The following is a 72089-nucleotide window of genomic DNA, read 5'->3' as shown; positions in this document are numbered from 1 at the left end:
GGCTCAGGAAGAAGCACATTAGGGTCATGGAGTGGCCTAGCCAGTCACCAGACCTTAATCCCATTGAAAACCTTATGGAGGGAGCTGAAGCTGCGAGTTGCCAAGCGACAGCCCAGAACTCTTAATGATTTAGAGATGATCTGCAAAGAGGAGTGGACCAAAATTCCTCCTGACATGTGTGCAAACCTCATCATCAACTACAGAAGACGTCTGACCGCTGTGCTTGCCAACAAGGGTTTTGCCACCAAGTATTAGGTCTTGTTTGCCAGAGGGATTAAATACTTATTTCCCTCTGCAGAATGCAAATAAATTCATATACTTTCCACAATGTGATTTTCCGGATTTAATTTGTGATGTGCTATCTCTCACTGTTACCAATAACCTACCCTTCAATTATGGGCTGCTCATGTCTTTGTCAGTGGGCAAACTTACAAAATCAGCAAGGGATCAAATACTTATTTCCCCCACTGTATATTCCTGGGAGCAATTTATGAAATCCACTGCAGTGCTCCCTAGGGTGCCCGGTTGGTGTCCTGGCATTTCAGGGGGACCAGTGACTACAAATGCTGGCTCCTCCCATGACCAAATGGCTTGCCTTTGATCATTTCTGAGATGGACGTCCTTGGTTTCGATTATCGCCGAAAATCAGAAACGATCAAGTCTAGGAACGACCAAATCTAGGGATGACCAGATTTAAGGATTTGGACATCCCTGACGGTATTTTCGAAACGAAAGATGGGACCCCATCTTGTTTCAAAAATACAGGTTTCCCCGCCCCTAGATCGGGACGTTTTGCGAGGACGTCCATATCGGACGTCCCTTTCGAAAATGCCCCTCTTTGTGTTATAGATGCAGTGCTTCACAGTATGAGTGGGACTGGAAAGGATCTATGTTTTTACTGAGATTACACCAAAATCAACATTTTTCTTTGGCAAGTTTCTTAGGAAATGCCCTTTTTCTGCTTTGCATCCATTCTTAGAGGAGGAGCTAAAGGGATTTCTGTGAATGCAAAAATATGTTTAAATAGTCCAGTGTGTAGTGTTAGGGGTTGATATTTTTTATATTAGATTTCTTAGGCTACATATTTAAAGTGCTATTTCAAAAGTATATGCCTGTTTTATTACTATAGGATATCACGGTGTTTATATTTATTATAAAGCAAAGTTGAAGGAAATGTACCATTGTATTAATTATTTTGCAGGATACTGTGATGTGTGTTGAGATGTTGACCAGACTCAACTCTACCATAATGCAAACTTTAAATTAAGGGATAATGCAAACTTATTCTAAAATCTCAGTCCCACGTGGCAAATGCAACAAAGCTCATACAAATTGAATGGTTGTTGTCGCATTTGCCACACCGGGAATCACCACTGTGGCTTTGTAAAAGGAGCTCAAAATTTCTATAAGTATATATGGGGTTTATGTTTGGTGCAGGATAGACTGCTTACTTAGAAATCTGTCATCAAGTGCACCTAAGGCATTATTTAGGAGTATACCAAGCACTACTCACACCTAGTGCCCCTCATGTTAAGTCTGGGCCTCCCCAAAATGTCAAAGTCTGGCTACGCCACTGGGTGGCACTGACTGCATAAAAGCTTTTTTTTTGAAAAAATAAATTCCTTACAGATGAATGCAAAAGTTTGTACGTATAAATAATTATACTGCACAAAGGCGTGAATTCTATAAATCGCGCCTAAAAAATCAGTGCCAAAAAACCCATTTAAGTGCTATTCTATAAGCTGTGCCTACAGTTAGGACAAGATTTTTGCCTCTCCTTACTCATACTGAACCTGCTACACTTTGCCTATAAGCATCTGGAAAGGCTTCAACACTATCTGCCAGGAATGGCTCTGTTGTTCTCTGGATAATTGAACTAAACAAGGCAATGGAGCTATGAACGTCAAGGAAATCAGTTTTCAATGGCGGGGCTATTGTGTAACTATAAATGAATAATTCCTTTAAAGTTATACATAGTTATAGCTACATAGGTATAAAGGGCCCTGTTTACTAAGTTGTGCTACAGGCGCGCAAACATTTTAGCATACTCTAAATTTAGCACGTGCTAACGATAAAGACACCCATAGGAATATAATGGGTGTCTCTATCGTTAGCACATACTAAAATGTTTGCGCGCCTACAGCACAGCTTAGTAAACAGGGCCCATAGTTTATTAATCTTGATATACTGCTGAAGTTTATATAAAATCACAGGGGTGTACAATTTAAAATAAACATAAAAGGAAAATGAACTCCAATATATGGCAGGAAAGTGCACTTACAAATAGTAGGCAGACAAGAAGAAACCAGTCATCAATAATTACCCAAATGTAGAAGTCACACTGGCAAAAAATGGCTAACTTATCTGTTCACATTTATATCTGCTATTACTTTATTGGCACTTGAACATATAAAGCGTATATTCTACAGCTGAATTTTGCCGCTGAATGTGTATGTTGTTTTACCTGCCTTGCCCTGCCCAAACCATACCCCTTTTCAACATGTAACTGACAATTTTGTGATTAAAAGAACCATAAGTCTACTGCTGTGAATGTATTTATTTATGACATTTATACTGCACATTTTCCCGTACAATTCGCGTTCAATGTGGCTAACAAGCTAAAAAGAAGTCATTACAAAATATGAAACAAAATACATAAACCCACATATCAATAAGGAATGAATCATAAATATATTTTAAAAATTCAATAATAAAGCATAATGGGGAGAACGAAAAGGGGAGATTAGGCACCAGGATCAATTGAGAGAAATTTTTTTTTTTTTTTTGAAAAGGAATGATTTCAAACACTTACAAAAAAAACCCCAAATAATTATGCTGGAATCTTACAAGGAATTCCACCATTTAGTACCTTGGTATGAAAAAGTAGCTGAATATATAGATTTATAAACTACTTTCTTACAGATAGGAAAATGAAGATACAGGTAGTCTCTTGCACAAAAGATTGAATTGTAAGAAGGCAAAGTAACAAAGGGCAACGTATAGTCAGGGGTCAATACCAAACAAAATCTGAAATATGAGAGCACAGAATTTGAATACAATCCTGGCCCTAATGGGAAAGAAAGGGCCTAATGCCCTTCAGCTTCCAAAGTAATTTAAAAGATTTAGTAACCACCAAGGACATCTTAGATTCAAAGGTTAAGTGCCAAACAACAACCCCTAAAATGTTTAGCGTGGACTCCAAAGGATAAGAAATACAGTCAATGCTAAAATTGCTGCAGGGATCATGGTCAAACAGACTAGTTATTACCAAAAATGTAGTCTTCTCCTGATTTAATTTTAGCCTGAATTCAGAGGCCCAGGATCTCATTAAATCAAAGCCAGTTTTAATCCTATATAGAATTCCCTAGATGTCACCTGGAAAAGGGATGTAAATAGTGACATCATCCATGTAGAAAAAAGGATGGAATCCCATTGACTCAAGCCCCCCCCCCCCCCCCCCCCAGCAGAGCCATCATGACATTAAATACTTTTAAATACATTAATTTAGTGTCCAATGTTCCCATCAATCTGTTCCCATATGGCTTATTACGGGAACATTGGACACTAAAGTGTTAAACACAACATAAATGCTTTTGAATACCAATCAAAATAAGTGCCATATTGGGTCAGACCACTGTGGTCCATCGAGCCCAACATCCCATTTCCAATATAGGCTAACGGGTCACTTGGAAGCAATGTTCCCTCTAAGCTGTGTGGGAGTTCTTCCTATATTCCCACCGTTGGGGGGGGGGGGGGGTGCTGTTTCAATACCACATTTTCCATACAGGAAAGTTCTACAGGACTCCAGAGGACCCGTGTATCCCTAGTGATTGAAACTACAATACTGAAGCACCACACCCCCACTGGAAGCAACATGGTTGGAAGACTCTTGCACAGCTCGGGAACACTGCTTGGAAGTATCTTGCAGATTCTAATGGGAAGATCCATTACAAATTGTTCATTTACTCAAATTAAAGGTGGCAATTTACAAGGCTACCTGGCTAATCATTTTTATTAGATGCGTTATTCAGAAACTTGTCTAAACATTTTATAAATCCTTGGAATAGCAATAACTTCCAGGACAATCCATCTGTTTAAGTCAGTATATGCAATTAGTTCACATATGCAGCACAGCGTTCTGAGGTTATTCATTTGTTACTGTAGTGTCATTTTACAGACAACCTCACAGTTCTCACATTTGCTACAGATAACCACCAGATTTCAGAGTAAAGGCGATTTAGATGTTTGTAACTGGAGCACTGACAAATGAAAAAGTCAAAATACATGTCATAGAAATAAAATAGAGCTACCACCCACTTGAACTTAAAGGTTATCAGACCACAACTTTGGTTATTATAACCAACTCTAAAGGTCAAGGTGATAGTTTGCAATCCTGTAGGCTTTGTCTACAGCTATGATATCTACACAGCAGTTCCATTATTATAGCTAAAAAAATAAGAACAGAAAAGACACAAGAAATATGAATGATTCTAATAGTTAACATGTTGTCTTAGAAAGGAGTAACATAAAGCTACAGTCCAAAATATGGTTATGACCCTTTAAACATCAGGGTTGATTTACTCCAGAACTTTTTAAAAATAGACTAACCCATCAGAATTTCAGTCGAAATGGTTGGCTAGTGGAATTATTCACATTTTTGCCACTAGGGGGTAGATTTAATTTTTTTTTTCAATCTCTCATTTGCTTTTTTTGTGTGGTTTGTTTTATTTTTAATTAGAGCTGCAGGAAGATTAAAAAAAAATAAATTGTACTTGTGTGCTTAAAAATTTTAATCATGATTAATCGCACGATTAAAGATACCTGCTAGCATCTTATTTCTGCTTGCCCTCTATCCCCTCTCCTCTCTGCCCCCTCTGGTCCAACATCTTTTCCTCTCTCCTCCCCCCTTCCCTCTGTGGGCACCATCTCCCTTCTTTGCTTCATCCCCTATAAAAAATATGTCACCTATACAAGAGGTATGCTACAGAATCTGCTCTCTCTCTCTTTCTCTGCCCTCTCTCCACCCTCCCACCCAACATCTGCCCTCCCCTTTTCTGCACTTTCTCCCCCCTTCCAATTCCATCCAATGTCTACTCCACCCTCTCCTTCTCTGCACTCTTCCCCATTGCATGTACGTCTGCCTTGTTTCTTCCCCTGAAGTAAAAAACAAATCAAAGGAGGGCTCACTTGTTTGCAGGAGTGGAGCAGGCAGACAGCTGCAGCAATATGGGCCTTCCCTTGGATGAGTTCTCCATGTCGAATGGCCCGGGGGTAGAGAAGGCAGCAGGAACTAGAACCGAGGCAGCCAGCCACAGCAGTGAGACTCTAGTAGCTGCATCAACGGCATCACACAGCCCGCCCAATGCGTGGGCCTTGGATATCTGCAGTGCACGTGCTCACAGCTGGCTGGCTCCCGCCAAGTAGGTTTAATAGACAGGAGTGAAAGTGATCCTATCTAGTCCACTGTAAGCAAGGAAGCCAATTAGGTTAATCTCTGTTTCCACTCCCCCGCGCAGCCGTCATCCAGTACACACAAAGAAAGCAAACCTATGAGCTGCTGCATCCACACTGTCGTTCTTCATTGTTCGTCTATCTGTAATAAATCTAAAGCTGTTTCAATTGGAAAAGCAGTGCCTTAAAAGGTGGAGGTCAAAAGATTTTTTTTTTTTTTTGCTTACTGGACAGCTTTTTAATTTAGTTGAAAGCTTCCTATATGTAGATATAAATATCATGAAATAACAATTGAATATCACTAAAACAGCTTAAAATTATTATAACTGGTAGAAACAGGAATTCTAAACTCTGTGTTTTCTGCTCATTTTTCTACACTAAAATCTAAATAAATAAATACACTGTATACAATACACATGGCCAAATTTCAGTGAGGATATCCTGTTTCCTGATGGGTTCATCATAACTTGTTGACAGGGCTTTTTTTGAAGGGGTACTTTGGGGGTACTGAGTACCGGCACCTTTTCCATTGTCTGCTAAAATTGACCCATGGTCCCCAAGTTTTAATGAAAGAGCTCAGGCTCTACACACCAATTCTGCCTTGCCATAGATTATGTGACTATGCAGGGGGCCTGGCTATTGTGGGGTGGGATCCTCAGTGATTACCCCACCTATGAAGGGTGGCCTGGCATTTGAGTACCAGCACCTTTTTTTGCTAGCAAAAACGCACTGGTTGTTGTAATCTACCTTGGGAAGCCTGGTGTTATAAAGATGATGGAATATATTGAAATTAAATAGAAGTAAAATTAAACTCTCTTTTGATTGGGGCATACGGAATCAGTTCATCTGTTTTGTAGAAGTTTACCTTTTAGATACACAAATAGGTTATTCTGTTTTGAACATGTTTGAGGGGCAAGTGGTTTTATAAGTCAAAATAAAAATAAATGTCATTTCATGCAGATCTCTTTTGTTTAAACATAACTAAATGGGCTATAAGCCCCTAATGCAGTCCATTGGTTTTCTTATATTTTGTTCTTGTAATGACTTATACTGTGTCAAAACTGAAAACTCTTATCTCTATCTGGTCGATAATAAAAGGAGCTTATTGTGAACACTACCTACCCTAAAAGGTTCTTTTGTGACTGTACATGAGGAATTGTGATATTGAATAAATAAATGAGTCCCTAATCATGCATCCAAAGTTTATATAATCCTTTCAAGATAGCCAGTTAATCATTTAACTTCTTAGTGGAACATGACCACAGAGGCATGGTATGGTCGCATTTTCTATATGGTAATACTAGGTCCTAGCTAAGGAACAGGTTATATTGAGTTAATCTTCACTGGACCAAACTTGCTTTTCTTGTGCCATCACTATTTAGTGAGTAGGCAGTGTTTTTTTGTTAACATTTAAATCGCACATTATCCCAAGCAAACTTGGGTTCAATGTGGCTTACATTTGAAAATAAGTGAGACAGAATAATAGAATTCAGTTATAACATAAGTACATAAGTACATAAGTAGTGCCATACTGGGAAAGACCAAAGGTCCATCTAGCCCAGCATCCTGTCACCAACAGTGGCCAATCCAGGTCAAGGGCACCTGGCACGCTCCCCAAACGTAAAAACATTCCAGACAAGTTATACCTAAAAATGAGGAATTTTTCCAGTCCATTTAATAGCGGTCTATGGACTTGTCCTTTAGGAATCTATCTAACCCCTTTTTAAACTCCGTCAAGCTAACCGCCCGTACCACGTTCTCCGGCAATGAATTCCAGAGTCTAATTACACGTTGGGTGAAGAAAAATTTTCTCCGATTCGTTTTAAATTTACCACACTGTAGCTTCAACTCATGCCCTCTAGTCCTAGTATTTTTGGATAGCGTGAACAGTCGCTTCACATCCACCCGATCCATTCCACTCATTATTTTATACACTTCTATCATATCTCCCCTCAGCCGTCTCTTCTCCAAGCTGAAAAGCCCTAGCCTTCTCAGCCTCTCTTCATAGGAAAGTCGTCCCATCCCCACTATCATTTTCGTCGCCCTTCGCTGTACCTTTTCCAATTCTACTATATCTTTTTTGAGATACGGAGACCAGTACTGAACACAATACTCCAGGTGCGGTCGCACCATGGAGCGATACAACGGCATTATAACATCCGCACACCTGGACTCCATACCCTTCTTAATAACACCCAACATTCTATTCGCTTTCCTAGCCGCAGCAGCACACTGAGCAGAAGGTTTCAGCGTATCATCGACGACGACACCCAGATCCCTTTCATGATCCGTAACTCCTAACGCGGAACCTTGCAAGACGTAGCTATAATTCGGGTTCCTCTTACCCACATGCATCACTTTGCACTTGTCAACATTGAACTTCATCTGCCACTTGCACGCCCATTCTCCCAGTCTCGCAAGGTCCTCCTGTAATCGTTCACATTCCTCCTGCGACTTGACGACCCTGAATAATTTTGTGTCATCGGCGAATTTAATTACCTCACTAGTTATTCCCATCTCTAGGTCATTTATAAATACATTAAAAAGCAACGGACCCAGCACAGACCCCTGCGGGACCCCACTAACTACCCTCCTCCACTGAGAATACTGGCCACGCAATCCTACTCTCTGCTTCCTATCTTTCAACCAGTTCTTAATCCATAATAATACCCTACCTCCGATTCCATGACTCTGCAATTTCTTCAGGAGTCTTTCGTGCGGCACTTTGTCAAACGCCTTCTGAAAATCCAGATATACAATATCAACCGGCTCCCCATTGTCCACATGTTTGCTTACCCCCTCAAAAAAATGCATTAGATTGGTGAGGCAAGACTTCCCTTCACTAAATCCGTGCTGACTTTGTCTCATCAGTCCATGTTTTTGTATATGCTCTGCAATTTTATTCTTAATAATAGCCTCCACCATCTTGCCCGGCACCGACGTCAGACTCACCGGTCTATAATTTCCCGGATCTCCTCTGGAACCTTTCTTAAAAATCGGAGTAACATTGGCTACCCTCCAGTCTTCCGGTATTACACTCGATTTTAGGGACAGATTGCATATTTCTAACAGTAGCTCCGCAAGTTCATTTTTTAGTTCTATTAATACTCTGGGATGAATACCATCAGGTCCCGGTGATTTACTACTCTTCAGCTTGCTGAACTGACCCATTACATCCTCCAAGGTTACAGAGAATTTGTTTAGTTTCTCCGACTCCCCCGCTTCAAATATTCTTTCCGGCACCGGTGTCCCCCCCAAATCCTCCTCGGTGAAGACCGAAGCAAAGAATTCATTTAATTTCTCCGCTACGGCTTTGTCCTCCTTGATCGCCCCTTTAACACCATTTTCGTCCAGCGGCCCAACCGACTCTTTGGCCGGTTTCCTGCTTTTAATGTATCTAAAAAAGTTTTTACTATGTATTTTTGCTTCCAACGCTAATTTCTTCTCAAAGTCCTTTTTTGCCCTCCTTATCTCCGCTTTGCATTTGGCTTGGCATTCCTTATGATCTATCCTGTTACTTTCAGTTGGTTCTCTTCTCCACTTTCTGAAGGATTGTTTTTTGGCTCTAATGATTTCCTTTATCTTACTGTTTAGCCACGCCGGCTGACGTTTAGTCTTTTTTCCCTTTTTCCTAATACGTGGAATATATTTGTCCTGAACCTCCAGGATGGTGTTTTTAAACAGCATCCACGCCTGATGCAAGTTTTTTACTCTGCGAGCTGCTCCTTTCAGTCTTTTTTTCACCATTTTTCTCATTTTGTCGTAATCACCTTTTCTATAGTTAAACGCTAGCGTACTTGATTTCCTAGTTTCACTTCCTTCAATGCCAATATCAAAACCGATCATATTATGATCACTGTTATCAAGCGGCCCTCGTATCGTTACCCCCTGCACTAGATCATGAGCACCACTAAGGACTAAGTCTAGTATTTTTCCTTCTCTTGTCGGCTCCTGAACTAGCTGTTCCATGAAGCTGTCCTTAGGAAAAATAGATGTATATGTCTGAAACATTTAACAAAGTTGAGATTAGTATATATATACACAACTGGGCATTTAAAAGTTTATCCTTTAATGATGCCACATGTTCAGAAATCATAGCCATAAGTATAGGTAGTTATTCAAAGATTATCACATGCAAACACAAGAACAAGCATCCATCAAATTGCAAAAGTAAACAACTTCTACAGAGTACATCCAAAATGTAATTTTTATTTCCTTATTTCCATCTTCCAAAATTCCAGACATCAGATGTACAGATCAGCAGGACCCAAAGCACTCTAACCAGCTTATTTTCGAAAGAGAAGGCCGGCCATCTTCCGACACAAATCAGGAGATGGCCGGCCATCTCTCAAGGCCGGTGAAATCGGCATAATCGAAAGCCACTTTTGGCTGGCCACAACTGCAGTCCGTCACGGAGCCGGCCAAACTTCAAGAGGGCGTGTCAGCAAAGTACAGAAGGTGGGATGGGGGCATGCTTAAGAGATGGCCGGCTTCACCCGATAATGGAAAAAAGAAAGCCGGCCCTGACGAGCATTTGGCCGACTTTACTTGGTCCCTTTTTTTTTCACAACCAAGCCTCGAAAAGGTACCCCAACTAACCAGATGACCACCAGAGGGAATCGGGGATCACCTCCCCTTACTCCCCCAGTGGTCACCAACCCCCTGCCACCCAAAAAATAAAAAACCTTTTTTTGCCAGCCTCTATGCCAGCCTCAAATGTCATACCCAGCTCCATCATAGCAGTATGCAGGTCCCTGGAGCAGTTTTAGTGGGTGCAGTGCACTTCAGCCAGGCGACCCCAGGTCCATCCCCCCCTACCTGTTACACTTGTGGTGGTAAGTATTGAGCCCTCCAAACCCCCCCAAAACCCACTGTACCCACATGTAGCCCTTCACCTCTAAGGGCTATGGCAGTGGTGTACGGTTATAGGTAGTGGGTTTGGGGGGATTTGGGGGGGCTCAGCACCCAAAGTAAGGGAGGTATGCACCTCGGAACAATTTTTGAAGTCCACTGCAGTGCCCCCTAGGGTGCCCGGTTGGTGTCCTGGCACATGAGGGAGACCAATGCACTACAAATGCTGGCCCCTCCCATGACCAAATGCCTTGGATTTGGCCGGGTTTGAGATGGCTGGCCTCGGTTTCCATTATTGGCGAAAACCGATGCCGGCCATCTCTGACATTTGGCCGGCCCCAACCGTATTATCGAAACGAAAGATGGCCTGCCCTCTTTTTCGATAATATGGTTTGGGACCACTGTTTGCGGCGCCGGCCATATAGATGGCCACCCACGTAGATGGCCAGCGCCATTCGATTATGCCCCTCCAAATCAAGTAAAGTCAGAAATAACACAGTTTATACCTAATTGTTCAACCACTATTAGGATTCACCTTTGGGTTTAGAAAGCAAAACAATGGCATGTAAGGTCTGGATAAATGAATTAAAACAAAGTTTAAAGCAAATACCCATAACATGCAATAGCAATAATGAAACAATGATGGAATATTCACATAGCAAGCAGCCCGAGGCAACAGATTTATTTTCCAGTGAACATAATTAACTTTGTATGAACTTGGCTGCTAATATTGTGCTGAACTGGACAATGTTGGCACAGACTGATTCTGAACTTCTGCATGAAGGTAGCTCTGCCCTCATTATTTAATGTCTTTATTTTAAATAATAATAAACAATATTAAATGCATTTTTATAATATACAACTGCAATCCACAAAATAAAAGGAGCAAGTTCCCACAATCTTTCTCTTTTGATATAGGCACACGAATAAAAAATTAAATGCTCCCAGGTTTCAACCTAATTCACGTTTAATGTTTGATATAAACGTCATAAGTAAATAAATAAATAGAAACTCTGCATGTTGAGCACCTCATACATGATGTTTGTTTTAGTGGCCCTTTACCAGGAGAAAAAAAATCTCTGCATGAATATAACACATGCTAGGGTGTACATATAATCAGCCCCTCCAAATGACATATTGATTACGACTTATAGCAAATTACTACTCTACCTATGAAAAGTTATTCTGTTATTATACTTCCTCTGTGTACAGCCATATGCTGTACAAGCCGGCATGTTTGAAAATATAAGTTGAGATTAAATTAAAATGCTACCAAAAATAAAGAACGACAACATGGATGAAGCAGCTCATAGGTTTCTTTGCTTTGTTTTGAGTGTATTGGCTGACGGCTGCGCTGGGGAGTGGAAACAGAGATTAACCTAATTGGTTTCAACGTATCGATGTCACTTAGGGGTCCTTTTACTAAGCCGCGTAAGCATCTACGTGCACCCAGCGGGCACCAAAATGGAGTTACCGCCCGTGTGCTGAAAAATGGCCTATGGTTGTGTAGGTGCAAGTTTTGGGCACGCGAAGATCCATTTTTCAGCACGCCTTCAAAAAATGGCTTTTTAAAAATTTTTGCCGAAAATGGGCGTGTGGCTAAATAAAAATTGTCACGCATCCATTTTGAGTCTGAGACCTTACTGAGGTTTCATAGTAGATGCAGTTCCTACTCTTTGCACTGTGATATGAAGGATTTGCAAAAGTTATGAGATCCTGTCTGCTGAGAGCAGAAAAGATGTGTTTTCTCTCAACAGACAATGGCTTACCCTTGTGGCTGGTTGAGTTTTTTTTTTTTTTTTTTGTGGTGCTAATGAAAGAAAGAAAGACAGAGAGAATTGAAGCAGGTGGTCAAAGGAGTCATCACCAGCCAAATTTATACAGAGGGCTCAAGGAAAAACCACTGTATAAAACCCTCTCTGATGCATACTAGTAGGAAGAAATAGTCACAATACTGTAAGGATAATATACCTGTCCAAATGAAAAAAGATACATGATCTGAGGCAAAAAGTTCAGATGTATGCTAAGAAGTTCTTTATCATTAAAAGATTTGATAATGCTTCCTAGTGAAGTAGCATCTGCAGCACACAAACACGTTGTTTGGACTCACTGCCTCTATAAATTGTTTCCTCTGAGCGAGATGTAACAAGACAGGTGATTGGATAGGCCTGGTGAAATGAATTCATACTAAAACCTGCGGCCTACGCTTATAGTTTATCGTGTTATTAATATGGGAGCAAAAGGATCATCCATAAAAGCAGGCAAGTCTAAAGTGAGTTCATAAGGTATGTCTGGAGGTCAGCTGGGGTCAGAAAAGAGAGAGCTTTTGTATAAACCAGATTGTAACGAATTGATGAGCTATAGGAATGTGAGCAAACACCTTGAGAAGTTAGAAAACAAATAATGCCCCACACACACACCAGAAGAAGAATCAGAGGCATTCAAAATTAGACAACAACTCTTGAAGTGTTACGTGAAGTTGAAAGAAAATGAGATACCGCTGGAGAAAATTCAGGAGCAAGTCATATAATTGATTGATGAGTCAAATTGATAATGAAATAGAAAAGACTCGAATGGAGAATAGCGTCTTGGGTTTATGGAATGAGATCCATTAGTTCTGTCAAGAAAAAAATGACTGACACAAAGCTGTTAAAAAGAACTAACACTGGGAACCACGCATTCGGAGCTCAAAACAAAGTACTGAGAAGTATGCATGCTAGGTCTCGAGCTGCATTATGAAAATATGCTTGCTATGAGAGGAGCTGGAGGGAAGAGATACAGAAGTTCCTCATCCTAGGATAATAGAAATGTATCTGACTGTAGTTCACTCTGCTTTGACAGTATATGTAAAATGAAATTATACACTGCTTAGGCTTAAGCAGTATATAAATATTAAAATGAATGAATGAATGAATGAGTGAACGTGACTTTATATTAAGAACATAGACTTACGGAGTGAAGGAGTAGAGTGGAGTGGAGGAGTTGCCTAGTGGTTAGAGCACCAGTCTTGACATCCAGATGTGGCCAGTTCAAATACTGCTGCTGCTCCTTCTGATCTTGGGCAAGTCCCTTAACTCTCCATTGCCTCAGGTACAAAATTAGATTGTGAGCCCTTCAGGGACAGAGAAATACCCAGTGTACCTAAATGTAACTCACCTTGAGCTACTACTGAAAAACATGTGAGCAAAACCTAAATAAATAAATTGTGTTTCTGAATGACCATTCATGCTATTTAATTTTTGCGCTCAAAGAATCCACTAGAGAGTTGAACGTCCAGGAAGTAGGAAGCCGTGACACTTCAATGGTTGTGGTACTCCCTGCTTGTTGAGATAATATTTGGCAAAAACTGATTGTCCATTTGGACATAAGAATATGTGAGTTACTAAATTATGGAAAATGCATATAGCCTATTGAATGGACCTAAGTATGAATATGCTGATGCCATATAGTTGCTTCATCATGTGCATACCTTGGGACATATGTTATGTCCAATATGCCATCCAGTCTTATTTAAAAGCATGTGGTATCATCATATAACTCAATAATAGAAGAAAGACTGGTAGTCATATTAAACATAGAAAGCGAGGGAGTAGCGAGATTTGGTCTATATTGAGAGTGGTAATTGCACACACTCAATGTGATACAATTTTGTTAGGGGCTTGTGTTCTTTTGGATGTAAACAAGTGAAACAGCATGAAAGGTATCACTGTTGTTTTCATGCCATTTGCAAATGTCAGCATATCCCTAAAGGTTTATAGCCCTTGGCTTCTTTCCAATTTAGCCCACTGTTTTTCTATTGCACTCTGATTTTCCTACAATGCCCGCTTGTTGTTTAGGTTATGCTCCCATTTTAGCTAAGTCTTTACTATGGTGCAGGGGTTCTCAACCCAGTCCTCAGAGCACACCTAGCCAGTCAGGTTTTCAGACTACAGACAATGAATATGCGTGAGATAAATTTGCATACATTGTAGGTAGTGCATGCAAAATCTTTTTCACACATATTCACTGTAGACATCCTAAAACTCTGACTGGCTAGGTGTGTCCTGAGGGCTGAGTTGAGAACCCCTGCTATGGAGGTAAGTTTAAAAGGCATTTCTTCAGGTAAAAAGTATACAAATAGATTGTTATAAAGCATCTCTTTATAACAATGTACATTCTAAGCACCCACAAACCTGTAAGTACCATGGGCAGTTTGATTACTGCTCCTAAATTGATTGGTCTGGAAATTGCCCTCTTCTGTTTGGTTAAAACTATGTACAGACTTTTATAACATGTGTAGTTCTAGTCAGATTGTGAGGAAATCTTCCTTGGGGTGAATTTAGGTCAAGAGAAAAACATTGCTGGTCTTTTCTATAACTGTTGCCCCAAGGGTGCATTATAGGAACCTATTCTCTAAGGGTACCTGGCACCTACATTCAGTTATAGAATACTAGTGTAACCTGGAATCAATGTGCTCAACATTTAGGTGACCACACTTATTCCAGCCATAGAGCAGTGGCCTAAGAACCTGGGGAACTAGGTTTGATTCCCACTGCAGCTCCTTGTGTCACTTAATCCCCCATTGTCCCAGATACACAATAAGTACGTGTTTATAATATGTAAACCGCTTTGATTGTAAACACAGAAAAGCAGTATATCAAATCCCTCCCCCTTTCCCTAGCAGATACCTTTGTAACTTACACTATTCTAAATATTTATTTATTTATTTATTTATTTATTTATTACATTTGTACCCCACGCTTTCCCACACATGGCAGGCTCAATGTGGCTTACATAGTAGCAATATGAAGAATTACAAAGTTGTAAAAAAGAATATACAATTTGTAGTAAATGCAATATTAATGGTGTTAGCGGATAAGTAAATTGAACATAGGAGGAATTGGGTGCAGAAGGAAATGAGCGTTAGAAGGTAGGCGTAGGAAGATGGAGAGGAATAGATATGGGATAGCAATAAGGATGGCCAATGTATAACAATCGTCGATAAGAATCATGTGGGCAGGCTTTAGATTAGGTTGAATCATTATTCTCTGTTGGAACCCTTATGTGTGCTAAAATCACTTGTATACTTTGCATCTGCTATTTCTGCAAGTGGCTGAAGGTGTAGAAGTGATGAACATGGCATGCAAACATTTGAAAATCACATGTGGACATGCAAAGAGCAATTCAATAACCTAGGTGCCCACATTTTTGCACACATTCCCCCAGATTCTATATATGGTGCTCAAAATTTCAAATTTGGGCATGTGTCCAATTTGTGCACATAATTTAATTGAGCAATGAGCCAATTAGCACCAATAACTAGGTGCTAAGAATTATTTGTGCTAATTGGCAATAATTTGGATTTATGCGCATATCATGCTAAGCACTATTCTATAAAGATGTGCATGTAAATCTTTTACTGTGCAATTAAAAGGGGGCTTGGCCCTGGGAGGAGAATGAATGGGTCAGGGGCACTATTATAGAATTCAGGGGATCAGGACCTAATTTGCGTGCGAGGATTTGCACCAGGTTTCAGTTAGTGTAAATCCGCATGACCAAAGTGGGGCATGGATCCTAGCACATAGAATATTGCTCAGTGCTCATTTTTTGAGATACGACAACCAGAACTGAATACAATACTTAAGGTGAGGTCGCACCGCGGAGCGATACAGATGCATTATTTTATCTTTGGTCTTATTTACCATCCCTTTCCTAATAATTCCTAGAATCCTGTTAGCTTTTTTTGGCCACTGCTGCTTCACACTGGACAGAAGATTTCAATGTATTGTCTACAACGACACCTAGATCTTTTTCTTGGGTTCTGACCAGGGCCGGTCTTAGGCAGAGGCGACCAAGGCGACCGCATAGGGCCCCGCGCCTAAGGGGGCCCCGCATGGCGTGCCTAAGGGGGCCCCGCGCAGCGCCTCAACTCTGCCTCGCTCGTGCCTCCGCTCCGACCTCCGCCGCTGCTCACCTTAGTCGCCTGAGATAATCCCCTTTCCCGTGGCTCGGCCACTCTGCTCCCGCCACCACCGGCGCGACATCCACCCCCTGCTTGGGCCCGCTACTAATTGTAGTGGACTTGAACTGAATAATTTCTGGGGAGGGGAGCTTTCATGATAGCATTGTGCTTATTATTTCAATCAGTTTTTTTTGTACAAGTTTAGCTTCATTTGTCTTTATTTGAAATTTCGTAAATAAAAAAATGTTCTAAAAATGGAATAATCTTATCAATGGGGTGGAGCTAGGGTGGGGGCGGGGCTAGGATGGGGCCCCACCAAATTGGTCTGCATAGGGCCCCGCACTTGCTAAGACCGGCCCTGGTTCTGACCCTCAGGAAACAGATCAGGTTTGTGCTGATATATAAATGTAAGCGTGCATATGGTTCTTAAAATTAGGTATAGAATGAAAGGACATATGCGATGGTACCAACTTCCTATTAACACATTTTAAAGATGGTAGCACATGCTAATGCAGTGCTGTGTGTTAGTAACTCTAGCAGTTAATGGGGGCAGTTTAAGCAACAGGTAAAATGCAAACATCTCTGAAATGACATCTACAAGCTGCCATGGAAGCTGATTGCTTGAAGTTCCTCCTTTCAATGTCTTCCATAAGGTTCTGCTGCTAATAGGGACTCCCGACATAGCACAAGGATAACACGAGGAAGACTGAATGGAAATAAACTAAATACAGCTTTCTCTCATTTACAGTATGGTCCTTATTTAACCTTTCCTCAAAGGAGCTTGACAAACACTTATTTTTGAGTTTGAAAGACTACACCATAAGGCAGAACTGCAAACTTTACAATAGGAATAAAACACATTTGAGCAAGGTGTGAAATGAAAGAAATTTCACTAAAGCAATTCTAATTAATTAATAAAGCTGTGTTTATGTCCTACCAACCTGATAATTTAAAGTCCTAAATAATTGAGATGTGAATGGAAAGAACTGTTGGTTAGGTTCATTTTCGGATCAATCACCCATTCAGTTCACTTCTGGATACTGCTTGATTAGTTTTATGTATTCACATTAAAGTAACAACCTTCCATTAGAATTAAGGCAGGAGAATTCATTGTTCTCCTTTAGGAAGCAATTAAAGGTTTATTTATTGAGCAAGCTTTTCTTGAAGCTGAGATAGTATAATCTCTATGATTTTATTTTTTATGACATCATTATGTTTCTATGTATTTTTGTTTAGTTTGTTTTAAAATTTATGCATCTATTGATTGTAACCTGCTTAGATTTTACAGATAATGCAGGGTAGAAATTTGTTAAACATATAAATAAAGTCAATGAGATACATTACGTATTATAATAGTGGGATTTTCCATCCACATTCAGACTTGCTTGAAACCGGAACAGAAAGATTTTGTGGTTAAAGTAACAGGATGAGAATGATCAAATCCAGGGTTCAGATCCCACTGATATTCTATTGCCTCAGGTACAAATTTAGGGCTTCTTTTATTAAGCTGCGCTAGTAGTTCCCATGCGGCAATGCTGACAGAGCCCCGCCTCCCAACCAACGGCTCTGGCACAGACCGTATAAGTCTGCCCAGCACCATCCCCGCCTCCCACCACTGGCTCTGCCACCCAATCTCAGCTAAGCTCCTTAGGATCCATTCCTTCTGAACAGGATTCCTTTATGTTTATCCCACGCTTGCTTGAATTCTGTTACCATTTTCATTTCCACCACCTCCCGCGGGAGGGCATTCCAAGCATTTCAAGCTACACGCTAAAGTCACCTACAGAAACATATGGGTGACTCTAGCGTTTAGCATGCGCTAAATGCTAGAGACACCCATGTATTCCTATGAGTGTCTCTAGCGTTAGCATGTGCTAAAAATGCTAGCAAACCTATTGCGCGGCTTAGTAAACAGGGCCTTGTGAATTTGTTGTGGATAACTTGTTTTAATACACCTTATGGAGCCTAAGAGATCTCTCCCATAGTTAATGGAAAAGTTCAGGCAGTTTAGGATCTTATTGGCCTTCAAGTTAAGCATACGTAAATCAGAAGTGTTGCCATCGGTAGAGGATCTTAGAACCCACTGGGGTAAACCCTTTCCCATGAAGTGGGCTAATGAATCCTTCAAGTACTTGGGCATCTAGTTAACTGTGGATCCTAGAATGCTTTTCCAGAGAAAACGAGGGGGCACTGCTGGAGAATCTGAAGGTACATTTAAGCAGCTGAAGTAATCTTCCACTGACACTAAGCAAGAGAATATGTTTATTTAAAATGACTTTATTTCCAAAATGGCTGTACACTCTCCAGATGTTGTCCTTGCATTACTGAAATGAGATTTGGAGAAGTTGTGAACAGAGTCATTTAAATATTGTTGGAAGGGGAAAAAAAGCTAGGATGAAACTAGACAGATTGTATAACGATTGGAAAAGATGGGCCTTAGAATGCCAGATATGCCGAAATACAATAGAGCTTGTCTTTTGCTACATTTAAGGGACTGGGTCTTTCAAAGAAAGTATGTTGCACCCTTGGATTATGAATGAGCTTTAGCCCAATGGCGTCTCAATTATGTACTGCATAACCCCACTAGCTCAGTGCCAAATCACCTAAGAAAGAGCATTATATTAGTGCCCATGAGAGAGATCTAGTATGTCCTGGGTGAACTCCTGGGACAGAACCCCATCGATACAGATCAATTATTCCTATGTGGAAAGAGACATTCCTACTGAATAAAGATACTGGCACATTAATCCAGTGGACAAAGAAAGGAATAACATATTTAGAATATTTGATAGATGCACAAGGGAGGCTGTAAGACTTTCAGGAACTGCAATAATGAAACAGAATTAGGGTGAGTGAGGTTTACATGTATTTACAAGTGAAACACTACATCAACTCCCTAGGTAGAGAAGATCTAGTTGTACACTACAGGAACAATGAAAGACTTGCTTCTGTATGGTAAGTATGTCTTGGAGAACCTCAGTATCTGCATAGCACAAGAAACTGTTAGAATATGTGGGATCAGAAGACAGAAATGGTTTTGTTATCAGGCAGGGGCGTAGCCAGATGGCTAATTTTGGGTGGGCCTGAGCCCAAGGTGGGTGGGCATGGAATTTGCCCTGCCCTGCCCCCCCCCTCCGGTTTGCTCTTGCTCCTCTCTCCATCCCTCCCTGCCCACAAACCAGTGGCGTAGCCAGACCTAACATTTTGGGTGGGCCCAGAGCTAATATGGGTGGGCACTGTGTATATAGGTGTGAGTAGTGTTTCTGCTACAACATAATGCATTAGAATGCACTTGATGATGGATTTCTAAGTAGTATGCCCAGCATCAACATATGGAAAAACCAATATTTTAAAATATAGTTTACACTGTCGCACATCTTAAACTTGACTTAAGTCTACTATAATGGCAAACATATCAACACACGACAGGATCCTACAGTATAATTTCAGAAATGATATCCTTCAAACTTTGCTTCTCTACCCCTTCATCCAACGCTGTAGCTCGGCATCAGCCCTTCTCATCTCTACCCTACCCCCCCCCCCCCCCACACACACACACCCCAGCATCAGCCAGACTCATATTTGGAAAAGCGAAATATGAAAGTGCCAGTCCCCTTAGAAACAAATTACATTGGCTCCCACTAACAGACTGAATTACATTCAAAATCTGCACCCTGGCTCATAAAATCATCCATGGAGAGGCCCCGACGTATATTTCAGACCTTATAGACATACCAGCAAGAAACACAAAACGTTCCTCACATACTTTTTTAAACCTCCATTACCCTAACTGTAAGGGACTTAAATACAAATCATTATATGCATCCAGCTTCTCCTACATCTCCACGCAACGTTGGAATGCATTGCCGATTGCCTTAAAAACAACGCACAGTCTGACAGCCTTCCGGGGGTCCCGGCACCGTGGTCTGTCTCTTTCCTGTTCCTGTGTGCCGGGACCGGGTTATCACGTTAACGCCATCACCCGGGTCCTGACAGGAGCAGGAGAGACATAGATCTCAGCACCGGGCCCCCCTTGGAGGCTGGGCCTGTGGAATTTTGTCACCTCCCCCCCCCCCCCAGCAGCCCTGGGCAGGGCATGGGAGTGTCCAACATATCATACACAATTTTGTAAACTATGCGCTAAAGTGCCGTGTTGAGGCTCATGCACTGACATGGTATAAGTGGATGCACCTAAATACAGGTCCATAATGCCAGCTTATGCTAATATTCTATCATAGAATCCTGGTACCCAGACGGCCTAATGGAATTTGTGCTCCCACCTACGTGAAAAGATTTTACCATACATGCTTCAGTCTATTTAAACGTAATAATACTAAGCCACTCTCCTTGCCATCTCCCCTCCTATGCCGGAGAGAGACAGAGAGTTAACCCCTGGGCTGTCCGTCTGACCTGATCCCTCCCCACATGGACAACCTGCTTTTTCACTGCTGGTATCACAAAGGCTCTGGTTCTGGGTACATTCTTTGCAGCACAGGAAAAAGAAAACATGTGAAGGCAGCGCTGGCACTGCTGATTGAAAGTAAATCACTGCCCACATGGAATTGAAATAAAACATTTCAAGTTGCAATTAGCTGTTGAGTTCATTGCCCTGATCAGCCAGAGAGCAGAGTTATGAGAGACTGAATCTCTGTCTAACAGTGTCATGCAAATGTGTAGGAAAAAAATTCTCCCAAACACCTGATCTCTCACCTCTGTGCCAGGGCTCCGACATGTCTGTGACCCAGGAACCCAGCTCTGCTGCAGAGACTGTAGCTGCCTCCTCTCCTCCAGCACAGGTGACACCAAGAATTTGTGGCCATTCTTTCTCTCCCTCCAGCCCCCTGCTGCCTGGTATCATCCCCTCCCCCTAGTCTTCCAATCCCTCGAGTCGCCCCGCAGCTTCATTGAGAAAGCAGTACAAACACTGCTTTAGACCTGTCCCTGCCTGGAAGCCCTTCTCTCTCCTACAACTTCCCGCCTACAGGGGAACAGGAAGGGAAGTTGAAGGAGAAAGAAAGGCTTCTCGGGGCAGGTCTAAAGCAGCGTGTGTACTGCTTTCTCCTGACGTGACCGGGGGATTTAAAGGCTCGGGGGACGGGGGGGGGGGGGGGCGATACCTGGTGCCGCATGCTGGAGAAGAGCTGCTCTTTCGGCTGCGGGGCTAAAGGCTGGCTTGCACTGATTGGAGGAGAAGGAAAACTGGGTGGGCCTAAGCTGAGATTGGGTGGGCCTGGGCCCACCCAGGCCCACCCGTAGCTACGCCCCTGCCACAAACCCCAAATATTAAATACTTGAGCTGGCGGGGATCCCAAAACACTGCCAGCTGAAGATTTCCTCCTCCTCCTCGAGCAGCCAGCACTCTTCCAAATGGCAGCCAGCAGCACTTGCCTCACACTGATGCTGCTGTCCAGGCTGTGCATGCTCAGTGCTTTTGCATATGTGAAAACTGAGCATGTGCAGAAGGGCCGGTCTCAGCGCCAGCTCAATGCAAGTGCTGCTGGCTGACATTTGGAAGAGTGCTGGCTGCCCAAGGAGGGAAAATGTTCAGCTGGCAAGGTTTGAGGATCCTCACCAGCCACAGCAAGAGTGTCACAATTTTGGGTGGGCCTGAGTCCAAAGTGGGTGGGCCCTGGCCCACCTGTGGCTATGCCATTGGTATCAGGTGGCATGAGGAGCTGGCAATGTTGAGAGAAGCATTTAATATTCACTGCACCTGAATGCATACCACTTCAATAGCTTTTGGGCTTGTATGCAGTATAAGAAATCAAATAAATAAATAAATATAAAATGAAATAAATAGTATGATCTCCAGTATTGAACGAATCCTGAGAATAGATACCAGTGCGCATTTATGAGAATGTAGTTAGCAGATCATTCAAAGGACCTGCTTCTCTCAGGTACAAACATCTCGGGTGGGATGTCGGGGAAAGAGATATGCTTGAAATTCAAACAGGATAGAGGCACATTCATACACTTTTTGTGGTATTGCCCTAAAATACAATCCTATTGGGGAAGAGATATACTTGTTTAAAATCAAAGGGCAAACCATATAATTTCATTCACTGGGCAAATTGCTTAATTCGTCCTTGAACTTGAAGGCTCATATACGTTTGTAAATCTTATATCAAATAACACATTCAATATATCACTCAAAAATCTTAAAAAGGAGGAAAAAGACCTCAAATGTCTCAGTGTGGCAGCAAGCAAGAATATCTTAATGCCAGTTTTTAACGGACCCCAGTCTTCGCATCGGTCTAAAAAATCTCCTTACAGACATTTTTATTTTAATTTATATGTATATATTGTGCACTCAAAACTTCTTCAAACATTGTGATTTAGTTATGCATATAATCTTGCATTTTAGAGCATTTAAAGCACTTAGCTTATGCTTCTTGTATCCAATGGGGCTCTCTGTTTCACTTTCAGTTAAGCTTCTTCAGAGGACTAAGGGCTCCTTTTACTAAGCGGCAGTAAGCCCAACACGGGCTTACCGTTCGCTATAACGGAAGTACTGCCAGGCTACCGCAGCAACCCCATGGTACTTCCCACCACTATGGCACCGTCATTTCCAGTGCTACAAAAATGTATTTATTTTTGAAGAGCCAGACTGTACCCAGCAGTAATCGGGTAGTGCCACGCGCTGCCTGGTTGCCTTCGGATTAGTGCAGGAGCTCTTACCGCCACCTCAATGGTTGGCGGTATGGGTTCCCCCTGAAATGGCCGCGAGGCAAGTGCTTTACTTGCTGCCTGGCCATTTCCTTCAGGAAAGTGAGACCTTCCCTTTTACCAGCTGCGGTAAAAGGGGGGCTTGGCGCGCATGTAAAGCATGCATCGATGCCAGCGCCGGCTCCCTTTTGCCGCAGCTTGGTAAAAGGGCCCCTGGCTGCATAACACTGACATTAGCTGCCACGCTGAGACATTTGAGATCTTTTTCCTCCTTTATAAGATTCTTTAAATTTTTGAGTAATATATTGAATGTTGATTAATTCAACATATTTGTGAGTTACATTACCAAAAGTTTAGAAGGGAAAGTTTGCCTTTTTGCAGATGGCACAAATATTTGCAACAGACATCCCAGAGGGAGTGGACAACATGAGAAGTGATCTAAAAAGAATAGAAGGATGGTCTAATGTTTGGCAGTTAAAATTTATTGCAAAGAAATGTAGAGTGATGAACATGGGGTGTAGAAACCCAAAATAGTTGAATTTGCTAGAGGGTGAGAGACTGATAAGCACAGACCGGGAGAGGGACCTTGGAATGATATGTCAGAGGATCTTAAGGCAGTGAAACAATGTGACATGGCGGTTCTGTAGCCAGAAGGATCAAGGATGTTAGGCTATATAGAAAGAGGCATATCCAGCAGAAGAAAGGAGGTGTTAATGCCTTTATGGAAGTCGTTGATGAGGCCCCATTTGGAGTATTGTGTTTAATTTTGGAGGCTGTATTTTGCTTATGGACATCAAAAGACTTGAGGCAGTTCAGGGAAAGGTGATAAAAATTATATGGAGCTTGTACCAAAAGACATATAAGAAAAAAACTTGAAGACCTCAATATGTATACCTTAGAGCAGCGTTTCCCAAATCAGTCCTGGAGTACCCTCTTGCCAGTCAGGTTTTCAGGATATCCACAATGAATATGCATGAGATTGATTTGAATATACTGCCTCCATTATTTGCAAGTCTCTTTCATGCATATTCGTTGAGGATATCTTGAAAACCTGATTGGCAAGTGGGTACTCCAGGACCGACTTGGGAAACACTGCCCTCAAGAAAAAGAGGGATGGGGGGAATATGATACAGACATTTAAATATTTAAAAGGTATTAATATACAAACTAATCTTTTTATGAGATGGAGAAGCAGTAGAACTAGTGGTCATGAGTTGAGGTTGTAGGGTGGGAGATAAATGTCAGGGAATACTTTTTTCATAGAAGGGTGGTAAATGCCTAGAATACCCTCCTGCAGGAGACTGAGAAGATAAAAACAGTGACAAGATTCGAGAATGCATGGGATAAACACAGAGGAACACTTATATAGAAAAAGGATGGAATCCAATTAAAGTAAAACCAAAATGACCTCATAACTGGAGTGACCTTTGACAACGGCATCAGAGGTTGGGAAGTATGGCCAATATCGAGCAGACTTCTACGGTCTGGGTCCTGTAAATGGCAAAAATTGGTCAGGATCAAGACTGGAGTGGGCTTCAACGGTAACTTCAATAGTTGAAGTTGGACCGGTGTTGTGCCCCAAAATTGGCAGGGAGAGGCAAAGATCTAGTATACCAGTGTTTAATCATAAAGAAGTGGAATGTGTGCAGAGTGCCAGATTCAATGCTGGCCATCTTGGTGGGCAGACTGGATGGACCATGCAGGCCTTTTTCTGCTGACATTTACTATGTTACTATAGGTGCTCATTTTCAAAGCACTTAGACTTACAAAGTTCTATAGGTTCCTATGTAACTTTTAAGCCTAAGTGCTTTGAAAATATGCCTCATTATGTTAATAAGGTAGAGGTGCTCAGCAGTGGTGTAGCCACAGGGGCCGTAGGGGCCTGGGCCCCCTCAAACTGGCTCCAAGGCCCCTGGTTTGGCTGGCGGGGGGTCCCCAACCTTCGTCAAGCTAAGGCGTCTGTCTCTTGCTGGTCTTGCATTGCTGGCGCCCTGTCCTGTTTTTCTGCGCCGTGCACGCTCATTTTAATGAAACTGAGCACGCATGCTCAGTTCCATTAAAATGAGCATGCTGAGCACGGTGCTGAAAAGTACCTTCCAGTGGCGGTGAGCAGCGGCGGGGGAGGGGGGAGCAGCGGGGGCAGCGAGGAGGCAGAAGTGGCAGCGGCAGAGAGGCAAAAGTGGCAGGGGCAGAGGTGGCAGCAGGAGGGCGACAGCAGGGAGGTGGGCCAAAATGTGCCCCTCCAACTTTGGCTCTGGCCCCCCCTCCTGTTGAGGTCTGGCTACGTCCCTGGTACTCAGGCTGGTAGGTAAAGCTGTTCTGGTGGGGATAAAATTACATTTATAACATTGGGTACAAGATGAACCACAAGCTTATTGGCATTGGAGAAATGTTACATGTGTTTTCTTTTATTATGGTTTAGATGATATGGTTTATATAATTTCTTGATATATATTGTTTTATATTATATGTACTTTTTATTGTTATGTCTTAGAATGACAGATAGTGTGGGCTATCTTTAAATAAATCTATACAGATGGAGGAGTGGGATTCCAAGATGGCTGCTGCGCAAACCTAAACGCTCTGGGTTCTCGTCTCTACTAGAATTGCTATGCCAAAAAGACGAGGAAGAGCGCCAGTTCGTGCTTCCCTAGCCTCTCCCTCCTTACCTTTGGGTCCGATGGACCGTTTTGCGAGACCCCGGGGACAGGCTGATTTGGCTGGGAGTGGACCCGTTGGAACCGTCGGCGTTGACGAAGAGCTTTCGGCGGTCTCGGGCTTGGATGTCATGCTGAGCCCCGACCTGTGAGCACCCCCCCCCCCCACACACACACACACAGCCGTGGATGACCAGCTCTCCTTCTCTTGGTTCAACGGGGCCTCTGCCACGGAGCGAAGAGGACATGACGTCGAAGGAAGCCCAAGAACAGCTAGAGATGGAGAAACAGCTGAGCTCTGCAATAGGAGCTGTGGAACAAAGAGGGACAGAGCAGCCCAAGGAATCGATGCCTGGAACTACACCTCTCATCCAGAAACCGGCAGAGGTAACATTAGAGTCCCTATGGGACTTGATATCAAACTTTATGCAATCCTCTACAACCCAACATGAGCTTATGGCTAAAAAGATCTCAGAAATGGAAAAAATAACATTTAAAACAGAAGAAGAGGTAAAATCTTTGACCACTCGGGTAGAAACATTAGAAAATAATGTAATTAATCTAACTACTATACAAACAGATATGGCTAAAGATTTGACTGTATTGAGGAGAAAATCTGAGATATTTGAGAATTATACGAGAAGCTGCAATTTAAGATTCTTGAACTCAAAATGGTTTCCTCAAATGATATGCTAAAAAGATACTTAACTGAAATTTTGGGAGTCCCAGAATCTGCTATGCCACCATTTGCTCAAGTATACTACATTCCTCAAAAAGAAGAACAATCTGAGTTAAATGTCTCTGCCTTACTGGAGACCTCGGAGACAGAACAAGCTAAGGCGGCAACTTTGGTGGCCACTGTGGCTCTCTTCCCGGACAAGCAGTGGCTTGTCTCTAAGAGAGACACAGAAAAGACGGAAACAATTCCTGTTACTGAAGCCGGTTGTTCTTCAGATGGGGGGTGTATTTTACCTTAGATACCCCTGTAAATGTATCATTAGATACAATGCATTTAAATATGTATTCCTTGAGCCTTCACAGTTAACATCATTTGTTGCCTCTAAATGGGTTGAAGTTGCTCATATATAGATGACAGTTTGTCCTTAGTTTAGGTATAAATTTCCTGAAATGTAATTGATTAATATCTCCTCAGTTTGTAATCTTGGAATCCATTATTATGTGGACTTGAGTGTCGTTAATTTGTTGTAAACATTCTTCTTAATAATTTGTTATGTAAATTAGATACTATTCCTGATCAAGTGTAATTCTTGTGAATGTAATGTGAAAAGTTAAATAATAAAAAAATAAAATAAAGTAAATCTATACAGCTTGATGGTTTGAGCAGCAGCATACCGAAAAAGGGGCAAAGGGCACAAAGAGTGGCATGAAGTCTTCAACCACAGTGAGAAGGGCAAAGGAGCACCAGCACTGGCAGAAAGACACCAAAGCACCAGAAGAAGGGCAAACCAGCAAAAAGGTTAGCAGGAAGACACCAAGGACCAGTAAATGGCACCCAAAGTTAGGCACCGGCAAGATGTGCACTGAAATTGCATTGTATAAAATGCGTTCCACGCCAAGCATCTTTATAAAATAGCACTTAGCGCCAATTCCCATGACCAGCTTTGAGTGCACGGACCTACACCAAGTGAGACCTGGTGTAAATCCTGGCGCATAAGCGGAGAGCAAGTGGAGAGCACAACCCTGGAATTCTATAACATTGTGACTAAATTATGAGAATGCCCCTGGCCCACCCATGGCCTCTTTCATGGCCATACCCACTTTTGGGTTGTGTGCGAGACAATTTCAGCACACAACTTTATAGAATAGCATGCAGGCAGAAGCATGGGTAAATCCAAATAATTGCCAATTAACAACAATAATTGTTAATTGGCTCGTTAAGTAATTATGTTGTGCATGGATCTCAGGATCGTGCCCAAAATTTAGCGCACACATTTCAGCAAACTTTATAGAATGTAGGGGCAAATCACTACATAAGTTCATAAGTGTAGCCATACTGGGACAGACCAAAGGTCCATCAAGCCCAGTATCATTTTTCCAACAGTGGCCAATCCAGGTTATAAGTATCTGGCAAGATCCCAGAACAGTACAAAATATTTTATGCTGCTTATCCTAGAAATAAGCAGTGGATTTTCCCAACTCCATTTTAATAATGGCTTATGGACTTTTGGGAAGCTATCCAAACCTTTTTAAAACCCCGCTAAGCTAACTGCTTTTACCACATTCTCTGGCAACGAATTCCAGAGTTTAATTACATGTTGAGGAGGGAACAACTGGCACCAGCATTGGCAGAGCTCAGCTCTTTCAATTTATTCTCTATCAGGCTTTTCACTATGGATCATGTCTGCTCTGCACCATAAAACCTGACTTTTCTCTGACTCACAAACTCAGTCAGTGCTTAGCCTCTCTGTATCTGAGACCTGTGTGTGTGCCCTGTGCTTTTCTGTTTCTAAGCTTGATAATTTCCATCTCATTTACTCTGAAGCATACACTTTTCTAGCACAAGCTTCTCTGCCTTTGAAATCTGAGAGAAATGACAAGGAAATGGTACATGTGTCAGATTCACAATGACATTATCAACCATGGGATTTGGAAATGAGACTGGGGAAGGTTTGTTTGGCTGCTTGTCAAAAAAGTTAACATGATAGGTCAGGGGACCTCTGTTTCAGCCTCATCTCTTCCCAAAGTGGCTCTACTTTTGACCATGAAGTTCACTGGGAAATGAACCCATCACCCTCAGGAATGGGGCAAAAAGACTTATAGCTGAAGCGAAAGAAGTAGGGTACAAACCATCTGTATAGCAGGAAGCAATACACACCCCAAGGAGCTAAGCATGGGCTGGTGGCATAGGGCGTATCCCTGATTAGGAAACAAATGCTGAGCCAATGGACTTCTCCTGGGGGGGAGGGGGGAGGGGGTGTCTTCCTTTCTGCTGCCCAGAAGATATCTCATCACTGGCTTGCACACTGACTGTCCAGCTCCTGTGACTTCTTCTCCCAGCCTTTAGCTTCCACTCCCACAGGTCATGGGTTTGATCCCCATCAAACCTTAACCTACCCACATAAAAGTAAGGGCTGCATTCTAATGTTGTAACCATATAGTATTTTTTGGATTTGCAAGCTATCAATATTTAAAAATATTTCCATGCCATTTTATGCATTTCACAAATGGCTCTAAATTCAGCAAGTCTTTTGTAAACTATAACCCAAATTTTGAACACTCCTGCTTGGATGCTCTTTTCCAGACCTAGATGATCTATACAAAATTGGGCTGCATGTGTTATTTTGTGATCATCCCACACATCTGTGGGAATGTTCCCTTAAATGCTGTTACATGGTTACAACATTAGAAAGAATCACACATATAAACCATAAAACAAACAGAGCAAATATTTATACAGAAACATACCTAAAGACAAGACAACACTATTAAAAAGTAAGATAAATCAGTTGTAATACTGTTCTTAAGATAAATCAGACACCAGTTCCCAAATTCTTAGTCATACTGAGGAAAGGCAATTTTCAGGTAACCAAGTTATGTTCCCTTCTCCACTACTGCCAACTCCAGACTTCGCGCCTTCTGTCTCGCTGCACCCTACGCCTGGAATAAACTTCCTGAGCCCCTACGTCTTGCCCCATCCTTGGCCACCTTTAAATCTAGACTGAAAGCCCACCTCTTTAACATTGCTTTTGACTTGTAACCACTCGCCTCCACCTACCCTCCTCTCCTCCTTCCTGTACACATTAATTGATTTGATTTGCTTACTTTATTTTTTGTCTGATTGTAAGCTCTTTGAGCAGGGACTGTCTTTCTTCTATGTTTGTGCAGCGCTGCGTACACCTTGTAGCGCTATAGAAATGCTAAATAGTAGTAGTAGTAGTAAATCACAATTTACTCGATAGTTGGAGTGAGAAGAAGCTGAATAATTAGAGCAGTGGACTGAGATCCAGGCCTTAAATCAGTGGTTCCCAAACCTGGTCCTGGAGCACCCCGGTCAGTCAGGTTTTCAGGATATCCACAATGAATATTCATGAGAGAGATCTGCATGCACTACTCCACAGTAAGCAAATCTATCTCATGAGTATTCATTGTGGATATCCTGAAAACCTGACCGGTTGAGGTGTCTCCAAGATTAGGTTTGGGAACCATTGCCTTAAATCCCATTGTCATTCCTTGTAATCTTGGTCAAGTCACCTACCACTATTATTACTGCCTCAGGTATAAATCTAGGGATAGATTTTCAGCAGGATTTAACTGGGAAGGAAGGCTCCTACCTAGTTAAATCCCACTGGCTGGCTCTGCCACTAATATTCCAGTTAATGCTGGGACAGTCGGGGGGGGGGGGGGGAGGGCGGAGTCAGGGCAGAACCAAGACTTAACCAATTAGTGGTGATTTTCAGTCCGTTAACTGGGAAAGTGCCTGGATAAAGTTAGGACAGGAAAATGGCTGTCCTAACGTTATATGGGCACTGGTCTGAATAACGACTGGCACCCTGCCAGTGACAAGATATTCAATGCTGGTGTCTGGATTAGAGCAGGTTGGATGCAGCCCACAGCAGTCAGCGCTTTTAAATTTATCGATTACTGTGGGGACAGGGTACCTACTGTGCCTGAATATAAACATACCTTTAGCTAATACCAAAAAATCATGAGTTTGATCCAGAATTTCTTCCTTCCTTTAAAGCTTTAGGGCTGAGGTATCAGAGATGATATAGATGAAAGAGCAGGAAATACAGGAATAAAAATACTCTGAATTGTAGGTGGCAGGCATGTGAGGGAGTCAGCAGCACACATCTGAAGAGGAACAAGGAAGCCAATAGCCCAGCAGTGAAAGGGACTCTGCTTAGTTATACTTTGTGGTGGAATATAGATATTTAATAGAAGCAGGACAGGGTTGTTTCAAGGCTGACTGACCTTGAAGCTTGCTAGTCACATTTGAAAAACATTTCTTTAAAAAGATTCATCAAACCAATTTGACTGTGACAGAACTAGGAATCCACATAGCTCAAGGCAGCTAGGTACCATGATGGAGCAGATAGTCCATCAGAGAAATAGGAGGTGTGTCTTTTCCATGTAACGCTTTAACTAGATCCTCTAGCATACCTAGGGTGTGGTGGAGGGGGGGGGGGGGCGGTCCGCCCTGGCTGCCAGCAGTGAGGGGGTGCATGGAGTAAGCATACACTGTTGGGTCTGGCAGTCCCCTGCTCCAGAACAGGAAGTTGAAGTCTGAGGGGGCAGGGGACCGGCTAAGCTGGCAATGCGCATCTGCTCCGCACACCCCTTTGCTTGGAGAAGGGGGGGGTGTTGCCCTGGGGGGGTGCACTCCCCGGGTGCCATATAAGGTAGGTATGCCGCTGACTAGAGCAAAGATTGTTGGTGTACCGAGCTCTTTGATAGTTAGGTCTCTTAATCTGGCCTTTATTTAGTAACTCTATTTACTCCTTATTTTCACCGCATGTATTCGTGCAAAACTATCCAGCTGTACTTTGTTATTTTATTTGGTTGTACTGTTGTTCTTCCTGTCGCACTGGTTGATAGCTACAATAAAGCTATTTTTAAAACAGAAGGGACTGCAGAGAGCAACATACAAAAGAGAGGAGAGATAAAGCTAGTTTAAAAAAAATGTTATTGGGAATTACAGCCCCAGGGAGACATAGCTGGGGCAACCAAGTAGGGTTAATTAATTACTGAGTTAGAGAATAGGAGGAAGGATCTTGAGACTGCAATTAAGGACCTAGAAAGCAGCTAGACAAACAGCTGTTCAGAGTGAGAAAATGGCAAAGCCCAGTGGTGTGCTGGAGCAGGCTCTCACAGGCTCGCAAGAGCCGGTTAAGTTTTTAAGAATTTTGGGAGCCGGTTGTTAAAGTAGGGCCCTCCATGGCTACTTTAACAACTGGCTCCCAAAATGTGGGCTTGGGCCCCCTGCTGAATTCTCTTTTACTTTGCTGGTGGGGATGCTGAGCCCTGCCAGCCAAGTAAATAGACTACTGCTGCTCCCCGCTCCTTGTTTCCAGCTCTGGGCAGCAGGCTGGGACTTCTCAAGCATGTGAGAGAAGTTCCAGCATGCTGCTCAGAGCAAGATGTTAGGAGTGGTGGCAGTCCATTTATTGGCTGCCAGCAAATGTATGCCTAGCGTGCCCACACGAAGGGAGGGAGGAGAGAGAGGCAAGTGTTGCTCTCCCCCCCCCCCCCCCCCCCCACTGCTGGCCCTTCCAACTGCAGAGCTGGCTACGTCTGGAGAAAGAGCCATAGCTGTCACCCCATCTAGGAAAAGAAAGGCTGGAGGTTCCTTGATGGTTGCAGGGAGTGGGCCAGCTTCAGTAGCTGATACACTGTGGTTTCACAGTGGATAGAACTGTGTTGTCTAGTGTGAAATAGCAGATTCGCAAAAGGAATATAGATACTCGGGTCAATGTTTATAAGTCTTTCTTCAAATAACCTGCTCTCTAAATATGTGCTTCTGACTGGGATATTCAGAGACGCTGTCCTGATAGTCCCTCTGAATATCCTTACAGACTGCCTCTGCATTATGCGGACAGTGCTGGGGCAAAGCATGGGCAGAGCCAGAGAGGTCCTGGAACATATCCGGATAGTGTCAATATCTGAATAACATGCAGATATCTTAGGAGAGAGAGAAGGTTGTCCTAACTTTTCCAGATAAGTAACTCAGTATCAGCATGCCTAAAATGTAGGCATTCCCGCTTACTTCAGCTATAGACCTAGTTTAAGTGTAGCTGTCTACATGCAACAGGGATGCATGTAACCAGGAGGCAGACTGACCATTCAGGCAATCAGGCAGTGCCCGAGGGCCCAGAGGCTGTATGGGGCGCACAGGCTCTGCCCGGATGCCTGACGCACACTACAGCCCTCCCCTGTCCTACCTTTAAAGGCACGCTGCTGGTGATCTATTGGCCTCTGCAGGGGTGGGGGAACATGTTTTGTGCTGCTGCTAATCCCCCTGCCCGGCACTGCCGTATTTTAAAAATGGCAGCTAAGACTCCCTGTGGAAGTCTCATGAGATTGCTGAGACCTGCAAGACTACTGCAGGATGTCTCAGCCGCCATTTTGAAAACACAGTGGCGCCATCAGGTGGGGGAATAGCAGCAGCACAGTGGGCAGGAAAGAATATGCTCCTCCCCCCCCCCCCCGTAGAGACCACTAGACCACCAGGGCCCTTCAGGTAGGACTGGGGCGGGGGGCGTCAGCTGCGGCGGAAGAGGGAGCACCAGTGCGGCGGTAGGGGTGGGGGCCCAGACCACCCTCAGTGCCCAGGGGCCCAGACCACTCTCAGTCCTCCCCTGCATGTAACTTTCAGTATTCTGTAAGTTAGATGTATAAGTGGGAGTCCGGCCTATGTTCTGCCCATTCTCAACCCCTGTGTACACCTCCATTGCCTATGGAAGTTAAAGTGTGTATTTGCAGAATAGTGCTTAGATGCCCTGTTATTGGGTAAGTGTTAGTATTCTAAACACTTATGTGTGTAACACCAGTAACTGGGAAGCAAAGCCAGTACTGGGCAGACTTCTACAGTCTGTGCCCCGATCGTGGCTGAATAGATTTGGATAGGTTGGAGTGGAGCTTTTCAGGGGCTTCGATGACAACTCTGAAGTTTCAGAATAAGGACCGTGCTGGGTAGACTTCTACAGTCTAAGCCCTGAAAATGGCAAGGACAAATTATACGATCTGCGCCGGGGCTGGTGGTTGGGCGGCGAGGATACTGCTGGGCAGACTTATACGGTCTGTGCCAGAGCCGGTGGTGGGAGGCAGGGATAGAAATGCTAAATAGTAGTAGTAGTATAGTGTTGGGCAGACTTATACGGTCTGTGCCAGAGCTGGTGGTGGGAGGCGGGATTGGGAGGCGGGGATAGGGCTGGCCAGACTTATACGGTCTGTGCCCTGAAGAGGACAGTACAAATAAAAAAGTAGCACATATGAATTTATCTTCTTGGGCAGACTGGATGGACCGTGCAGGTCTTTTTCTGCCGTCATCTACTATGTTACTATGTTACTATGTAAATCAAGATCAGGTATACATATGATGTATCACATCAGTTTATCTTTTTTTTTTTTTATTTTTTTTTATTTATAGATTATATGCATTTACATTTATGTAATATAACATAAGTTCAGATATCAAAGAAATATATCAAAATAAGTAAACAGGAAAATTTCCAATTATTTAGTCCACAATAATGGATCCAAGATCTAGGTAATACTATACTCAATAAAAGGAAAAAGAAAAACATGAGCTGAAGGAGCTGGTGAAGTCACAGCCGGGTAATAAGCGCCTAGCAATTCTAAACTATTACAGCATTATTCTTTAGAGGAAATAAATTCAATTAATTTTCCTGGATCAAAGAAAATATAATTCGTGGAATTAAAAGAAACATAACATTTACAAGGAAATCTTAACAAGAAAGTCCCTCCAACTGGAAGCACTCTCTCTTTTAACAAAAGAAAATTTTTTCTTCCTCTTTGAGTGTCTCTAGAAAGATCTGGAAAAATCTGCACTTTTGATCCAAGGAAAGGAGAGTTCATGTGGCGGAAATAAAGCTTGAATATGTTGTTGCTGTCAAGTTGCAGAGCAAATGCGACCAGCAGTGTTGTTCTCTCTGTGATAACCTCCATAGAGTTCTCTAAGAAATCAGTTAGATTTAAAGCAGCTTGTGGCTCATTTAGTAATTCTCTCCCCCCCAATTCCAGAGATATATTGTAGCCTAGTAATAGGTGGGAAACCCTCAGCAGGGACTCCCAATATTTCTCTGACATATTTTTTAACATCTCTAGAGCTGGAATAAGAGGAGATTTAGGAAAGTTTAGAAAATGCAGATTATTACCTCTAATCTGGTTCTCTAAATATTCTATCTTGCGCTGTTGGAGGTTACTGTCTTTAATTAACATTAAGGTTGAGGAATTCACTAATTTCAAATCCTTGTCAAAAATTACCATCTTGTTTGTTTGCTCTGCAAGTTTGTTTGTCACCCCTACTTGAGCCTGTTTTAGTTCAGCCACTTCTCCCCTTAAAGTACCTGAAATTTGCTGCAAGGTGTTGTTCACAGCTTGAATTGCTTCCCATACTGTTTCCAGTGTAACAGACATTGGTTTTCTCAAGGCCTCAAAACTTAAGGAAGGAACGCCTGAGCTTCTCTCCGACAGAGAGCCTGCCTGGCCTGATGTTCCCTCTGGCGTTGACGAGGCTGCGGGGTCTCCACATTCAGCCGCAGGGGTCCGATTTCCGGGTTCTGCGCGCTGCTCACTCGCTGCCGGTCTATCCATTCCTAGTCTTGGGGGCACTGTTAATGAAGGAGGGCTCAGCGAAACTCCTTCGGCGCTTTGGTCAAATAGGTCTTCCGGACCTCCCAAAGTGGCCGCTCCAGTTCCCCGCGCTCGCAGTCCCGATTCCTCGAGTGTCATCTGGTGCATGGGAGTGGGGTTCACCCTGCCTGTGGAGATAGACAAATTGGGTTTCCCTTTCCTCTTCCCCATTATGGGTCTGTGGAACTCGAATGTGCAGCGTTTCACCGGGCGAAGGAGACTGCTTCACGCACATCAGCTCAAGACGCCATCTTGGAACCTCCGTGTGCACACATCAGTTTATCTTGTTGGGAAGACAGGATTGACCGTACTACTACTACTACTACTACTACTAACCCCCCTCCCACCCTCAAAAAAATCTTTAAAAATATGTCGTGCCAGCCTTTTTGCCAGCCTCAGATGTCATACTCAGGTGCATGACAGCGCATGCAGGTCCCTGGAGCAGTTTTAGTGGGTGCAGTGCACTTCAGACAGGCGGACCCAGCCCCATCCTCCCCCACCTATTACGTTTGTGGAGGAAACAGCGAGCCCTCCAACACCCACCACAAACCCACTGTACCCACATCTAGGTGCCCCCCTCCACCCGAAAGGGCTATGGTAGTGGTGTATAGTTGTGGGTAGTGGGTTTTGGGGGGGGCTCAGCACACAAGGTAAGGGAGCTAAGTATCTGGGAGCATTTTATGAAGTCCACTGCAGTGCCCCCTAGGGTGCCCGGTTGGTGTCCTGGCATGTGAGGGGGACCAGTGCACTACGAATGCTGGCATTTGGCCGTTTTTGACATGGACGTCTTTGGTTTCGAAAATTGCCGAAAGTCAGAAACGTCCATATTAGCTTGCCTCTGAAATGGTCCACAGCCTTTCTCTGGGTTTCTCCCCAGTCATAACCTCTTTCCAAAACCCCAAAGTTCATTAAAATACTTTCCCACAAGAAAACACAATCTTAACTTCAGGAGACAGATTATCCCTGTAGTAGTCCGACCCCAACTTGCCCCACTTTAGTCATAAAGTCACTCTTTTTGGGTCACCTCCTTCACTGGGACCCAAAGGGTTGTGGGGTTTTTACTCCCAACACAGTGTGGAAACCCACCCCCCTCTCTTTTGCTTTCTCTCTTTCTCTTCAGCAGCAGGGCCGTGCCTAGGGTCTTCGGCGCCCCCCTGCAGTTGGCCCCGCCCCCGAAAACAATCGCTACACTACCCGCCCTCTTCTCCCCAGATCCTTTTCCTTTTTTTTTTGTTTAAATTTACTTCTGTCCGGCGGCAGCGTAGCGTTAGTGAGAAGGAGGCGGCGCTCCCCCGCCCGCCCCGACGTGTCAGTCTTCCCTTCGCTCAGTGTCCCGCTTTCTTCTGACGCCATTTCTGATGTCAGAAGAAGGCGGAACTGAGCGAAGGGAAGACTGACACGTCGGGGCGGGGGAGCGCCGCCTCCTTCTCACTAACGCTACGCTGCCGCCGGACAGAGGTAAATTTAAACAAAAAAAAAAAGGAAAAGGATCTGGAGAGAAGAGGGCGAGGTAAGCATGGTGCGGCGTGGCGCCCCCCAGAGGATGGCGCCCTCCTGCCATGCTTACCTCGCTTACCGTGTTGGCATGGCCCTGTTCAGCAGCCTATAATGTCACTTTCCCAGCCAAAACCAACAACAGAAAAATACAGCCCTAGGCTTTTATTCCATAGCAATGTTAATTGTATACTGGCCAACCCACGTAGCCTCTGGAAAATAAAGCACACTGTCTTGAGCTTTGCAAAATAAGTAAGTAAGTAAATAAATAAATAATAATCACATAACATTCAAGGGCTTATCTCCATTTCCAGTTTCTCTTCCTTGTCGCTCTACCCCAGTTCATCAGCTTCGGCTACCTCCATGATCTCAGGCCTCTCCTCCCTGTTTGAATCAGGGCCTACTGTCTACATGAGCTGGGGCTCTTTCTCCCACTCGGCTTGTCCTCATCCTTCCTATTCCTTCTCTCTAACTGCTGGAGTCCTCCAATCCCTGCCTTGGTGCCACTCCCTTCTTTGATGGGCAGCTAGAAGTTTTGGGAGTCTGAGAACCCCTTCCTTCTGGTGTGCTCCATTTCCTATGGGGCTGATTCTCTACCTCCCCACAAAATTTATGATCATGTGTAATTGTGCGCATATAGGGCTCCTTTTACCAAGCAGCGATAAAAAGGGGCCCTGTGCCCACTGGTGGCATTGGTGCACGGTAAGGGCTCCTGGTGGTAGCCTGGCGGTAACTGGACAGCTTGCAGCACTGCTTGATTACCACTGGACATGCCCCCCGGTGTTACAAAAATATTTTCTAGTGCTGGGAATGGCGCGTGGTGGGGTTCAGAACTAAAGCCAGGCTCCCCCAGGAGCCTGGCGGTAGAGCCAAATTGCCACATGGCAAGGCTGAGGCTTGCCATGCTTTGGTAAAAGGGCCCCATAGTTTGTTATTTACTTGTGCAATTTTCAAAGGAAAAGTATCTTGCTTAATTTCTCTTTCAAAATTGGTGTAACCTATGCACACATTTTCTACATAGGTTAGGTATCCTGTTACCATTTGCCTCTTGAAGGTACATCTCAACAAGGAGGAGATTCCCAATCAAAATAATCGAGGGCAGCCTGAGGGAAGGCAAGTAAGGTGGAGCCAGCATGACAGCAATTTTCTATTGAAAAAAAAATCTCCTCCTTGTTGAAAGCCCCCCCCCCCCCCCCCCCCCGCTTGTTTCTCCACCCCTAAGCTGTTCTCTGCTCTCAGACAACTTTTGCTATTGAAAAATACAAGCCCAGAAGTCGCTCTCACACAACGAGAGCTCCAGACCTTACAAAAAAATTTGCACATTCAAGGTAGGCGTTATCATTACTAAATAATATGCACACTAAACTGGATAGAATCAGTCAAAATCAGACATTCCTAGCATGATAAGCTTTGTGCATCAGCCCCTAAGTGCCATATGACCCAAAGGTATACAATAGGATGCACTAATGTTCGTTAGTGTGTGCTAAGCTTTAGCAAAGAATCTCCTTAATTTGATAGCTTAATTTAGAGTATTAAAAAATGAATGTAGTTAGGACAGAGATTAAAAGTTTGGTGATTAGCATTGATTTTCAGCAGTATTCCTCTTAAGGGCTAAATCAAAACAACAGAACCAAATTTAAGAACCCAAGTTTTAGGCTACTAAATTTAGGCTTCTAATTTAATTGTAAATCATTTTTAACTTATGGATGAAGCTTTTTGAATAGCAAGCCTAAACTAAATTGATAGTGTTGGCATGGTGGCTGCATATCCATATTTCCAGCACCACTACTGATATGGATAGCAGCCCCCAAAATATGGAATGTTAAATGCTGCAGCCAGCATTTAACTTATTCTGGTCACCAAACTGACAGAATATCAGGCCCAGGGGGTTTTGGTAAATTTCACCAAATGCTGAAGATGATATTTTTTAGGTATATTTCATGCTAAAGTGATAGTGTTTGTTAGTCCATCTATCTGTATGGATGATTTTTATATGTATCCACAGCTAGGACAGCAAGTCTGGGCAAAATCTGCTCATGTACAGAGAACAGTGAATACAAAGATGAGGCTGGACTCATCAGCTGAAGATTTAGACCAGACTCATGACAGCATGATTGCAAGAGCAATTGAACGTTCACACCTTCTGTCAGCTGATGGTCATACAAAATCCAAGTTGACATGACTGTAAGTAGCTGTCAGAGAAGAAAGTAGGAGGAGAAAGAAATGAAAAGGGAGAGTGAGAAAGAGGGAATAGGAAGGGGGAAAGAGGAAAGAGAGAGGAAATGGAACGAAAGTGAGAGAAAGGTGAAGGGAGAGACTGACTGATACCCACATGTCCTATACAGCCCAACAAACTAGAGAATGACATGAGGACAAATTTGTCCCCATCCCCACCCCACCCCATTCCACGTAGGCAGAGGGGTACCAAGCCAAAAGTGAGGGGGCCCAGCCCCCCGAGAGAACCAACACTGTGTAGTGAATGAACAGAACATAAGTGTCAAGTGTTGGAAATATTCCTCAATGCCAGCAATAATGGATGAATCTGTTGCAATAACAGGAAGGACATTGCAGGTGGCAGGAGTTTGATTAGCAGACAAGATTCTGGATACTTTATCGAAGGAAGACAAGACACAAATTGTCATTTAACAGTGCTTCATTTAAATCTAAAAGCAGCTTCTGCAGTTTTTTTATCATTGAATTCAGTTGCCAGTTGTCTAAGATTTGTTAAGTTTTTACATGTTGATTCTAGCATTTTTTTAGATGCTGTTCCATCTAGTTGGAACAGCCTGTTTAAAGCTAGTGTCAAGCTTTTAGAGAATGACATGGGGACAAAGGTTGTCCCCATCCCAGCGGACACTGTACTCATCCCTGCCCCATCCCCTGGGCTCTGATCTCATCTTGTAGTTAACTGCATGTCCCCATCCCTGTGTCATTCTCTGCAACAAACTTTCTTTTACTCTCCTCACTTATTTAATGTATTTATTTATTGGGATTTATTAACTTCCTTTATGAAGATGCTCAACGTACACTGCCAAATAATCCCCCCAAACACATATACACATCCCTGTACCCACACCCCACCTCACATCCAAAACCTAGTCCATACCACACTCATCCCTCAAAAATACCTACTAAATCACCCCCAACTTTCACAATTCAACCAATTACTATGCACACAACCCTACATGCCGACAACATGACAACCATACCCCAATACTTGCACATTCTGCACGCACATCGGACTCAGGGGAGAAGTTATCAATGTGGGCTGCCATTAAGACATGTTGGGAAGCAAGGCCAGTGCTGGGAAGACTTCTACAGTCTGCGCCCTTATCATGGCAGGACAGATTTGGATGGGCTGGAGTGGAGCTTCGATGACAGCTTCAGTAGTTGGAGAGCAAGGCCGGTGCAGACTTCTATAATCTGTGCCCTGAAAATGGCAAGGGCAAATCAAGATCAAGTATGCATATGTAGTATTGCATCATACCTTATGCTATGAATTTATCTAGATTGACCATATAGGTCTTTATCTGCCATCATCTACTATGTTACTATCTAGCTTATTTTCGAAAGGGAAGGACGCCCACCTTCCGACACAAATCGGGAGATGGGCGTCCTTCTCTCGGGGTCGCCCAATTCAGCATAATTGTAACCCGATTTTGGGTGTCCTCAACTGCTTTCAGTTTTGGGGGAATACCAGTTCCCAGGGGCGTCCCTGGTACCGAAGGCAGGACGGGGGCGTGGTTAACAGATGGGCGTCCTTGGCCGATATTGGAAAAAAGAAGGGCGTCCCTCACGAGCATTTGGTTGACTTTACTTGGCCCCTTTTTTTTCACCACCAAGCCTCGAAAAAGTGCCCGAACTGACCAGATGACCACTGGAGGGAATCGGGGATGGCCTCCCCTTACTCCCTCAGTGGTCACCAACCCCCTTCCACCCAAAATAAAATTATGAAAAACATTTTTTCCAGCCTCTATGCCAGCCTCAGATGTCATAACCAGCTCCATCACAGCAGTATGCAGGCCCCTGGAGCAGTTTTTAGTGGGTGCAGTGCACTTCAGGCAGTTGGACCCAGGCCCACCCCCCCTACCTGTTGCACTTGTGGTTGTAAATGTGAGCCCTCCAAAACCCACCCAAAACCCACTGTACCCACATGTAGGTGCCCCCATTCATCCCTAAGGGCTATGGTAGTGGTGTACAGTTGTGGGGAGTGGGGGTTGGGGGGGTTGGGGGGCTCAGCACACAAGGTAAGGGAGCTATGTATCTGGGAGCAATTTGTGAAGTCCACTGCAGTGCCCCCTAGGGTGCCAGGTTGGTTTCCTGGCATGTGAGGGGGACCAGTGCACTACGAATGCTGGCTCCTCCCACAACCAAAGGGCTTGGATTTGGTCGTTTTTGAGATGGGCGTCCTCGGTTTCCATTATCGCCAAAAAATGGGGACAACCATTTCTAAGGTTCACCTAAATGTTGAGGTTTGGGCGTCCATGACCGTATTATTGAAATGAAAGATGGACGCCCATCTTGTTTCGATAATACAGGTTCCCCCCCCCCCCCTTCGTGGCACCGTCCTTACAGATGGGCACCCTTAGAGATGGTCGTCCACGTTCAAAAATGCCCCTCCATGTTATTTTACTCAATCCAAGTTATGAATAACTAGATCTCATTGCATAAAATGGGACCTGTGCTAAAATAGCATGAGTTAGTGGTAAATTAACGAGTCTTAAGGGTAGCCCACATTGATAACCACACCCCTCAATTGTTATCCATACAGTTCCACACTCCCTGTACACACCTCACCCATCCACTCGGGCAAATGTGTCTTTGTGTTATGCTTAGAGCATACATTTTCACCTTGGTTTCTATGGCATATTCTATCTCCTGAAATAAACCAGACCCTTGTATCACAAGAAACAAGAAACACCTCTACGCAAAATAGCAGAAGTCCAAAGGAGTTTAAAAAATGACACATGGCTCCAGACCCTGCAAGAACTTTCTCTGGCCAAAAGGCAAGACATGTCTAAAATTATCATAGTGTTCTCTGCTCATTGGTTAGTGGGCACTGTTGCGATGCTTGCTACTCTTCTTCTGTATCTGGTTCAAGGCAAAAACAATCTCCCTCCTTCAGATTTATGTATTAATTAAAACCCAGTACAGCACTATATTAGAAAAATGTTGCAGAAACAAATCCAAAGAGTAAAATGAAGCTCCAAATCATCAATTTGGACACTCATGCTGAGAGAAACATGGTATATACATCACTTGTTGAAATGATGAGTTTTTCATTTCATGTCTGTTTTATATTTTGTGATTACAGACTCAGTATTAGTGGCTTATTTTATTTTCAAATTGTACAGCTAGTTTGTATATTTTGCAGGCCAACATAAATTCAAGGAGTTTTAGTTTTGAAGTGCTATAAATATCTGTGCATAGAGGGTTGAGAAAGAAACAGTATTTTGAAACATATATATGAAAGCCAAGCCAAGCCATGTTAGAAAACAATCAGGTTAAAGCTGACTGATTATCTAAGCCAATTTGAGTTGAATAGTCACCTAGCTGAAGGCAGTGTAAGTCCTTGAGCATCTGAAGGGAAGGGATGGAGGAAAATAAGTTGCAATGTGAACTGGGATCAAAGAAAGGAATAAGAAAGCCTAGGCAAAATATTTTAGTAAATTAGAATCATATAAATTTTTAAAGTAAATTTTGGAGGTGATTTTATAACAGGTCACGTACTTATGAAGGCCTCATAGGCACTATGGGGTCGATATTCAGACTGCCAAACATACACCACCTATTGATGTGGCCAAACATGGCCGCCAAACTTAGCCGGTGATGCATCAAAAATCGGTGGATATCTACTAGGCACTAACCAGCAATTTTCAATGGGAGATAGCCGGCTAACTCCTGCTGAATATCGCCAGATAGCCGGCTAAGTACCATTTAACCAGTGCCGTTCCTGGCCGGTTAAATGGTTTTGAATATCAAGGGTGGGGGGGGGGGTATGTGCTTTTATAAAATATTAAGGGTAAACCAGAGAAAAATCATGGCTACACTTAAGCACGTTATTGTCCTCTATTGAAGGGGGAAAGAGGAAAGAGAGGAGAAGGAATGAAAGTGAGAGAGAAAGTGAAGGGAGCGGCTGCAAATGCCAAAAGTAAAAAAAAACAAAAACAAAAAAAACCCAGCAGTATTGAACAGCAGGATGTACTTAAATATAAAGTTTATTAACATTATATATAGCTACAAACAGGCACCAAGGGTATTTTCTATAAACAGCAGAATCCAATCATAACTTATAATATCATCATTAATCTGGCACGTTTCAACATCAAGTCCACCTCAGGGACACATTTGACATTGATTCTAACTGGATGCACTGGTTTACAGACAAAGCAAATATGGGCAGCAGAGCAAAAAAAAAATAAAAATAGAAAAAAATTACTTCAAAATATTTCTGTGACACATTAATATTCAAGAATGCCATCACCAATATCATGAGTGACATCATCTAGTGGTGCCTTCACCCCCCAAAACTCTGGCGCAAAAACATACCTCTAGGCTCCACAACATACATGTGTCATACAAAATGTAACAATGTCTTTTTAAAAGCACTGTAAAAAAAGAAAAAAGAAACAGCTATAAGGGGACAGCTGAATTTACCTAAGAAGGGATATCATTGTTACATTTTGTATGACGCAATAGTACACGCCAACTTTCTCTACAGCTTAGGGTTAGTTTCACAGTATGATACAAAATTATGGGATATCAGGGTTCAGTCTACGAGACTGACCCAGTACCTGCCTTGCCATGAGAGCTGAGCATTGGCCATTGGGGTAAGCGCAGGGGTAGGGCCTCTGAGACAGTGCCCCCAGGATCTCGACACTCTAGATGTCTACCTAGTTTGCCTAATGCAGGGGTTCTCAACCCAGTCCTAGGGGCACACCTAACCATTTAGGTTTTCAGGATAACCACAATGAATATGTGTGAGATAAATCTGCACACAATAGAGGTATGGCATGCAAATCTGTCTCATGCATATTCATTGTGAGTATCCTGAAAACCTGACTGGCTAGGTGTGTCCCAAGGACTGGGTTGAGAACCTCACCTAGACTAATGTAAACACCAGCCCTGGATTTAAGCTGCGGATATTTATGCCTACTAGGGATCAAGAGTAAAAGTCTGCAAATATTTTATAAAATATACTCGCACTTTGCCCCAGAATAAATCTCTTCTTGGGTAACAAAAGTATGTATCTTCTTTACACCATGTGTATTTTTGCATGTATAATACCTGTAGTAAGAGGGCGCTTCTTCACATGGACATACCAATGCTGAATCTTGGCGCCAAGATGCCATTATAGAATTGGCACTAAGCGGATGGTACTGAGGCACCCAGACTTCGGTGCCAATTTCTAGAATTGCCCTTTAAATTCTTAAAGACTATTTACACTGGCAATCTAACGGTGGCAAACTCTGAAGTTTTATTTGGAGTTTGGGGTTAATGCTGATGTGGTCCCCATCCCCCACTTCCAATATGATTTTCTTACCCTTCGCCCCCCTCTCCCTAAAGTAAGCAAGCAAACTACATCTACATTTTAAATATTTGACATATTATCAATAATTTCCTTATGGCACACAGTGTTAGATTTCTTTCTATAAACAATAGACAGGTCAACTTTCTGGACTGGCTTCTCAATTCTTTCTGCTGGCCTTACATCCATTTTCACGTGCCTGAAACCCTTTACTGGTCTGGGGACAAATAAATCACACTTAGTATATTCCTAAGACAGTTCAACTAAAAAAGGATCTCAACATGAAGGACGATTTCAGTGTTAGGCTGTCATCCAGTCCCCACCGGTACCATGAAAAATTGCAGCCAATAAAATAACATTTTTCAAAATATGACATTACTCTTTAATTTATCTTCTGTAATAAATGGGTTCTGAAGAGAATTTCAGTCCATTTGAGCACAAACCATTCTTGAAGCGCTCAATAACAAATTAGTAATGAATTGAATTATTAATTTATAATAGAATAATTGTTTTGCTTCAGCAGTCATTTTCAGAACCCTAGATTATAATTTCCTTTGCTTTTTTTTCATCTTGAAGTATATTGCATATCCATATTTGTATGTTGCTTTATCAGCAACAGAACGTTCATTTTTACCTAATGATTAGATTATTTGGTATTTCCTGTACTGCTGTTGACATTTGGGCATTCTGATTCCCTTTCAAACAAACATGCAGATCACTTGCTAGATGTGAGGCAAGGCATGGGGTAGACCTGGCTATGCTGAGTATGAACAAAATATAAATAGATGGTTCTCTTTTGCAACTTGCGCAGGCACAGACGTTACAGGAGGAAAAGCCTCGAGAAGCTCCTAAACATTCTACAGTCTTACAGGAGCGGGACTTCATCATCATTGGCAAAAACCTCCCTAGTCTATTAGAACAGCCCATGAATCTTCCTAACAGAATTTAGCATTGGCTGTCAGGTCTCTACTGTTCTCAAAAGTCAAAACAGCCCAGTAATCAGTAAAGCAAAACTTAGCTTTGGTTGTCAGGTCTCTACTCTTCTCGGATTTCTTCAACTGACCACGATCTATGGTGGCCAGTGTTTTGATTAACTGCTTCAGGATCACAGACCAGAAGAATTTCTTTTCTGTTCAAGCAAGCCGACCGAGGCTGCAGAGACCCTTTCCTTCTTTAGGGGAGTTGTTCCCTTCCCTGGTGTTTCTGTATGGGTTAGGTGTATACTCTAGTGTCATCTTCTCTGCCTGAGTGTCTTTGGTTCTTTGTCTGTCTTGGTTTATCTGGGTGTGTTTTGTCTTCTTGATTAGCCTTGCTGGGGCCAGCCCAAAGAGCTCTGGATCTAGGCTGGCTCAGTACTGGATCATTGCTTCTGTATTCATGTTCCTGTCTGTAGTCCTGTTTCCTGCCTTGGATACTGCCAGTGTCTGCCTATACAAATGATAAGTAGTAGTAGTTATCTAGTTTCAGTTCCTGTCCTGATCTCTGCTCCAGATTTTATCTGGACGCCTGCCTTGCCTAGTCATTTCTGTGCTCCCGTGTTCCTTGTTTATTTGGGATTCTTGTTTTGAGGCACTTGCTAGGGCAGGGTTTCTTAACCCAGGCCTTGTGATATACCAAGCCAATCAGGTTTTCAGGATACTCACATTGAATATGAAGATTTGCATACAATGGAGACAAAACATGCAACTTTATCTCATATATATTCATTGTGGATATCTTGAAAACCAGACTGACCTGGTGTGTCCTAAGGACAAGGTAAACACAATACAAATGAATCTTTCTTGGACACAAAAGAAGGAGCTTGCTCAATATCAGGGGTGTTTAGTACCCTCTGCACCCACAGAGCTGGCTCCTATGGGATTAGTACATAAGTACATAAGTAATGCCATACTGGGAAAAGACCAAGGGTCCATCGAGCCCAGCATCTTGTCCACGGCAGCGGCCAATCCAGGCCAAGGGCACCTGGCAAGCTTCCCAAATGTACAAACATTCTATACATGTTATTCCTGGGATTTTGGATTTTTCCAAGTCCGTTTAGTAGCGGTTTATGGACTTGTCCTTTAGGAAACCGTCCAACCCCTTTTTAAACTCTGCTAAGCTAACCGCCTTTACCACATTTTCCGGCAATGAATTCCAGAGTTTAATTACACGTTGGGTGAAGAAAAATTTTCTCAGATTTCTTTTAAATTTACTACACTGTAGTTTAATCGCATGCCCCCTAGTCCTAGTATTTTTGGAAAGCGTGAACAGACGCTTCACATCCACCTGTTCCACTCCACTCATTATTTTATATACCTCTATCATGTCTCCCCTCAGCCGTCTCTTCTCCAAGCTGAATAGCCCTAGCCTCCTTAGTCTTTCTTCATAGGGAAGTCGTCCCATCCCTGCTATCATTTTAGTCGCCCTTCGCTGCACCTTTTCCAATTCTACTATATCTTTCTTGAGATGCGGCGACCAGAATTGAACACAATACTCAAGGTGCGGTCGCACCATGGAGCAATACAACGGCATTATAACATCCTCACACCTGTTTTCCATACCTTTCCTAATAATACCCAACATTCTATTCGCTTTCCTAGCCGCAGCAGCACACTGAGCAGAAGGTTTCAGTGTATTATCGACGATGACACCCAGATCCCTTTCTTGGTCCATAACTCCTAACGTGGAACCTTGCATGACGTAGCTATAATTCGGGTTCTTTTTTCCCACATGCATCACCTTGCACTTGCTCACATTAAACGTCATCTGCCATTTAGCCGCCCAGTCTCCCAGTCTCGTAAGGTCCTCTTGTAATTTTTCACAATCCTGTCGCGAGTTAACGACTTTGAATAACTTTGTGTCTTCAGCAAATTTAATTACCTCGCTAGTTACTCCCATCTCTAAATCATTTATAAATATATTAAAAAGCAGCGGTCCTAGCACAGACCCCTGAGGAACCCCACTAACTACCCTTCTCCATTGTGAATACTGCCCATTTAACCCCACTCTCTGTTTCCTGTCCTTCAACCAGTTTTTAATCCACAATAGGACATTTCCTCCTATCCCATGACCCTCCAATTTCCTCTGTAGTCTTTCATGAGGTACCTTGTCAAACGCCTTTTGAAAATCCAGATACACAATATCAACCGGCTCCCCTTTGTCCACATGTTTGTTTACTCCTTCAAAGAATTGAAGTAAATTGGTCAGGCAAGATTTCCCCACACAAAGAACCCCTGTGCTACGGTAAGTGCTGTTTTTAGCTCACCCTTACCCTAAGACCAGTGCTAAATAAACTTGCCTTAACCAGCTCCCAAACCAGATTCTCAGAAAGAAGTGTGCCATTATAATGCCTTTGTATTGGTCCATGGTGCGACAGCACCTCGAATATTGTGTTCAATTCTGGTCACCGCATCTCAAAAAAGATATCGTAGAATTTAAAAAGGTACAGACAAGGGTGATGAAAATGATAAAGTGAATGGGGCGACTTCCCTATGAGGAAAGGCTGAAGCATCTAGGGCTCTTCAGCTTGGAGAAGAGATGGCTGAGGGGAGATATGATAGAGGTTTATAAAATAATGAGTGGAGTGGAATGGGTAGACGCGAATCATTTGTTTATTCTTTCCAAAAATACTAGGATGAGGGGGCATGCGATAAAGCTACAAAGCAGTAAATTTAATATGAATTGGAGATGTTTTCTTTATTCAACGTGTAATTAAACTCTGGAATTCGTTGCCAGAGAACGTGGTAAAGGCAGTTAGCTTAGTGGGGTTTTTAAAAGGGTCTGGACGGCTTCCTAAAGGAAAAGTCCATAGACCATTATTAAATTGACTTGGGAAAATCCATTGTTTATTTCTGGGATAAGCATCATAAAATGTATTGAACTTTTCTGGGATCTTGCCAGTTATGGCCAAGACCGAGCTTATTGTCTTCCCACCCAAACCCACTTCCCCTCTCCCTCCACTCTCTATATCAGTTGATAACACACTCATCATCCCCGTCTCATCTGCCCGCAACCTCGGAGTCATCTTCGACTCCTCCATCTCCTTCTCTGCGCATATCCAGCAGATAGCCAAGACCTGTCGCTTCTTCCTCTATAACATTAGCAAAATCCGCCCTTTCCTCTCTGAGCACACCACTCGAACTCTCATTCACTCTCTCGTTACCTCTCGCCTTGACTACTGCAACCTACTCCTCACTGGTCTCCCACTTAGCCACCTATCCCCCCTTCAGTCCGTTCAGAACTCTGCTGCACGTCTTATCTTCCGCCTGAACCGATACACTCATATCACCCCTCTCCTCAAGTCACTTCATTGGCTTCCGATCAGGTACCGCATTCAGTTCAAGCTTCTGCTACTAACCTACAAATGTACTCGATCTGCAGCCCCTCCTTACCTCTCAACCCTCATCTTCCCTTATGTTCCTACCCGTAACCTCCGCCCTCAAGACAAATCCCTCCTTTCAGTACCCTTCTCCACCACCGCCAACTCCAGGCTTCGCCCTTTCTGCCTCGCCTCACCCCACGCGTGGAACAAACTCCCCGAGCCCATACGCCAGGCCCCCTCCCTGCCCATCTTCAAATCACTGCTTAAAGCCCACCTCTTCAATGTCGCCTTCGGCACCTAACCACCACACCTCTACCCAGGAAATCTAGACTGCCCCAACTTGACATTTCGTTCTTTAGATTGTAAGCTCCTTTGAGCAGGGACCGTCCTTCTTTGTTTAATTTGTACAGTGCTGCTTAACCCTAGTAGCGCTCTAGAAATGTTAAGTAGTAGCAGTAGTAGTAGTAGTATAATGGAAATCAAGGATGTCCATCTCAGAAACGACCAATTGCAAGCCTTTTGGTTGTGGGAGGAGCCAGAATCTGTAGTGCCCTGGTCCCCCTGACATGCCAGGACACCAACCAGGCACCCTAGGAGGCACTGCAGCGGACATCATAATTTGCATCCAGGTACATAGCTCCCTTACCTTGTGTGCTAAGCCCCCCCACCCCCCCCAAAACCCACTACCCACAACTTTACACCACTACCATAGCCCTTATGGGTGAAGGGGGGCACCTAGATGTGGGTACAGTGGGTTTTGGTGGGTTTTGGAGGGCTCACTGTTTCCTCCACAAATGTAACAGGTAGGAGGGTATGGGCTTGTGTCCACCTGCCTGAAGTGCACTGGACCCACTAAAACTACTCCAGGGACCTGCATACTGTTGTAATGGACCTGAGTATGACATCTGAGGCTGGCATAGAGGCTGGCAATCAATATTTTGAAAGATATTTTTTGAGGGTGGGAGGGGGTTAGTGACCACTGGGGGAGTAAGGGGAGGTCATCCCCGATTCTCTCCGGTGGTCATCTGGTAATTTCAGGCACCTTTTTGTGCCTTGGTCGTAAGAAAAACACGACCAGGTAAAGTCATCCAAGTGTTCATCAGGAACGTCCTTGTTTCTTTCGATTATGGGTCAAGGACATCCAAGTGTTAGGCATGCCCAAGTCCCCCCTTCGCTACGCCCTCTTGAACTTTGGCCATCCCTGCGACGGAAAGCAGTTGGGGACGTCCAAAATCAGCTTTCGATTATACCGATTTGGACGACCCTGGGAGAAGGACGTCCATCTTCTGATTTATGTCGAAAGATGGGCGTCCTTCTCCCCACCTTTAACCAAATCCCTTTTTTGTCTGCACACATTAGAAGTTAAGCACAGTGCATTACAGAATACGCTTAGCAAGTTGTGCGCATAAATTCTAATTATTACTACTACTACTACTTATCATTTCTATAGTGCTGTAGAAGTAGGAAGCGCTGTATACCTGAACATGAAGAGCCAGTCCCTGCTCGAAAGAGCTTACAATCTAATCAGGACAGACAAACAGGACAAATAAGGGATAAGTGAATTAATAAGGTGGGAAAGATAAAACATACAAGGATACTGTACAAGTGAATAGGGGTTAGGAGTTAAAAGCAGCATCAAAAAGGTGGACTTTTAGCCTAGATTTGAAGACAGCCAGAGTTGGAGCTTGACGCACTGGTTCAGGAAGTCTATTCCAGGCATTGGTGCAGCAAGATAAAAGGAACGTAGTCTGGAGTTGGCAGTAGAAGAGAAGGGTACAGAAGGGTACAATTAGTGCTCATTATTGATTGTTAAGTGCTGTTATTAATGCTAATTAGCTTGTTAAGCTAATTAAGTTATGCACATTGTTATAGAATCTGCCTGGAATTTGGTACGGATCTCTAGGCACGCTATATAGATTCTGGGGGAATGTGCCTTTAGAAAATAAGCACCCAGAACCAATTCCAGTAGCATACAAAAACTGAAACACATTTACACTTGCTCAGAAATTAGAGTTGACGTGGACATGAACTCTACACATGTGTACATGCATATTTTATTTCAATCCAAGAATGCTTACACATGGCACACCTATAACAATTCACCATCTTCCATGTTCTTATGTGTCTATAATGCTGTGTAATTTTATGAAAAACCTTTTGCATGGGTTAAACAGGCTCTATACTTGGAAAATACCTTTATAAAATTAGTTCCCCCCCCCCCCCCCCCCCCCCCATAGTTCTAGGCACTGGGATATCAACTAAGCATATTCTATGTATGCACCTAAATCTAGGTGCTGCTTATAGAATATGTTAGGCAAAAATGTTTTCCGCATGGATTTATTAAGTGTCATATATAGAATCCCCTCCCCACACACACACATTGGCAACAATGCTGCATTTATTTAAAAAAAAAAAAGACTTCCCACATAGGCCACATGCTATAAAACCAGGTACTAAAAAACTAGATCTAGTAGAATGTGAATTGCATATACTAACCATCTCCTAATATAAGAGACCACAGCCAGGATGTGGGAGGCCATCATAAGTACATATGTTTGCCATACTGGGACAGACCAAAGGTCCAACAAGCCCAGTATCCTGTTTCCAACAGTGGCCAATCCAGGTCACAAATAACTGGCAAGATCCCAGAAAAGCTCAATACATTTTATGATGCTTATCCCAGAATTAAACAATGGATTTTCCCAAGTCAATTTAATAATGGTCTATGGACTTTTCCTTTAGGAAGCCGTCCAAACCCTTTTTAAACCCCGCTAAGCTAACAGCCTTTACCACATTCTCTGACAACGAATTCCAGAGTTTAATTACACGTTGAGTAAAGAAAAATGGTCTCTGATTCGTATTAAATTTACTACTTTGTAGTTTTATCGCATGCCCCCTAGCCCTAGTTTTTTTGGAAAGAATAAACAAATGATTCACGTCTACCCATTCCACTCTACTCATTATTTTATAGACCTCTATTATATCTCCCCTCAGCCGTCTCTTCTCCAAGCTGAAGAGGCCTAGATGCTTCAACCTTTCCTCATAGGGAAGTCGCCCCATCCATTTTATCATTTTTGTCGCCCTTCTCTGTACCTTTTCTAATTCTACTATATCTTTTTTGAGATGCAGTGACCAGAATTGAACACAATATTCGAGGTTCTGTTTCTGTTTTCCTCTCAACAAAAGAATATCTATATTGCCTCTTCTTTTGTTTACTTTAAAGACTTTGAGAACCAAGAACTCAAGATCTGAAATATTGTGATTTGCCTTTATCCAATGGTCCACCAAGGTACACTTTCAATTCTCCTATTAATACAACTTCTGTGCTCTATTATCCTAGTCTTAATTGCTCTTATGGTTTTGCCTATGTATAACATAGGACATGGGCACTGGATGAGGTAGATCACACATGACGTATTGCAATCTGAGGTGTGGTTTAAGTGATATCTTTTTGAAGTCCTTGGGTGTATGAATGTGGACATGTCCATCGAATGGCTACATACACTGCACCTTCCACAGCGGCGGTGACCTAGATTGGTCTGACTATCTTCAAATGTTCTTTAAGATTCTTATCTCTTAAGTAGGCCACTACAAGTCTCTTCTCTTTAAAACACTCAAGATCATTCAAAATGTGCTAATGGCGTCTTATGGTTTTCTGTATATCTTTTGCAAGATGAGAGTACCTGAGTGTACACACAATATCTGGCACCACCCGATGGTCAACAGGTTGTAATAGAGCGGATCTATCCTTAGATAATGCTTTCTTGTATACATCTTGTTGGGTAACCTCTATTGATGTAACTTTTACTAAGGGTGTCTGCTTGTGTGTTAAAATCCTCAAAATCAGCGCAAATTCTGCGTAGCCGAAGGAATTGGCTCAGGGGTAAATTCTTTTTAAGGGAGGAATTGTGATGGTTTGTGTAGTGTAAGAAAACATTCCTGTCCGTCGGTTTACAGTAGATCGTGGTTTTGAAAAAATATGGGTCCATAAGAATTCTCAGGTCAAGAAAACGTATAGAGTCTTTGCTGAATGCCATCTTACATTTTAAATTCGGATCTCTGGAATTGAGCCAAGTGTGAAATGAATTGAGTGACTCCAAATCCCTTGCCAGAGGATAAATATATTATCTATATATCTTCTATAGATCTTGATGTTTTGCGAGAAGATACTGGATTCCAGATGTTCATGTTCAAAATTGGCAACGTATAGATTGGCGATATCGGGGGCTATGGTTGACCCCATGGCCGTGCCTTTGATCTGCTGATAGAATATGTCCTGAAACAAAAAATAATTTTTGGTAAGTGCAAAGGTGGCATAAGTTAATATGAGGTGATTAGGAATTCTCCTGTGGGTGGCCCTTTTTTGAAGTGTATTCTCTATGATCCTGAGTGCTTCAAGCTGGGGAATATTCGTGTAGAGAGACTCTATATCGAGAGTGACCATTATTGTGTCTGATAGAGGGCCATCATATTCTTGTAAGATAAGTACATAAGTAGTGCCATACTGGGAAAGACCAAAGGTCCATCTAGCCCAGCATCCTGTCACCGACAGTGGCCAATCTAGGTCAAGGGCACCTGGCACGCTCCCCAAACGTAAAAACATTCCAGACAAGTTATACCTAAAAATGCGGAATTTTTCCAAGTCCATTTAATAGCGGTCTATGGACTTGTCCTTTAGGAATCTATCTAACCCCTTTTTAAACTCCGTCAAGCTAACCGCCCGTACCACGTTCTCCGGCAACGAATTCCAGAGTCTAATTACACGTTGGGTGAAGAAAAATTTTCTCCGATTCGTTTTAAATTTACCACACTGTAGCTTCAACTCATGCCCTCTAGTCCTAGTATTTTTGGATAGCGTGAACAGTCGCTTCACATCCACCCGATCCATTCCACTCATTATTTTATACACTTCTATCATATCTCCCCTCAGCCGTCTCTTCTCCAAGCTGAAAAGCCCTAGCCTTCTCAGCCTCTCTTCATAGGAAAGTCGTCCCATCCCCACTATCATTTTCGTCGCCCTTCGCTGTACCTTTTCCAATTCTACTATATCTTTTTTGAGATACGGAGACCAGTACTGAACACAATACTCCAGGTGCGGTCGCACCATGGAGCGATACAACGGCATTATAACATCCGCACACCTGGACTCCATACCCTTCCTAATAACACCCAACATTCTATTCGCTTTCCTAGCCGCAGCAGCACACTGAGCAGAAGGTTTCAGCGTATCATCGACGACGACACCCAGATCCCTTTCTTGATCCGTAACTCCTAACGCGGAACCTTGCAAGACGTAGCTATAATTCGGGTTCCTCTTACCCACATGCATCACTTTGCACTTGTCAACATTGAACTTCATCTGCCACTTGCACGCCCATTCTCCCAGTCTCGCAAGGTCCTCCTGTAATCGTTCACATTCCTCCTGCGACTTGACGACCCTGAATAATTTTGTGTCATCGGCGAATTTAATTACCTCACTAGTTATTCCCATCTCTAGGTCATTTATAAATACATTAAAAAGCAACGGACCCAGCACAGACCCCTGCGGGACCCCACTAACTACCCTCCTCCACTGAGAATACTGGCCACGCAATCCTACTCTCTGCTTCCTATCTTTCAACCAGTTCTTAATCCATAATAATACCCTACCTCCGATTCCATGACTCTGCAATTTCTTCAGGAGTCTTTCGTGCGGCACTTTGTCAAACGCCTTCTGAAAATCCAGATATACAATATCAACCGGCTCCCCATTGTCCACATGTTTGCTTACCCCCTCAAAAAAATGCATTAGATTGGTGAGGCAAGACTTCCCTTCACTAAATCCGTGCTGACTTTGTCTCATCAGTCCATGTTTTTGTATATGCTCTGCAATTTTATTCTTAATAATAGCCTCCACCATCTTGCCCGGCACCGACGTCAGACTCACCGGTCTATAATTTCCCGGATCTCCTCTGGAACCCTTCTTAAAAATCGGAGTAACATTGGCTACCCTCCAGTCTTCCGGTACTACACTCGATTTTAGGGACAGATTGCATATTTCTAACAGTAGCTCCGCAAGTTCATTTTTTAGTTCTATTAATACTCTGGGATGAATACCATCAGGTCCCGGTGATTTACTACTCTTCAGCTTGCTGAACTGACCCATTACATCCTCCAAGGTTACAGAGAATTTGTTTAGTTTCTCCGACTCCCCCGCTTCAAATATTCTTTCCGGCACCGGTGTCCCCCCCCAAATCCTCCTCGGTGAAGACCGAAGCAAAGAATTCATTTAATTTCTCCGCTACGGCTTTGTCCTCCTTGATCGCCCCTTTAACACCATTTTCGTCCAGCGGCCCAACCGACTCTTTGGCCGGTTTCCTGCTTTTAATGTATCTAAAAAAATTTTTACTATGTATTTTTGCTTCCAACACTAATTTCTTCTCAAAGTCCTTTTTTGCCCTCCTTATCTCCGCTTTGCATTTGGCTTGGCATTCCTTATGATCTATCCTGTTACTTTCAGTTGGTTCTCTTCTCCACTTTCTGAAGGATTGTTTTTTGGCTCTAATGATTTCCTTTATCTTACTGTTTAGCCACGCCGGCTGACGTTTAGTCTTTTTTCCCTTTTTTCTAATACGTGGAATATATTTGTCCTGAACCTTCAGGATGGTGTTTTTAAACAGCATCCACGCCTGATGCAAGTTTTTTACTCTGCGAGCTGCTCCTTTCAGTCTTTTTTTCACCATTTTTCTCATTTTGTCGTAATCACCTTTTCTATAGTTAAACGCTAGCGTACTTGATTTCCTAGTTTCACTTCCTTCAATGCCAATATCAAAACCGATCATATTATGATCACTGTTATCAAGCGGCCCTCGTATCATTACCCCCTGCACTAGATCATGAGCACCACTAAGGACTAAGTCTAGTATTTTTCCTTCTCTTGTCGGCTCCTGAACTAGCTGTTCCAAGAAATCCTATGTCCCTTGCGTGTACAGATGTTACATTAACCCAGTCTATATGCGGGTAATTGAAATCCCCCATTATTAATGTGTTGCCCAGTTTGTTTGCGTCCCTGATTTCCTTTAACATTTCCGCATCCGTCTGTTCGTCCTGGCCAGGCGGACGGTAGTACACTCCTATCACTATCCTTTTCCCCTTTGCACATGGAATTTCAATCCACAGTGATTCCAAGGAGTGTTTTGTTTCCTGCAGAATTTTCAATCTATTTGATTCAAGGCTCTCGTTAATATACAATGCTACCCCTCCACCAATCCGATTCACCCTATCACTACGATATAATTTGTACCCCGGTATGACAGTGTCCCACTGGTTATCCTCCTTCCACCAGGTCTCAGAGATGCCTATTATATCTAATTTTTCATTTAGTGCAATATATTCCAACTCCCCCATCTTATTTCTTAGGCTCCTGGCATTCGCATATAGACATTTCAAACTATGTTTGTTGTTCCTAAGTACATCATGCTTAGTACTTGACAGTATTAATTGGCAATCTTTTGTCTGATTTTTATTGTTATTTAAAGATACCCGATCTACTACAATCTCTTTTGCAACCTCACTATCAGGATACTCTATCTTCCCTGTTATGGTGATATCTTTGAAAGATACCTTATCCCGAACCATGCTCTTTTGAGCGACTGTCGGCCTTCCCCCCATTTCTAGTTTAAAAGCTGCTCTATCTCCTTCTTAAACGCCGATGCCAGCAGCCTGGTCCCACTCTGGTTAAGATGGAGCCCATCCTTTCGGAATAGGCTCCCCCTTCCCCAGAATGTTGCCCAGTTCCTAACAAATCTAAAGCCCTCCTCCCTGCACCATCGTCTCATCCACGCATTGAGACTCTGGAGCTCTGCCTGTCTCTTGGGCCCTGCGCGTGGCACAGGTAGCATTTCAGAAAATGCTACCCTGGAGGATCTGGATTTCAGCTTTCTACCTAAGAGCCTAAATTGATCATATCTGTCGTATCACGTACATATGAAGGGATCTGCGGGATAAAAGGCCTGAGGTAAAAATCAACAAATATAGAAAGTGGCTCCAAAATGGAACCATTCCTAGATATTATCGGTCTACCAGGTGGATTATCTAAAGATTTATGTATTTTTGGCAGCATGTATATTGTGGGGATAACTGGATGTTTAACCTGGAGGAATTCTTTCTCCTTTTTGGTTAGGAAGCCCATGCGTGAAGAAATATCTATCAGTTCCTGTGTATCTTCTTGTATGTCAGGTATGGGATCTTTATCAAGGGGGATGTAAAATTCTAGATCTGTAAGCTGTCTTTCCACTTCTTTAATGAATCTTCACGGTTCATAACCACGATTTCTCCTCCTTTAACATAGTAACATAGTAGATGACGGCAGAAAAAGACCTGCACGGTCCATCCAGTCTGCCCAACAAGACAAACATATGTGTATACCTTACCTTGATTTGTACCTGCCTTATTCAGGGCACAGACCGTACAAGTCTGCCCAGCAGTACTTCCCACCTCTCAACCACCAGTCCCGCCTCCCATCACCGGCTTTGGCACAGACCGTATAAGTCTGCCCTCCACTATCCTCGCCTCCCAACCACCAACCCCTCTTCCTCCCACCCAACCCCTCGTCCGCTGGTTTGATAACGATTCCTCGATTCTTGCTCAAATGTTGTATAGCTTCTTGTTCAGTTCTTGAAGTGTTGTAATACCCAGTGGCGTACTAAGGGGGGGGGGCAGTGGGGGCGGTCCGCCCCGGGTACACGCCGCTGGGGGGTGCCGTGCGCAGGTCAGCGTCATTCATTTCCATGCTCCCTCTGCCCTGGTACAGAAAGTAACCTGTTCCGGGGCAGAGGGAGCATGGAAACGAACGATGCTGACCGGCACGCGGCACCCCCCCCCCCAGCGGCATGCACCCGGGGGGGAGGTTATTTCGCCGGGGTGGGGGATCTCGTTGCACGGGGGGAGGCGCTGCACCCGTGGGGGGCGGGGCGCATCGGCGATCCACCCCGGGTGTCAGCGCCCCTAGGAACGCCACTGGTAATACCGTATCCTTTTCTTCTTTTCCAGATGTAGTAAGTCCCTTTCAACACACGAGTTGAATGCTTGAATCAATGGGTTGATGGGGCCAGGTGGGATACAAGAAGATGATCTTTTAACTGTTGAAATATCTGTAGATGTAGTTGAAGGTTTTGAAAAGGCATGAATAATCTGTAATTTGCAATTGAACTTAAAAAGATCAACCCTGGTTTGGAAGGCGTTATATTTGACTGTGGGGACAAAGGATAAACCTTTATGTAAAACATTAATTTCTTGTTCTGTAAGTATAGTGTCTGATAGATTGAAAATAGGGATTCTTATCTCTAATGATTGTAATGGTATGGTCTCTCTTGGTTGTTGTAGTGAAACCTCTCCATGTTGTATTGGTAATTCTATGGTCCTCTGTATGTGCCCCTACCTCTGCCTCTCCCTCTCCCTCTCTGAGGAAATCCCTCCCTGGTCTGGTATTCCCTCTCCCTGGGGGGATGGTATGTCCCTCTGGAGAAGGAATTCATCCGTGATTTCTTGTTCTCGAAATCCCTTCCATAGTCTTTCTAAAAAACCACCTGTGTTATCACGCTCAAGGTTATCTGTTGATGGGCATCCTTTGTCTGGTGGTGAACCTGGTTCTCTACTTCCATTTCTTGGTGGTAATTGTTGATTCGGTATACCAATAGGGCTGCAAAATGGTGATGTGTATTGATCACCAGAGTCACTCCTAATCCTCTTTCATTTTTGTTCGATTGGGGTCACCCATTTCGAGGGACCTGGAGCTACCGGTGAGAGCTTTCCATTGTTCCTATGGGTAGGTAATCTGTCTGATATGGTGTGAATGGGAGGACTCTCTTTGGGTCTAGAGTGATATATTCTGGCCTTGGAGAATGGATAGGCATTGCCTTTCTTGTAATCCATTTCGTCTCGTTGAAATTTACGAGTCTTAGTAAAAGTTTTAGGTTCATTAAGCCTATCAACTTGTTTCCAACAATGGCTAATCCAGTTCACAAAAGAAGATCCCAAAAGGCTAAAATTTCTTGCTGTTTATCACAGGAATAAGCAGAACATTTTCCTTCAGTCCATCTTAATAATGGTTTATGAATATTTCTTCCAGGAACTTCTCCCAACCTTTTTAAAACCCTGCTAGGCTAACTTCTTTTGTCATATTCTTTGGCAACAAATTCCAGAGTGTAATTATTTGTTAAGTGAAGAAATATTTTCTGTGATTTGTTCTACTGGATTACCTGCTTCAATTAACGTCATCTCTCTACTCCCCTTCATGCCAATGACCTGTCATATATCATCAACAAGGCTTTCATACATGCCATTTGTTTTGTGTAATTAATAGCACAAGGATTATGCTACTGGTAATGTAAGTACCAGAGATATTTAAACAAATGTAATAGTCCAGGTCTTTGAAAAGTATACCTTACCCTTGATCCCACCCAACCACCAGCAGGCAGCATTAACTAATTGGCTGCCCTTTAAAAGATTTTGGCAAGCATATAGTTTTCATACGCAATCTGTGACTGGCATGTAGTATAATTAGCTACCGTATTCTAAACTCTACTTATTTTTATGTTTTACTGCTGAGATATAATAATGCATATGCTCATCTGAGATTTGATGGTTTGAGCACAATGATTAAATATTAATTATTTTCTACAAATAAATACAGGTAATCGAATACAGTTGTGACACATGTGTACTGCATGCTTAATATTGCTTACTGGCTAAAGATCCATTATCAGAACTTGAAATCCTACTGTTAAAGTGAATGTGGAGACACCAGGGTGGCCAATTTATCAGTGGTAGGCAAAAGTGACCAGCATTAAATAATGTTGTGCAATTTTTTGGCCTTTGGCCTAGTTTTCATCCCACTGAAGAGATATTGTATTTGCCCAGATGAATGAAGTTTGAATACATCCATCAATTCCCTCTCTTCTGCCCGCCTTTTACATACGTGGAGGGGCATAATTGAATGAAAATGTCTATCTCCATGGGCGTTTATCTCCGAGAACGGGTCCGTGAAGGGGCGGACCGAACCGTATTTTCGAAAAAAATAGACGTCCATGTTTTATTCGACAATTTGTGAGCTGGGCGTTTTTGTTTTTCAGCGATAATGGAAAATGAAAGCGCCCAGCTCACAAACGAATAAATCCAAGGCATTTGTTCGTGGGAGGGGCCAGGATTCGTAGTGCACTGGTCCCCCTCACATGCCAGGACACCAACCGGGCACCCTAGGGGGCACTTTTACAAAAACAAAAAAAAAAGGTAAAAGAGCTCCCAGGTGCATAGCACCCTTCCCTTGTGTGTTGAGCCCCCCAAATCCCCCTCAAAACCCACTGCCCACAAGTCTACACCATTACTATAAACCTAAGCGGTGAAGGGGGGCACCTACATGTGGGTACAGTGGGTTTGGGGGGTTGGACGACTAATAAGCATTAAGCAGCACAATTGTAACAGGTAGGGGGGATGGGCCTGGGTCCACCTGCCTGAAGTCCACTGCACCCCCTAACAACTGCTCCAGGGACCTGCATACTGCTGCCAGGGAGGTGCGTATGACATTTGATGGTGAAAATAAAAAGTTGTGAAACATCATTTTTTTGTGGTGGGAGGGGGTTAGTGACCACTGGGGGAGTCAGGGGAGGTTATCCCTGACTCCCTCTGGGGGTAATCTGGTCATTTAGGGCACTTTTTGGGGCCTTATTCGTGCAAAAACAGGGTCCAGGAAAAGTGCCCTAAATTCTAGCTACAAACGCATACTTTTTTCCATTATCGGCGAAAGGTGCCCATCTCTGTTCGGGTGATAACCATGCCCCAGTCCTGCCTTCACCACGCCTCCGACACGCTCCAGTCAACTTTGTACGCTTCCGCGATGGAGTGCAGTTGAAAACGTCCAAGTTCGGCTTTCGATTATACCGCGTTATTCGTTTTTGTGAGATAAACGTCCATCTCCTGATTTAGGTCGGAACTTGGGCATTTTTCTCGTTCGATTATAAGCAGGATAGAGAGCCTGGTTCATAGCTTCACAAAACGTCATTTTGTTTTTTATAGGGACAGAGAACTCGAACCTTTCAAGAAGAGTATGTATCCAATGAATTCAAGATCATTCAGCTAAATTTAAGTCTCCTATCTCTTAACAGCCAGTAACAGGATCTTATTTTAGGAAAAGAAAATGATGCAGGAGGGGACAGATTCCTGATCTGTTTTACTGTACTGTGGCGGTCTGAATAGACTTTTCTGGTTTGTTTGCTTCATTTCAAAATAAAATAGTAGTTTAGCAGATTGCTGTTTTTAGGGGGCTCTTCTACTAACGCACGTTAAACACTTAGATCTAGATTCTATATATGGCGTCGAAAAAACTTGATGTGGAAAAAACACGCTTAGTGCTATTCCATAATGTTAGGTGCGGTTTATAGAATAAGCGCAGCACACGGACCCGCAACTAAATTTAGGCGTGACCATATATGCCAACAAAAACCTGGTTTAAATGCCCGCGCCTAACTTAGGAACAGATTGGGCACATTCTATAACAGCGTGTGTGGTTTCTAGAAACGCCTATGCCCCCACCCATGGCCATGCCCCCTTTTGAAATCAGCCCATTAGAATTTATGCACACCACTTTACAGAATATGCTTAAAAAGATTTTTGTGTAAATTCTAATTAGTTACAATTATTGTCTATAATTGCTCATTATTGGTCAATTATCAGTACTGATTGGCTTGTTAAGCAATTAAGTTACGTGTGCAATTTGGCCACACTGCCAAATTTGCATGTGTAACTTTGGTCACATTGAATCTGGGGTTTAGTGCAATGTTGACACCACGTTAACTACTAGCACAGAGCTGTGTCAAGCGGCTTTGTGGTATTTCACAGTTAACACATGGTAAACTGAGCGTTAAGTGCTTTAGCTATCATACAGTTAATTCACTTACATACACTACTGGTTTTTAAATTTACTATCTTTGTATCTCTGGGGAAACTGCTTAGTGTACTGGACCCCTGATACAGTGAATAAGGAAAACTGTAATGAAGTTCTGTAATAAATAAAGAACTCAGGCAATCTCAGATTTCCTCGGTTTTCCACAGCAAACACTAATGAGTCTGCTTTCAAGACAAGGGCATCTTTTCAGTCAGGTTGGCTGTCTGCCAGGAGAATGCACCTCTTACATAACAGGAGCTCATGAATGACTCAGCAGGCCTTAGACAAGGACCTGATAAATCATAGACAAAGAAGTGCAAGGACCATTTTACTTTTCACCATTACAATAGCATGTTCAAAATTAAAACCCCGTTTCTACCATCTAAAAGTTCAGTAAATCTAATTCAGCTTTTATTTGTTTATTTTAGAGGTTTGTGAGCTCATTTCTCAATATCTTTGTTTCTGAGCTGGTCCGTAAATCGAGAAGAAAGTATGAATAAAATCCAAATAATTAGAAAAGAAGCAAAACATAAGTTAAAAAAACTAAGGGACTGTTTTCCGTGCGCTAACCGTGCGTTAACTAAAAAAATATATTTTTGGAGGGAGCATGTTGTCATAATTCTTACTCCGTTAATATGGTTGCCATGATTTTTATGCACCTTATCTACTATCTATATTCTGATTTTCTTATTCCATCAATGTGATTGTTGTTGTATGATATTGTAAGCCACATTGAGCCTGCAAATAGGTGGGAAAATGTGGGATATAAATGCAGCAAAATAAATAAATAAAAAAAATAAATATGTGGAGGATGGAAGCGTGTTAACCAGCTAGTGCATTAACTTGCTAACATGAAGGGCCCTGTTTACTAAGGTATGCTAGTTTTTTAGTGCATGCTAAACGCTACAGGCACTCATATATTCTTATGGGTGTTTCTAGCATTTAGCATGTGCTAAAAACGCTAGTGAGCCTATAGCGCAGCTTAGTAAACAGGGCCCTGAGTATAATGCAGGAGCACATAGTGCCCTCTAAATAGGAACCGGTAAATGCTCCTGTGTTAATTTTTTGCAAATCCTGTATGCTAATGGAAATATTAGCATGGGACCTGCAAAAAGATAATTTAAAAAAGCCCTAAATGTTGCCGTGTTGATTCTGGGCTTAATGTGCGGGAAAGTCCTGCTTTACGATGTGCTAAGCTCAGATTCTAGCCTTTTAGTAAAAGGGCCCCATAGTTTCTACAATAAATTTCATCCCAACTCCACGTTAATAAAAGATGGCAAAAAGCAGAGGAACAACTTGTTAATAAAAGCCAACTTATAATATTCTCTGTCTGCAGTTGGCATTTAAATAAAATGTGTATTCAACACCGCTGATAACATTGGCACTTGCACTACTTCTTCACTTCAAACACAGCAAACCAAACAAAACACTGTAAACAACATTTTTTTGACTGGCAAGACATTGGCTGCAGCTTTATTCGAACAATACAGAAGTAACAAGAACAATGCACTTCAATTAGCCCAACAATACGGTTTCTTTTCCCATGCTTGTCGAGCTAGTTGCTGATGAACCTAGTCAATGGAGAATCAACCAGAGACCTTCATATAAAATCAGAATGAATGTCCAACCTGTGGTGTTGCAAGGTCATGCCTCATGACGGTGGTGCACATGAGCACACCAATTGAATCAACTCTCAATTGAACCATTAAATTCGCCACCAATTTCTACTGGAGTGGAAAAGCAGCCTAATGGTTAGTGCAGTGGCCTGGAGGACTGGGTTCAGTTCCTACTGTAGCTCCTTGTGACTCTGGGCAAGTCACTTAACCCTCCATTGCCCTAAGTACAAAATAGGTACCTGTATATAATATGTAAACCACTTTGTTTGTAACCACACAAGGGTGGTATATCAAATCCCATCCTCTTCATACCAGGCCTTCAGTTGCAAACAGAACAGATCCCAATGCCCACACAACACTCTTTACCACACAAAACAAAAATAAACCATACCCCAAAGCCCAAAACAGAAAGGACAGGCAGGACATACTGCTCCCAAACTCTCCAACCGCTCTGGCACCCAAGCCAGCCTGCTAAAATCACCTACCTACACTAAAAATGAAAACAGCTATAGTAACATTTAAATAATGTAGTTAGTCAAATCCATCAAATGCTGAATCTTTCTCATGAGAATGTCCAAACAGTAGGCGAAAGCAAATTAGGTAATACTATCAGCCTAGATATCTTCAACATCTCTTGTCCTTGTCATCCTTGTTATGTACAGTATCATTGTTTTTATCGTCCATATGGAATGCATCATCTTCTGAACCATTCATGGCAGTACTTATGCTGCACTTCAGAAAAGACTTCCTTACCATTTTATAAGGAATGGCATCCCAAACTCCTTTATCCATTCGGCCATCAACTCAGGAACCTTTTACTAAAGGGTTGGCGTGCAGCAACAGGCTTGCTGCGTGCCAATCTGGAACTACCACTGGGCTACCGCAGGAGCCCAGCGGTAGTTCCCACCCCCAGCATGCGTCATTTCCGGGTTAGTGCAGGAGCCCTTACTGCCACCTCAATGGGTGGTGGTAAATGCTCCCCTCCCCCCCAAATGGCTGTGCAGCAAGTGGTTCACTTACCACACGGCCATTTCTTTTCCAGCAAAAATGACAGCCTTTTACTCGCTGCAGTAAAACGGGGCCTCAATGAGTATCAAAAACACATGCTGACGCTAGCACAGGCCCCCTTTTACTGCAGCTTACTAAAAGGACCCCCTAATGTCCAACTTTAGGAGATTGCTACCCTTAGTCAAGTGGACTTGATTGGAAAACATCCATTCTTGGCACATTTTTATCAAATGGCCTTTAAAAGGGTTATTGAAGCAACATTTTATGTTTGCAATACTGAAGTTAGACTGCCAGGTATAACTACTAAAGTAGTTTGCAACCTTTTCACTGTGTCCTGTATTTAATCAATATTGAAACTTTGGGACCTATCCCATTCATGTAGTGATGGTCTTTTTCAAAGTGCTTCCCTTGGTCTGGTTTTCCACACACGGTGCAGCCACTGGTTTGTTTCTTCATCATCCATCCATTATTTAGGATGTGTCTCAGCAATTACCTCTGCAGAAATGTAATTTTTTTTGGCAGCATCTTTAACTTATAAATTACAGTAGGCTCCAGTTTTGTGCCATCAGCCAAGCATGAAAGGACAACAGTGAAATGAATCTTTCCATGTCCTGTAATTTTAATTAAAATTGTTTTCCCTTTGCCTACAACTGTGCAGTTGCTCAGCATCACTGCTGTTTCATTCATGTCCTTGAGGGCTACAACCAGTCGGGTTTTTAGGATTTCAACAATGAATAAGCATGGCATTGACTTGCATGCACTGTTTCCATCTTATGCAAATAGATCTCATACAAATTCATTGTGGAAATCTTGAAAACCCAACTGGGTTGTGGCCCTCAAGGACCATTGTGGCCCACCCCTATTATAGACTATCCAATTTTTTGAGGCATGAGCTTTCAAGGACCAGAGTTCACTTCATGAGAAGTTAATGCCTAAATAAGGGGCATATTTGCTGAGGAGTGCTAAGCAGTTAGTGCGAGTTTTGGCACAAGCTAATTGGTAGCACCAGCTAGTGCTACCAGGAAAGACAAGCTATTTAGGGGTCCTTTTACTAAGCTGTGGGGAAAACGGTCCTGTGGTAACGGCAGGGGTCATCTTTCCCATGCACCAGGGCCCTTTTTACCGCAGCTGGTAAAATGCCCACCCAAAAAAAAAGGCCACATGTTAAGATAATTCTTACTGTGTGGTCATGCATCAGGGAGCACTTACCTCCACCCATTGACGTAATGGTAAGGGCTCCTGTGGTAACCCAGTGGTAACCGGGCAGTGCATGGCGATGCCCGATTACTGCCAGCTTACTACTGTGCTAGAAAAAAAGGAAAAATTTCCTGAGCACAGGAAATGGTGCACACTCTACCTAGAACTACCGCCGGTGGCCACGTTGGGTCGGCGGTAGTTCAGATTTAGCTTGGGGTAAGCCCGCGCTGGGCTTACTGCCACTTTGTAAAAGACCCCCTTATTTATTTATGACATTTATACCCCACAGTTTCCCACACAATTTTGAGTTCCAATGTGGCTAACAAGCTAAAAAGAAGTCATTACAAAATATGAAATAAAATTCATAAACTCACACTTATCAGTAAGGAAAGAACCGTAAATACATAAAATTCAATAATAAAGCGTACTGGAGAGAATGGGAGAGGGGAGACTAGGCACCAGGATCAACTGACAGAAATGTTTTGAAAAGGAAAGATTTCAAAAACTTACAAAAAACCAAGTAATCTTGTTGGGATCTTATATTGTAACTACTATTTACAGAAAACCAACAGATATGGATTCTTATCTACATTATCACAGCTTCCACCAGAAAACTCTCAATCATAATTTATCATATTCACAGCTCTTACATCTTCGATACTCTGTACAGATATGACAGAATACACAGTACAGGCCACCAAAATGAGGAGATCAATCAGAGAAGGCTGCACTAAAATGCTTCTTACAAACTGAGAATCACTTCTATCTGAGCAACATACTAAGACACCCCCAGAATTGGTCTGCACATTGAGATTCTCACATTCGTCTGGAAATATTAAAAACATTGACACATACTCAAAGGACACAACTGTTTCAAAAAGAAGTTGGTGACCATACGAGAAATCAGTGGCATAGCCACGGGTGGGCCAGGGCCCACCCACTTAGGGCTCAGGCCCACCCAACGGTAACACACATTTAACAGTAGCTGGTGGGGATCCTAAATTCGGCCAGCTGAAGACTTCCCCCTGATGGTAACGAAAACACTACTCTCCATGATACCGGCACCTGCACATGCTCAGTTTTCAGCACATGCCTGCTGCAGACTGCCAGGGTGGAAAGAAGCATTTTCCTGCCAGCTGAGATATTTTTTTGGGAGGTGATTGGGGGGGGGGGGGGGGGAGAACACTTGGTGCCCACCCACTTCTTGCCTAGGCCCACCCAAAATCTGTTGTCTGGCTACACCCCTGCGAGAAATAGAAATCTCAAAGAAATGTTGGTACCATCTGCCCGACCAGAACTTATAAACCAGATTCACACATTTACTGGACATAAAATATGTGGCCATTGTTCAGTACGCCTACCTGCACTTTCTATGGAAGTATTTACAGATCTGCAGACTGGAAGGAATTTTACTCTTAAACATTCTTCAGATTGAAATACAACATAAGTTATTTATATCCCTGTCCTTGCAACAAGCTATATGTAGGAAAAATGACAAGAATGATAAAAACCAGGATTATCAAACATAGAAGTTGCATTAATCACAACATAAACTCAGCCCTCTTGTGGAACATTAGTATACAGCAGATTTAAGTTTTTGTTCTCAAATGTTTCACTACCAGATGGAGAGGTGGAAACACGGATGCCACATTAAGTAAAGAGGAGCAAAGGTTAATTTACAAACTCAATACAGTTTATCCCAATGGTCTAAATTTAGAGACAGATTACAGTGGGGGTCTCTTACTAAAGCTTAGCTTGAGTTATCTGCAGCAGGGTCCATAGGAATAAAACAGGCCCTGCTGCAGATAACTCGAGCTAAGCTTTAGTAAAAGACCCCCAGTGTCCTCTTATGATCAAATCCTTACATCAATTTTGGGCTAAATGTATTTTTCCCAATACTCCTCTAAATAACCTTTTTTCCCCCTCACAGCTTCTCATAACAAGTTATTTTTGACAGTTTCTAATCGTACAATGTCATGCCCTTACCCGGTTAATAATCTTTTGACGCTCAAGAACTGAATATTTCCCTGTGTAAGCGCAGTTCAATTTTTTTTAGACTCTTTCACAATTTAACTTTTTTAGAAGTGTTTTTCTAAGGCAAAAAAGATAGCATGTGGTACTTTATTCTATAATTATTTTAATATATGTTTCATGAAAGATCTTACGGTATCTGCCAATTAATTTATAGTTATGCTAATTTACTAAAAGATTAATGGATACTTTTCATCACTGCATTCAAAGATGGCGCTTGTAATGATAATGAATGCTAACCCAAAAGAACCGGAAGTATTTAAAGCGAAGCATAAACCAGAACTTGAAACAGGCATATAAGAGTGCAAAATACAACAATAGGTACCTTCTGTTAAGTGATAATAGAGAATGAGAATCAGTCGACTTTTATCAAACTTGTATAATGCAATATTATTCAGGAAACAGAAAATGTATTGAATTTCTTCACAAATATTGGGATATAGTTCAAAGACATCCAGTTTTTCGCAACATGGATTTAAAGCTGGCTTTTGCCAGAGGATGAAATTTAAAAGAGCTTCTATGTCCATCATTAGATTATTCTCATGGGTTGGTTAAGTTTATCAACTGCGATTCTAAATGTGGCAATTGTTCTATCTGTGATATTACAGAAGAAATCACCCAATTTCAAAATCCAGTTGATCAAAGGACATACCTGCTGAAATATGACACTACTTGTTTGAGTGATCATCCTGCTTATAATCGAACGAGAAAAATGCCCAAGTTCCGACCTAAATCGGGAGATGGACGTTTATCTCACAAAAACGAAAAACGCGGTATAATCGAAAGCCGAACTTGGACGTTTTCAACTGCACTCCATCGCGGAAGCATACAAAGTTGACGGGGGGGGGGGGGGGGGGGGGGGGGGTGTCGGAGGCGTGGTGAAGGCGGGACTGGGGCATGGTTATCACCCGAACAGAGATGGGTGCCTTTCGCCGATAATGGAAAAAAAGTATGCGTTTGTAGCTAGAATTTAGGGCACTTTTCCTGGACCCTGTTTTTTCATAAATAAGGCCCCAAAAAGTGCCCTAAATGACCAGATTACCCCCAGAGGGAATCGGGGATGACCTCCCCTGACTCCCCCAGTGGTCACTAACCCCCTCCCACCACAAAAAAATGATGTTTCACAACTTTTTATTTTCACCCTCAAATGTCATACCCACCTCCCTGGCAGCAGTATGCAGGTCCCTGGAGCAGTTGTTAGGGGGTGCAGTGGACTTCAGGCAGGTGGACCCAGGCTCATCCCCCCCCTACCTGTTACAATTGTGCTGCTTAATGCTTAGTCGTCCAACCCCCCAAACCCACTGTACCCACATGTAGGTGCCCCCCTTCACCCCTTAGGGCTATAGTAATGGTGTAGACTTGTGGGCAGTGGGTTTTAAGGGGGATTTGGGGGGCTCAACACACAAGGGATGAGTGCTAGGCACCTGGGAGCTCTTTTACCTTTATTTTGTTTTTGTAAAAGTGCCCCCTAGGGTGGCCGGTTGGTGTCCTGGCATGTGAGGGGGACCAGTGCACTACGAATCCTGGCCCCTCCCACGAACAAATGCCTTGGATTTATTCGTTTTTGAGCTGGGCGCTTTCAATTTCCATTATCGCTGAAAAACAAAAACGCCCAGCTCACAAATTGTCGAATAAAACATGGATGTCTATTTTTTTCGAAAATACGGTTCGGTCCGCCCCTTCACGGACCCGTTCTCGGAGATAAACGCCCATGGAGATAGATGTTTTCGTTCGATTATGCCCCTCCATATAGTATACATAATTCGATGTCCTTGTCAAAAATTTTTATATTGGAAAAACAGTAAGATCATTGAAAACAAGGATCATCGAACATAGATCTTGTCTGAATTGTAAAAAGCAATATGCTTCAAAGGTACAACATTGTCTAAATATGCATCATATGATGTCTGATTTAAGATGATTTGCTGTGGACCAGGTAAAGGATACGATACGGGGTAGGGATTGGGGAAAAATATACCAACTTGAACAATGCTGGATAAATAGATTACACACAGTTGAGCCACAAGGTTTAAATGCCGCCACTGAATGGCAGACATTCTTTTGAAGTTCCGGGTTATGCTTTGCTTTAAATACTTCTGGTTCTTCTGGGTTAGCGTTCATTATCATTGCAAGTGCCATCTTTGAATGCAGTGATGGAAAGTATCCATTAAGCTTTTAGTTGCCCTTTTAGTAAGCCGTGTAAGCACGTACGCGTGTCCTATGTGCATCAGTTTTGAACTACCACCCAGCTACTGCGTGGCTCGGGCACTAATTTCACTTTTTACACATATCCACTATGTGCGCTGGAAAATTTTCCATCGGTTTGTGCTAACTGGGCAGTAATTGGCATTGTATGCATGCTGATGATTACCACCTGGTTAACACATGAGACTTTACCACTAAGTCAATGGGTGGCAGTAAGGTCTCAGGCCCAAAATGGACGCACAACAATTTTCATTTTGCCGCATGTCCATTTTCAGCCAAAAAAAGGCCTGTTTTGCAGGTGTGCTGAAAAATGGACTTGCACGCCTCCAATACATTTATCTACACCAGCGCAGGCCATTTTTCAGCGCACCTTAAATTTGCTGATGACACAAAGTTATTCAAAGTCGTGAACTTGCAACAGGCTTGTGAAAAATTACAGAAGGACCTTACGAGACTGGGAGACTGGGCGGCTAAATGGCAGATGACGTTTAATGTGAGCAAGTGCAAGGTGATGCATGTGGGAAAAAAGAACCCGAATTATAGCTACATCATGCAAGGTTCCACGTTAGGAGTTACGGACCAAGAAAGGGATCTGGGTGTCGTCGTCGATAATACACTGAAACCTTCTGCTCAGTGTGCTGCTGCGGCTCGGAAAGCGAATAGAATGTTGGGTATTATTAGGAAAGGTATGGAAAACAGGTGTGAGGATATTATAATGCCGTTATATCGCTCCATGGTGCGACCACACCTTGAGTATTGTGTTCAATTCTGGTCGCCGCATCTCAAGAAATATATAGTGAAATTGGAAAAGGTGTAGCGAAGGGCGACTAAAATGATAGCGGGGATGGGACGACTTCCCTATGAAGAAAGACTAAGGAGGCTAGGGCTTTTCAGCTTGGAGAAGAGACGGCTGAGGGGAGACATGATAGAGGTATATAAAATAATGAGTGGAGTGGAACAGGTGGATGTGAAGCGTCTGTTCACGCTTTCCAAAAATACTAGGACTAGGGGGCATGCAATGAAACTACAGTGTAGTAAATTTAAAACAAATTGGAGAAACTTTTTCTTCACCCAACGCGTAATTAAACTCTGGAATTCGTTGCCGGAGAACGTGGTGAAGACAGTTAGCTTTGCAGAGTTTAAAAGCGGGTTAGACGTTTTCCTAAAGGACAAGTCCATAAACCGCTACTAATTGGACTTGGGAAAAATCCACAATTCCGGGAATAACATGTATAGAATGTTTGTACGTTTGGGAAGCTTGCCAGGTGCCCTTGGCCTGGATTGGCCGCAGTCGTGGACAGGATGCTGGGCTCGATGGACCTTTGGTCTTTTCCCAATGTGGCATTACTTATGTACTTATGTAGGATCCCTTAGTAAATTAGTATGATTTTAGCTCCATTTGTTGTTTCAAGAATTAAATTTATAGCGCCAAAACATCTTTTTAAAACACAATGAGCATGTGTGGTGATTTTGCCCTTTGAGCCATAGAAGTTACTCAAAGCATCACACACCAGACGACCAGCAAAGTTCTAATTCGTGACTTTTTTAGTTTAAAATTATAGTGCAACTTAGAGAGTCGCTGACTGCAATTCTAAAACCCTCTTACTACCCGGAATAACGCTCCAGTCTTTCATATACAGTTATAGTGGATTTTTCATTTAACTCGCTTTTCACTTTACCAAAGATTTAAGTTCACCAGTTATCTTCACAATATACATATAGATTTAGTGACTTGTTTATGTACATTTTTAGCAGCTATTCTAATACATAACCAATTATCTAGTTTTACCGACTGATCATATTCACAGATTTTTATTTTCTTGATGACTGTGATGTGATACTTGATCATATTTATGAACACAGTATGGGTCAAATCTTTTACATACATTCCTTTATCCCTTCATTTTAGTTCTCCAAAAGTAGTTTAAGCATTCTCTTATGTACTGCTATATTTTACAGTGCCCTGTGCTGAGTGTCAGTGTATATGATACACAGTATCTCACCATCTTATATACGTACAATTTTCCTTTCACTCCACTGCCCTCAAGGTATGGATTTCACAATGTAATGCTTAGTTTACTTTTTCTCTACTAATTAAAATAACCATAGGAAGTTGCATATACATTAGAAGAACTTTAAGGGGCCATTTTGCTAAAGGGTTGACGCATGGTAACAAGCTTGCTGTGCGCCAATACGGAACTACAGGCTGGCAGAAGTTCCCACCCCCAGGACATGCCATTTCCAGCACTACAAAAATATCTTCTATTTTTGTAGCGCCGGTGAATACTGGGTAGTAATCGGGCAGCTCATGGTGTCGGGTTAGCATGGTAGTTCAATGGGTGGCAGTAAGTGGTCCTCCCCGAAATGGCCACACGGCAAGTGGTTGTCTTACTGTGCGGCCATTTCTTTTTGAGAAAAAAGACAGCCTTTTACCCAATGCGGTAAAAAGGGGGGGGGGCTCAGTGCACCTCAAAAACACGTTCTGACATTAGCGCAGGCCCTCTTTTGCCGCAGCTTAGTAAAAGGACCCTTAAGAGAGATGTTAGACCACCATTCTTTTATTCTGCTTTATTTGTTTATACAATCATTAATTCAAAGCCCACCTTTTTGATGCTGCTTTTAACTCCTAACCCTTACTCACTTGTTCAGTACCCTTATTTTATCATCCCCTCCTTAGTAATTGCCTTATCTCTTATTTATCCTGTTTGCCTGTCCTAATTACAGTGGGGGAAATAAGTATTTGATCCCTTGCTGATTTTGTAAGTTTGCCCACTGACAAAGACATGAGCAGCCCATAATTGAAGGGTAGGTTATTGGTAACAGTGAGAGATAGCACATCACAAATTAAATCCGGAAAATCACATTGTGGAAAGTATATGAATTTATTTGCAT

The sequence above is a fragment of the Microcaecilia unicolor genome, chromosome 1 (genome assembly GCF_901765095.1).
Source record: "Microcaecilia unicolor chromosome 1, aMicUni1.1, whole genome shotgun sequence".
Taxonomy (NCBI): Eukaryota; Metazoa; Chordata; class Amphibia; order Gymnophiona; family Siphonopidae; genus Microcaecilia; species Microcaecilia unicolor.
The sequence above is the reverse complement of the archived record's forward strand: the minus strand, read 5'-3'. Positions refer to the sequence as shown.